The 69,753-nt window shown below is 38.8% G+C and overlaps 10 protein-coding genes and 2 pseudogenes across 13 annotated transcripts; 8 read left to right on the top strand and 4 right to left on the bottom strand.

Annotated features, from left to right (window-relative positions):
- Positions 1-336: 336 nt before the first annotated feature.
- LOC113686398 (BTB/POZ domain-containing protein 6) lies at positions 337-3,139 on the top strand. Its single transcript, XM_027204012.2, has one exon. The coding sequence runs from the start codon at positions 635-637 to the stop codon at positions 1,934-1,936; it is 1,302 nt and encodes a 433-aa protein (XP_027059813.2). The 5' UTR covers positions 337-634; the 3' UTR covers positions 1,937-3,139.
- A 2,918-nt stretch (positions 3,140-6,057) lies between these two features.
- On the top strand, positions 6,058-8,046 carry LOC149039200 (BTB/POZ domain-containing protein 6-like). The gene has a single exon (XM_089186001.1). It carries the CDS (start codon positions 6,232-6,234, stop codon positions 7,519-7,521), a length of 1,290 nt encoding a protein of 429 aa, XP_089042127.1. The 5' UTR covers positions 6,058-6,231; the 3' UTR covers positions 7,522-8,046.
- A 2,762-nt stretch (positions 8,047-10,808) lies between these two features.
- LOC113678581 (BTB/POZ domain-containing protein 6-B) lies at positions 10,809-12,696 on the top strand. The gene has a single exon (XM_027195478.2). It carries the CDS (start codon positions 11,138-11,140, stop codon positions 12,467-12,469), a length of 1,332 nt encoding a protein of 443 aa, XP_027051279.2. The 5' UTR covers positions 10,809-11,137; the 3' UTR covers positions 12,470-12,696.
- Positions 12,697-18,000: 5,304 nt separating this feature from the next.
- Positions 18,001-57,185, top strand: LOC149039193 (BTB/POZ domain-containing protein 6-like; annotated as a pseudogene). The gene is made up of 2 exons (XR_016180682.1): positions 18,001-19,470; positions 57,102-57,185. The product of XR_016180682.1 is annotated as a BTB/POZ domain-containing protein 6-like (transcript).
- LOC149039199 (BTB/POZ domain-containing protein 6-like) lies at positions 27,277-29,162 on the top strand. The gene has a single exon (XM_089185998.1). The coding sequence runs from the start codon at positions 27,607-27,609 to the stop codon at positions 28,933-28,935; it is 1,329 nt and encodes a 442-aa protein (XP_089042124.1). The 5' UTR covers positions 27,277-27,606; the 3' UTR covers positions 28,936-29,162.
- On the top strand, positions 34,003-38,949 carry LOC149039198 (uncharacterized). The gene is made up of 5 exons (XM_089185997.1): positions 34,003-34,295; positions 35,446-35,581; positions 36,791-36,981; positions 37,197-37,341; positions 38,110-38,949. The coding sequence occupies exons 1-5, from the start codon at positions 34,119-34,121 to the stop codon at positions 38,871-38,873; spliced, it is 1,413 nt and encodes a 470-aa protein (XP_089042123.1). The 5' UTR covers positions 34,003-34,118; the 3' UTR covers positions 38,874-38,949.
- On the bottom strand, positions 43,835-47,468 carry LOC149039197 (uncharacterized). Its single transcript, XM_089185774.1, has 10 exons — positions 47,447-47,468; positions 47,164-47,249; positions 46,334-46,517; positions 46,009-46,098; positions 45,827-45,895; positions 45,679-45,739; positions 45,033-45,101; positions 44,713-44,900; positions 44,411-44,444; positions 43,835-44,225 (listed from the first exon to the last, which is right to left on the bottom strand). The coding sequence occupies exons 1-10, from the start codon at positions 47,466-47,468 to the stop codon at positions 43,835-43,837; spliced, it is 1,194 nt and encodes a 397-aa protein (XP_089041900.1).
- LOC149039196 (uncharacterized) lies at positions 47,698-48,536 on the bottom strand. The gene is made up of 3 exons (XM_089186011.1): positions 48,457-48,536; positions 48,187-48,332; positions 47,698-47,878 (listed from the first exon to the last, which is right to left on the bottom strand). The coding sequence occupies exons 1-3, from the start codon at positions 48,463-48,465 to the stop codon at positions 47,728-47,730; spliced, it is 306 nt and encodes a 101-aa protein (XP_089042137.1). The 5' UTR covers positions 48,466-48,536; the 3' UTR covers positions 47,698-47,727.
- Positions 49,354-50,551, bottom strand: LOC149039195 (uncharacterized). Of its 2 annotated transcripts, none has more exons than XM_089186010.1 (3): positions 50,430-50,499; positions 50,222-50,296; positions 49,354-49,635 (listed from the first exon to the last, which is right to left on the bottom strand). In XM_089186010.1, the coding sequence occupies exons 1-3, from the start codon at positions 50,434-50,436 to the stop codon at positions 49,385-49,387; spliced, it is 333 nt and encodes a 110-aa protein (XP_089042136.1). In that variant the 5' UTR covers positions 50,437-50,499; the 3' UTR covers positions 49,354-49,384. The 2 variants fall into 2 exon arrangements, 1 of the variants encoding a protein (XP_089042136.1); XR_016180683.1 differs by having other exon boundaries at positions 49,501-49,635; positions 50,222-50,324; positions 50,430-50,551.
- LOC149039194 (zinc finger MYM-type protein 1-like) lies at positions 51,169-54,005 on the bottom strand (annotated as a pseudogene). Its single transcript, XR_016180268.1, has one exon. The product of XR_016180268.1 is annotated as a zinc finger MYM-type protein 1-like (transcript).
- LOC149039192 (BTB/POZ domain-containing protein 6-like) lies at positions 55,617-57,668 on the top strand. Its single transcript, XM_089185999.1, has one exon. It carries the CDS (start codon positions 55,722-55,724, stop codon positions 57,042-57,044), a length of 1,323 nt encoding a protein of 440 aa, XP_089042125.1. The 5' UTR covers positions 55,617-55,721; the 3' UTR covers positions 57,045-57,668.
- A 2,899-nt stretch (positions 57,669-60,567) lies between these two features.
- Positions 60,568-62,469, top strand: LOC149039191 (BTB/POZ domain-containing protein 6-like). Its single transcript, XM_089185984.1, has one exon. The coding sequence runs from the start codon at positions 60,919-60,921 to the stop codon at positions 62,245-62,247; it is 1,329 nt and encodes a 442-aa protein (XP_089042110.1). The 5' UTR covers positions 60,568-60,918; the 3' UTR covers positions 62,248-62,469.
- The last annotated feature ends 7,284 nt before the right edge of the window (positions 62,470-69,753 follow it).

The following is a 69,753-nucleotide window of genomic DNA, read 5'->3' as shown; positions in this document are numbered from 1 at the left end:
CAAATTTCCTAATAGAAAAGTGATTAGAAATTAAACATCTACCAATGAAAACTATTGATTTGACACATAACTCTTCGAGCTGAAATTTTCAGAAAGGTATCGCAAACGGGGAAGAAAAAAATGATATCGAGATCGTGGGAGTGAAGGGGTTGATTAATAACGGATCAAGAGGGATGATCATCCGGTTGAGTGTAGTCCTAAAAAGGACTGCTGCCTGTAGTGGTGACAGACGTTTCGATAATCTGAACGGAAGTCACACGTCTGGATTTGTCGGTCAGCGGTTGTGGTATTTTCGTCAGCTTTAGAAACTCTCTACGGTGGCCAATTTACATTTTCAACTTAGTCGATAAGAGCAAATTACCTTGTTATGCCGCCCACTGCACCGACGAAGCACCACAGTTTCTTTCGAATTCATCACATTAAATGGAAGCATCTCGATCGATTAGATGCATGCAAACATACATAACAGCACGAGCAAAGACCTGAAGAGCCTGGAAACAAAGAATCTTTTCTGCGTGATTGGAGGTGAAAAAGTGTCACGACAACTTACCTGTCTTGAAATTGATTCCCTGTCAAAGAAAAGTGCATAGTATCGAATAAGATTTGTGAAGAGAACTGAAGGCAGAACATAGCAATGACTGGTGAAGATAATTGGCAGACGAAACTCCTAACTATTGTCGAGAGAACAACGCTTATGTTCAATAATGAATTGTTGAGCGATGTAAAATTTGTTGTTCCAGTATCGAATGGCGAAGGTGAAAGAAAGATGGTGATTCCAGCTCACAAGTTTGTGCTTGCAATCAGTAGCCCTTTGTTCTTTACTATGTTCTATGGTCAAATGGCAGAGACTAAAGACTCTGTTGAACTGCCTGACTGTAATTACGAGAGTCTGTTGGAGTTGTTTCGTTTCTTGTACACCGACAGAGTGAATTTAACCGGAAGTAATGTGATGCAGGTGTTTTGCTTAGCGAACAAATATATGGTGTCCTCGCTCGCACAGAAATGTGCAGAATATCTGCGAGAAAACCTGAAAGCATCCAACGTCTTTTGCATCCTTCCATACGCTCGGAAATTGAAAGATAAACATTTAGCAGATCGATGCTGGAACGTGATCGAGATGCATACAGAAGAGGCTGTGACGTCAGACAAATTTGTTACAGTTGAGCGATCTGTGCTTAAATCTGTTGTGAAGAGGAGAACGTTAAAGGTAAAGGAAGTGAAACTGTTCAAAGCTGCTGATCATTGGGCTACAAAAGAATGTGAAAGGCAAGGAGTAATTCCTGTTGGAGAAATGAAGCGACAAATTCTTGGAGAAGATATTGTAAAGGCAATAAGGTTTCCACTGATTTCACAGAAGGAGTTCGTGTCAGCTGTGATTGATTCTCAAATTCTTACTCTTGATGAGGTTGGAACCATGATGAAACGCTACTGTGGCGTCCTAAAGTCGCCTTTGCCATTTAAGAAAACCAGAAGGGGTAAACTCTTTCATCTGCGAAGTAACCGATTTCAGAAGTTTAGTAGTGGCTGTTACTATAGTAAAGCCGATAGTATCAAGTTCACTGTCAGCAAACCAATCATGTTACGTGGAGTTCAATATTTTGGCTCAAAACATGGCAAGCACACTGTTTTTACAGAAGTTAAAGATACCGTCCAAAACTCTTGTCTTGGAAAAGAATCAGGAACTTATCACTCAAAAAAGGACGCTTGGAACAACTATCATGGCTTCGATGTATTATTTGAGTCTGCACTGTGTTTGGAAGCAAATAAACAATACACGTTAGTGTCAGTTTTCAAAGGTCTCATTTCATGGTACGGACTTGAGGGACAAACAACAGTTGAATACGGAGGAGTGCAATTCACGTTTAGTGAATCAAATTGTGACTTCAATAATACTTCAGTGATCAGGGGACAGTTTCCGGCTCTCATTTTCAGCTAGCTTTTGTGGATAAAATTTTCTAACAGCTCCATATAGAGAGATACCTTGCTTTAATTTTGTTTTTCTGAAAGAATTGAAATTTGTTAAACAATAAAAATAGAACTATATTTAATCTGAAATATTGTAAGGGTCTCCTTATATTGGTGATGGGAAAAAGAAATGGAAATATTATATTACTTTAAGCCATTCGATACAAAAAATTATAATAACCAGGTTGATCATTTCTTATTCCTTTTGGCGGTCTCATCTACATCTCAGACATAAGTACCATTTCTTTCACCTTTTTCTTATTGTGGTTGTGAATTTGACGTGGAGACAGATGTTTTTGCGTAAACTGCGGTTTGCGGCTAGTTACCAGTATATTTTCATTATGTTGCTAAAAAAATAATTAAGTACTAAGAAAATTACTCTACCCTATAAAATTGATCCCGTACAGGACTTTCCTGGAAATAACCCTCCTTTATACTTTTATAGATTTAATACTCTCGTTTTTAGGCTAAATCCATGCCGAATTCCCGATCAGGAAAAATAGTTTTCAGTTTTTAATTTAACACGTTCGACACCTCTTTTTCTTAGAGGTGATTTAAGGTGTAAACGTGAAGTACTTTTAACTGCCGCACTGAATTTGTAATTGGATAACTTATGCGAATAGCACGTATTTCTCTCAGGGGCGGTACCGTGGGTACGCCCTTTCTTCTCCGAATTTTGTGTTTACTCTGCTGTTAGGCAACAACCTTCAAGGACAATTTTCTTTTAAGATACCTTTGCAAGTATGATTTTAACCCTGTTACTAAGTTTATGATAATTTTAATATTATCAATCTTGCTTCTGTTCTGGCCGATCTCAATCGTAAATGTAAGAAATTTAAGGTAGAAAATGATTTTGTAACTGCGTAAACGACTCGAAGACGCAAACTTATTATGCAGGGTCTCTCGTACGTAACTTAACGTGATTCGCTGGTTGAGATAGAATGATGACAATAGAAGAAGATTGACAGCTTAGTAGAGTCACCTTTAGTGCCACCTTTATAAGCTGGTACACAGCATCTTTCAATCAGATAGAGCAGAATAGAGCAGAGTTGAGTTGTGTTAAAAGGAATAAGCTGAACTGTATTGAGTAAGGTCAAGACTGGGCTAGTCCCCGTAAGAATAAAATTGTACTAGGAGTTCAAGCCAGAAAATAAAAGAATTCAACCGAGTGTTAAAGAAATCGTCTAACAATATTTCGTCTTGTTTAAACTGGTCAAGCTTTTTTTTCTCATACCAGTGATGAGTGACATGAATTCATACAAGTGGTTTTCACGTCGCCATTCAAAATTAGATCGAGGTCGTATGTGTCAATTGGCCACGCCAAGATCGTTAGTGTCCAAAACTCAGAGTAGTACCGCATTCAGATCGATACCAACGTTCTATCAACCTACGGCACAAATTTTGGACTCGATGAGGATGTGTTTCATCCACTTCGTCAAATGAAGAATTCGAATAAAACTTAGACCACATCATGGCAATGACTGCTGGAGAAAAATGGCAGACAAATCCCCCAACTCTCATAGAAAGAAATTTGTTTGTCCCGAACAACGATTTTTAAATTGTGAGAGCAATCCCCCTTTTCTAGAGTGATCCGATTCGAGTTAAACGAAATCGATGAGAGAAAACAATTAGACAAAAAAATAAAAAGAAAGCTATTTGGTCTTAGTCAGGTAGAGCTGACAGTATTTAATTTACAACCAACAAGCCAATTTTGGTAGGGAGAAATGTCTCTTAAATCCAGAGGAGCGAAGGTTGATTTCATGCCCTCAGTGGAGAGTAGCAGTCAACCCCAATTTCCATCTTTCATGTTTAGTCGAAGCTATAAGCATAGGTGGAAATAAGGTGGAGACTCCCCCCTCCCTTTTAGTAAATTACAGCGAAACTTAGGCGATTGATGAGGGTTTAGAGCCTATTACTGTCCACAAAAACCTGTTCCAGGTGATCAGTTAGAAAAAAAAATAGCGAAATAGCAAACGGTGCGCTAGGAGCGGAGGAGTGAAAAGGTAAGGGAGGCTTGGCTCACAACGGCACCCGACCCAAGCCTCGCTCGTGTTTTCACTCTTCCTCTACTATGTCGCTGTCTAGTATCGCGCACCGTTTTATTAACTGAACGCCTGGAGTAGGCTATGTTCAATGGCTTTCGAATTGATGTATATGGGGCAAAAAGTAGCTGTACTGTATTAATTTCTGGCATGAACATAGAAAAAGGAAAGGCACAAAAAAATAAAAACAAGGCGGCTAAAAATGAAATTCTCTCGAATATCAAGAATGCACGCGCAAGATTTGATAACGCTGGGGAAAATTATAAAACGTTTTCATTCAATTATCGCACGTCATATAAACTATAACTTTAGAAATTGGGCTTTTCTTTGTTTTTTTTACCTGTTTTTAAACATGTGATAAAAATTAACTCGCTTTAACGGCTGATAGCCTGTATAATCACACATATACATTATCTGACTGTTATCATTTGCTATCAATAATCGTGACCGTGGTTTCACTTTTTTCCGAATTTTCAACTATTCTTTCCTTCTCAAAACTCGACACCCTTTCCGCCAGAAAGTGAAGTTGCCCACCCGTCTTCAGCTTTCTAACAAAAATCTTTTCTATGAGAATTGTCTACTGTCTACGTGAATTACGAATTCTCTATGTGAACTGTTGTAGTAAGATGGCGAAAAAGAGCTGGCAGAATAAAATAATGCAGAAAACTCTTTTTTTATTAAATGATCAACGTGCCATACGTCATGCTAATTCAGTTGGATTTTGCCTCCTGAATAGTTTTTCAATTTCGAATTTTCCAATTTTTGATCCAATTTACCCAAGAGAAGCCGTTGAGATCGGCAGAGAATAAGGAAAATCTGATGAACGTCATTGAAGTACCAAACGGTTAAGCTATGAATGCTCATGATGTGTTTCGTGATCTGTGTGAGCCTGTTATCATATTCATTTAGCGGTAGCATGAGTTAAATTAATTTGCTTTACATTAAACTTTATACACCGAGAAGAGACAAAAACGGGGGTTTCCCTCAATTTGAAGACACTAAAGGGAGAAATCCTATCCCTCTCGACCTCTTCACTGTCTGACAAAGCGAAATGAAGACCTCTCTGGACTTTTAAGACGGAGTTCTTCCTTGGGAATTTCCCATTCATTCCAAAATTACAAAAAGCTGCTGTCAGCACTTTTTGCACCATTTTGCGCTGACACGAGATGCACAAAGATGACTCTTGTCATTTCACTCTGTAGGACATGACTGTCGATGAGCAATGTCTTTCGCTGGTTATTTCGAAACTAGATTGATAATCATCAAGAAAATTCTGAGAATTTAAGTTTTGTGTAGCATATGTGACTCATTGCCGATGCAACTGTCCGGTGACATCTCTTCTCTATTGAAATGAGATATGTATGATGATTCAAGTTTTGTTCTCTGCGCTTGTGCTTACGGTTGGAGGTATTCATAAAACGTCTTGCCAGAAAAGAAAAGAAAACTGTGCAGAAATATTGCTTGTATTTTGAAGTTGTAAGAGCGATGGACTGAAAAAAAAAGAAAGGTTATTGAAGACAATGATAAATTTTCCAGACAGGTCAGATACTGTTGAGTTGTAAGAAGAGACAAAATAAACAAAACAAATCTTCAGAATACAAATTGCCATTTGTTTGGAGCGGTTACTCAGTTTTTGAAGAATATCAATTGCATCGTCACATTTCCCCAGTCCCTCGGCTCTTCGTTAAATCGAGGTTCCACCGTAATGACGGACTTTACCTGTTGATTTTCCTTTTAAATTTTTGTTACGATCTTGTCTTAAAAGGCACCAAATAGGTTCTTTGATTCTGGCCCGTGCACAAGATGGATGCATTGATACTAAACCTCGCGTTAAATTTCTTTAAAGACAGAAATATTAAGATTTGAATTGAAAAAGGTTCTATGTACCCCTTCCCTCGTCCCAGACCCTAACCGATTGTGGTTGCAAAAAGATGGTAGACACGTTATGAGTCAATCATTCTGCTGTATTTTTTATTTCGATAGAATTTTCAGATTGATCAAACAACAATATCAGTCAAACTGCTGGAATTTATCAGATTAAATGAAACCATTTGTCTATCGTAACTTCGTGAGCAAAGGCTCAGAGAGCCCGGAAACGAGAAATTTACTCCTTTGCGTCACTCGAGGAACAACTTTGTCACGTCAACTGATTCCCTTGACGTGAAAGGTTCATAGTATTCAATAGAGTTTACTTTGTGAAGAGAAGTGAGAACAAAACCTAGCAATGGCTGCTGAAGATAATTGGCAGACGAAACTTCCAACTCTCGTCGAAAGAACTGCCTTCATTTTCAACAGCAAGATATTGAGCGATGTGAAGTTTGTCGTTCCTGTTTCGACTGATGAAAGTGAAAGTAAAAAGGTGATCCCAGCTCACAAGTTTGTGCTCGCAATCAGTAGTCCTGTGTTCTTCGCCATGTTCTATGGTCGAATAGCGGAGACTAAAGACTCTATTGAACTGCCTGACTGTGAGTACGAGAGTCTGTTGGAGTTATTTCGTTTCTTGTATACCGACCAAGTGAATTTAAGCGGAAGTAATGTGATGCAAGTGCTGTACTTGGCGAACAAATATCTGGTGCCCTCGCTTGTCAAGAAATGCAAAGGATATCTTCAAGGCAACCTGATAGCGTCGAACGTGTTTTGTGTTCTGCCACACGCACAGAAATTTGAAGATAAAGACTTAGAAGATCGATGCTGGAAAGTAATTGAGGAGCAGACCGAAGAAGCGATGACGTCAGATGAATTTGTTGCAGTTGAGCGATCTGTTGTCGAATCTGTTGTGAAGAGAGAAGTGATGAATGTGACAGAAGTGGAACTGTTCAAAGCTGTTGATCGCTGGGCCACAAAAGAATGTGAAAGGCAAGGAATGATTTCCCATGGAGAGACAAAGAGACGAATTCTTGGAGAAGAAATTGTGAGAGGAATACGCTTTCCGTTGATACCACAGAAGGATTTTGCATCTGTTGTATTTGATTCGCGAATCTTAAATTACGAAGAGCTTGGAAATATGATGAAATACTACAACGGTATTTCAACTACTCCTTTGCCGTTCTTACAAGCCAGTAGAATTGATTCCACTATACACCGATGCTTCAGGTTTGAAACGTTTAATTCCCCAGTGGAACGCTGGGGGTACAGTGGAAAAACTGACTGTATCATTCTCACCGTCAAGAAGCCTGTTAAACTTTACGGAGTTCAGCATTTTGGCTCCGAAAGCGGCGAGTATACGGTTACAACAGACATTGTTGATCCCGTGGACAACACTTCGCTTGTGAGTCGAACGGGAAATTATACTTCAGAAAAAAGCGATACCCATGCTTATTACGGCTTTGATGTGTTTTTCGATCGTCCTGTTATATTGAAGGCAGATAAAGAATACAAAGTAAAGTCGCTCATCAAGGGCCCTAACTCTTGGTATAGCGAAGACGGGCAAACATCAGTGGAGTGCCAGGGAGTGCAATTTACATTTAGTAGCACGGGGGATAGTTCTAATGGGACCAATAAAAGCAGAGGATAGTTTCCTGGAATTTTGTTTTCAGTATCCAAGTAGAGATTCTAAAGTTACCCGAACCGTTCCGTCAGCACTTTTTGCTCCATTTTGCGCCGACACGAGTCACACAAAGATGACTCTTATTATTTCACTCTGTAGGACATGATTGTCGATGAGCAATGTCTGTCGCTAGTTATTTAGAAACTAAACAGATAATCACCAAGAAAATTCTGAGAATTGAAGCTGCGTGTAACATATTTGACTCATTGCTGATGCAACTTTCTGGTGACATCACGTCGCTATTGAAATGAGATATGAATGATGATTTAAGTTTCGTTCCCCGCGCTTCTTCTTAGGGTTGAAGGTATTCATAAACCATCTCGCCACAAATAAAACCGTGCAGAAATATTGCTTCCATTTTGAAGTTATAAGAGCGATGAACTGATAGAAAAGAAAGGTGTTTGAAGACAGTGTTAATTTTTTTCGACGGGTCACTCACTCTTGAGTTGTAAGAAGAGACAAAATAAACAGAATAAATCTTCAGAATACAAATTGCCAGTTGTTTGGGGCGGTTACTCAGTTGTTGAAGGATATCAATTGCATCGTCACATTAAACATGACTTTGCAGTTTTCTCTTTCTCTTTGATCGGAGAGAAAAAAAATTATTCTCTTTGAACTGTTGTCTCAAATAATAATTGTTGTCACATTGTCTGAGATAAGACCCTCACTAAAGATACTGAGAGCAGAACAAAGAGATACCTATTGGAGAAATCTGACAAAAGAAACTCCTAACACTTGTAGATAGAACCACCTCTATTTTCAACAATGAGTTACTGAGCGGTGTCAAATTTGTTGTTCCTGTGTCGTCTGCTGAAAGTGATCCCAGCTCACAAGTTTGTTCTTGCAATCAGTAGTCCTATGTTCTTTGCCATGTTCTATGGTCAAATGATGGAGACTAAAGACTCTATTGAACTGCCAGACACCACAAAAAAAGCTATCAACCATCCCAAGATATAACGAACATGATTGTTTTTCCGCAAATTCGTTAAATCGAGGTTTTCGATATGACGAACCCTCGATATAACGAACCAATTTTCCCAGTCCCTCAGCACTTCGTTAAATCGTGGTTCCACCGTTACTGACGAACTTTACCTGTTAATTTTCGTTTTAAATTTTTGTAATAGCCTTATTTTTTAAAAGGCACCAAATAGGTTCTTTGATTCTCGCCCGCGCACAAGGTGGATACATTGATACTACGTGAACTGTTACATTTCTTTAAGTACAATAATTCTAAGATTTGAATTGAGAAAGGTTCTATGTAACCCTTCTCCCGTCCCAGACCTCCCCCCCATCAATCCCTTCTACAATTCAGCATTGGGAGTTATTACGTCACGGGCGACGAGCTGGGGAAGAAGAAATGATCGAAATACGAATGGGAAACAACGTTAATACTTCATATAGACATATCAGTTGTAAAAATGGTGAAAATGGTGTTGTAAAGCCGGAATGGTATCGGTGGCATCCGGAAGGGCATCAAGAAGTATCATATTTACGTTTTGTAACTTACAGCGCGATGTGCGCGGCGAAAAAAGAAAACCAAAACCGTGGCCCCCAAATAATTCTCCCACCTTGCCCCAAAAAATGTTTAAATTTTTCGCAACTTCTCCTGTACCTGTTGGTTGGTCAGGCCAAGCCCTTATGGTCATTGGCCCCCGTATAGCTGCTAACTATGGCTTATAATTACAGGCGTTTAGTGTTACTTGTAAAACTCCTCGAAAAGGTTTATGAAAGTTAGACGAAACGCGTCGGAGAATAAAGCAGCTTTACAACTGCTGTTCGCAGAGTGCTGCTCACCAGTTTAGTTCTAAACACTATTTTAAAAAATTAGTTGCGATAGCTGAGGCCAGTTTTTCCATGCAAGTCGTCTGGATATACCTTTCGCTGAGGCGCCTACACAACATTTCTTATTTAACTTATTGGAACTCTTTACCTAATTTTGCTATGTCAGCTTCCAGTTTGAATTCCTTCAGAACTCGATTACTGAATTATCCCTGTACATAGTTTTGTTTTGTTATCTGGAAATGAGATTTATTCAGATTTTACTTTTTGTTCATTGTTTAGTTGTTTCTCCAGCTTCTTTCTTATGCAACGTATAGTTATTTATATTAGCCTTGGAGAGCAGTTTTTATATGGGAATTCAGTTTCCCCCATATTGCTTTCCTTTACCTATTGTACTTTTATATGGTAATTAAGATTTAATGAATATTACATGGTTATTGTTAGTTATTAGATATTGTTGTGGTTTTTATTAGTAGTTATACTTTTGGTAGGATTTTGTACAGTGGTAAAAAGCATCATTAAACTTGTTAAACTTTCACCTGCCGTTCGGTTCGGACGTAAGTTTTCATTCTAAGTGCACTTGTTAAATTGAATAGGAAAAAAAAAACACTTCGAACGGAAAACAGAATTATTTTAACGTCTGGATCTTTTGGACAAAGGTCTCCTAAACGAGTGGCCTTGATCATAAATATTTAAGCATGGTTAACACATTAGCCTTAACTTGGCTGTTTCTCGAAGCTCAGTGTTTTCTTACTTGCCTTTTTCCACGTGAAATGGGGCGATTGAATTTACATAATAAACACTAAAAGAACTACAGCTGATGGAAATATTAAATTTCTTATCTTAGGCTGTGGATATAAACTTTTTAATGACTCTAAAAATATAAAAATCGCGAAGAAAATTTTTGTAGAGTTGCTTAGCTTTTCATTTTTCTGGAATCGAAAGTCAATATTGCAAAATTCAAGTGAAAAGCAAGCCAACTGTGATTAACGCCTCAAACAAGGCAAGATACTTATTTTTCGTCATACAATAAGTTACATATCGTAAATATCATTCTTCTTGATGCCTTTCCCGATGCTTCCGTTCGTTAATATAGCAGCAAAAATATTGTTCCAGTCAAAGCGTTTGGAAAATTGCTCAACTTTTTAAGTAGCGAAGTATAACTTGGTAACATTTTGACTTTACAACACGGTTGTTTTCTGCAAGTTACAAAACGTAAATATGATTCTTCTTGGTGCTTTTCCTAATGCCACTGGTGCCTTTTCCGATGCCTCCATTGTTTATTACAGCAGTAAAAGATATATGTACCATCAACACTTTTGAAGAATTGCTTAACATTTTAGTTAGCAAAGTATATTGTTAACATTTTGGCTTTACAAACACTATTGTTTTCTGCAACTACAACTGATATGTCTCTATATGAAGTATTAAAGTTGTTTCCCCGCTGACCACTTGTATTTCGATCTTCCCCCGCTCCTCGCCCGTGATGCAGTAATTCTCTTCAGCATTGAGGACCGATTATGGATGCAAAAAGATGATAGATGCGTAATACGTCAGTAAACTTGCTATATTTATTATTTCGATAGAGTTTTCAGATTGATCAAACGGCAATATTACTCAAACCCTGTAACATAACAGGTTAAATGAAACCGTTCGGTTATCGTAACTTCATGAGCAGAGACGTTGACAGCCTTGCGTGACTCGGGGGACTAATGTGTCACGTCAACCACTACAATTGACGGCAAAGGTTCATAGTATTCAATAGAGTTTGATTTGTGAATAGCGCTGAGAGCAAAACCTGGCAATGGCAGGTGAAGATAATTGGCAGACGAAGCTTCCAACTCTCCTCGAAAGAACTGCGTTCATTTTCAACAACGAGATATTGAGCGATGTGAAGTTTGTTGTTCCTGTGTCGACTGGTGAAAGTGAAAGTAAGAAGGTGATCCCAGCTCACAAGTTTGTGCTCGCAATCAGTAGTCCCGTGTTCTTTGCCATGTTCTATGGTCAAATGGCGGAGACTGAAGACTCGATTGAACTGCCTGACTGTGAGTACGAGAGTCTGTTAGAGTTGTTTCGTTTCTTGTACACCGACAAAGTAAATTTAAGCGGAAGTAATGTGATGCAAGTACTGTACTTGGCGAACAAATACATGGTGTCTTCGCTCGCCGAGAAATGCGTAGAATGTCTTCGAGACAACCTAAAAGCATCAAATGTGTTTTTCATTCTGCCGCACGCTCAGAAATATGAAGATAAAGATTTGGAAGATCGATGCTGGGAAGTGATTGAAAAGCAGACAGAAGAAGCTGTGACTTCAGATGGATTTATTACAGTTGAGCGATCTATTGTTGAATCTGTTGTGAAGCGAGAGGAGTTGAGCGTAACGGAACTAGAACTGTTTAAGGCAGTCGATCGCTGGGCCACAGCAGAAGTCCAAAGGCAAGGATTTACTCCTGATGGAAAGACAAAGAGACGAATTCTTGGGGAGGACATTGTTAAAGCAATACGATTTCCATTGATACTCATGAAGGATTTTATGTCAGTTGTATTTGATTCTGATATTCTCACTTTTCATGAGGTTGGAAACATGATGAAACATTACAGCGGCGTTTTAAAATATCCTTTGTTATTTAAGGATACCGCAAGGAGCCTTTTGTTCCGATGTAATCGATTTCCAAAGTTCTTTCCTCCAGCTCATAAAAGCGGGGAAATTTGGTCATACTCGGGTGGAACTGACAGTATTGAATTCACAACAAACAAGCCAATCTTGCTACATGGTGTTCAGTATTTTGGCTCAGACGGTGGCAAGTATACTGTTTCAACCAAAGTTAAAGTTTCAGCCCACAATTCTTGTCTCGGAAAGGAATCAGGAACATACTCTTCCATAAAGGAAGAGACTAATAATTATTATGGCTTCGATGTAATGTTTGATCCGCCAATTCGTTTGGAGGCTCATGAAAGATATAGGCTTGTGTCGCTTATCAAGGGTCCTTTATCATGGCATGGAGAAGAGGGAGTAACGTCTTTTGAATCGAAAGGAGTGCTGGTCAATTTCATGAAGTCAGTAGAGAGTGCCAATGGGACTACGGAAACGAGTGGCCAATTTCCAGCTTTCATATTTAGTACTTGTCAGGCATAAATAATTGGAAATTAGTTTTGGATTGTTTTTGCTGCTAATAGTTGATGAAGTTAAAAATTATTGAATACGTACCGTACTTTTATTCCTTGCGACCTTGTTAGTGTGCAGAAGTGAATTAAGTGCTACGACGGAATATTGGAATGCTTTTGGAATGTCTCACCTATTACTTAAGTTGTAACATTAAACAATAATGATTTTCTGAAATGAAAATAAACCTTCGAACAGTTTGTTGTATCGTCAGCCAGAAATTAGATGGAGAATCCCCCTGGTAAATAAAAGCTTTACTTTGAGACCAGTCAGTATTCTCGCCTTGGGGAGGGAAGGGGGGGGGGGGAGTGGTCGCAGGATTTAGGGGATCACAAGATTTTCAGGGAGAATGGAGGGGGGATCTGTCGTCGCTAACAGAGTATAAAGAGGGGACTATAGAAAATTGACTGTCAATAAGGGATATCATTAGAATAATACAGAGCCTTTGGAGTGGGGAGGGGGGGGGGTTGGTTGCAGGATTTTGGGGATCACAAGATTTTCAAGGAGAACGAAGGGGGGGGGGGAATCTGTCGTCGCCAATAAAGTATAAAGAGGGGAATATAGAGAATTGACTGCCAATTAGGGGTATCATTAGAATAATACAGAGCTTTATGGGGGGAGGGGGGGAAGGGGTTGCAGGATTTAGAGGATCACAAGATTTTCAGGGAGAATGGAGGGGGGATCTGTCGTCGCCAATAGAGTATAAAGAGGGGACTATATAAAATTGACTGCCAATAAGGGATATCATTAGAATAATGCAGAGCTTTACGGGGGAAAGGGGGTGGGGGTGGGGATCAAATTAATTTTATTTTGACTCAACCAAAGTTTTCCAGCCACCCCCACTGTTTTGAATAATCCTTTTACCGTTCGTACAAACCCGAAGAGGTATTTCCTACAAGCAACGATGTCAGAGGTTTAACGAGTTCGCCAAAGGCTGGTGTTACAGTGGCATCAGCCTTGACTGTATTCTTCTCTCCGTCAACAAGCCTATCGAGTTACACGGAGTAGAACATTTTGGTTCTGAGGGCGGCGAGTATACAGTTAAGACAGACATTGTTGATCTCATGAACCACACTTCGCTTGTGAGTCAAGCTGGAAATTATACTTCAGAAAAAAGCGATACCCATGCTTATTACGGCTTTGAAGTGTTGTTCGATCATCCTGTTATTTTGGAGGCAAATAAAGAATACGAGGTAAAGTCGCTCATCACGGGCCCTCCGTCATGGTACGGCGGAGATGGGCAAACATCAGTGGAGTGCCGTGGAGTGCAATTTACGTTTCATTATTTTGGGCGAAATTTAAAGAAACTGGTATCGCTAACGGGGAAGAAAAAATGATATCGAGATCTTGGGAATGAAGGGGTTAATTAGTAACAGAAGGATGTGTTGTCAGCATCTAGTCAGTTTTCGGGCCCAAAAATCACAAGAGGTGTGTACTGGTTGAAAATTAGCAAGCACTGATGAAGAGTAAGACGGGAGCTGCAATGAAACCGGGCGCATTTCAGGCATTTCACTGTGATGTTCTCCTCACCCACCTTTTATTCACATCACAGTCTGAACGTTTAAGCCCACAATTCTCCGTCACTACTCATTATTTTCAGGCTTATGTGAGGGTCTCAGTGGGGTCAACCGTTAGCCGTAAAACGGCCTAAAAACTCAGCCAATAGTGGTAAAAAGAGATATATTTTAAGTGTTTGTCGTTAATAAGTTAACCGTAAAAATTTTTCCTATCTCCAGTATGTCATTATTTGCGGTTAACTGTTAGTCGTAAAATGGCCAATTTTCTTACCGTTAGCAATTTGACCATTTTTTGCGTATTGAAACTACGATTTGGCGGCCAAAAAGTGTCTCCAATAAGAGTGCGGCCAAAAAGATCATGTTTCATCGTTGTCACGTAGAAAACTGTGAAGATACGTCGGCAACTATGGTGGAGAAATGAGAAATCTAGTAGGTAGGATAATGCGAAGGAATAAAATGTTATGTCAACAGAGACGAACACAGCTTATTCAGTAAGGTCAAGACTGGACTAGTCCCCGAAAGAAGAAAATTTTATTGGGAGTTCAAGCCAGAAAATAAAAGAATTCAACCGAGTGTTAGAGAAATTGTCTAACAATATTTCGCCTAGTTTAAACTGGTCAAGCTTTTTTTTCTCATACCAATGATGAGTGACATGAATTCACACAAGTGGTTTTCACGTTGCCATTCAAAATTAGATCGAGGTCGTATGTGTCAATTGGCCACGCCAAGATCGTTAGTGTCCAAAACTTAGAGTAGTACCACATTCAGATCGATACCAACGTTCTATCAACCTACGGCACAAATTTTGGACTCGATGAGGATGTGTTTCATCCACTTCGTCAAATAAAGAATTTGAATAAAACTTAGACCACACCATGGCGATGACTACTAGAAAAAAAATGGCAGACAAATCCCCCAACTCTCATAGAAAGAAATTTGTTTGTCCCGAACAACGATTTTTAAATTGTGAGCTCAATCCCTCTTTTCTAGAGTGACCCGATTCGAGTCAAACGAAATCGAGGAGAGAAAATAATTAGACAAAAAAAAAATAAAAAGAAAGCCATTAGGTCTTAGTCAAGTAGAGCTGACAGTATTTAATTTACAACCAACAAGCCAATCTTGGTAGGGAGAAATGTCTCTTAAATCCAGACGAGCAAAGGTTGATTTCATGCCCTCAGTGGAGGGTAGAAGTCAACCCCAATTTCCATCTTTCATGTTTAGTCGAAGCTATAAGCATAGGTGGAAATTAGGTGGAGACTCCCCCCGCCCCCTCCTAGTAAATTACAGCGAAACTTAAGCGATTGATGAGGGTTTAAAGCCTATTACTGTTCACAGAAACCTGTGATCAGTCAGAAAAAAAAATGGCGAAATAGCAAACGTTGAGCCAGTAGCGGAGGAGTGAAAAGGTGAGGGAGGCTTGGGTCATAATGGCGCCCGACCCAAGCCTCGCTCGTGTTTTAACTCTTCCTTTACTATGTCGCTGTCTAATATCGCGCACCGTTTTATTTACTGAACGCCTGGAGTAAGCTATGTTCAATGGCTTTCGAATTGATGTATATGGGTCAAAAATTAGCTGTACTGTATTAATTTATAGCATGAACATAGAAAAAGGAAAGGCACAAAAGAATAAAAACAAGGCGGCTAAAAATTAAATTCTCTCGAATATCAAGAATCCACGCGCAAGATTTAATAACGCTGGGGAAAATTGTAAAACGTTTTCATCAATTATCGCACGTCATATAAACTACAACTTTGGAAATTGCGCTTTTCTTTGTTTTTTTCTTCTGTTTTAAACATGTGATAAAAATCAAGTCACTTTGAGGGCTGATAGCCTGCAAAATCACACCTATACGCTATCTGACTGCTATCATTTCCTATCAATAATCGTGACCGTGGGTTCACTTTTCCCGAATTTTCAACTATTATTTCTCTCTCAAAACTCGACACCCTTTCCACCAGAAAGTCAAGTTGCCCACCCATCTTCAGCTTTCTAACAAAAATCTTTTCTATGAGAATTGTCTACAGGTCTATGTGAATTGCGAATTCTCTATGTGAATTGTTGTAGCAAGATGGCAAAAAAGAGCTGAAAGAAGAAAATAATGCGCAAAGCTCTCTTTTTGTGAAATGATCAACATGCCATACGTCATGCTAATTCAGTTGGATTTTGCCTCCTGAATAGTTTGTCAATTTCGAATTTTCCAATTTTTGATCCAGTTTACCCAAGAGAAGCCGTTGAGATCGTCATTGAAGTACCAAACGTTTAAGCTATGAATGCTCATGATGTGTTTCGTGATCTGTGTGAGCCTGTTATCATATTCATTTAGCGGTAGCATGAGTTAAATTAATTTGCTTTACATTAAACTTTACACACCGAGAAGAGACAAAAACGGGGGTTTTCCTCAATTTGAAGACACGGAAGGGAGAAATCCTATCCCTCTTGACCTCTTCATTATCTGACAAAGCGAAATGAAGACCTCTTTGGACTTTTAAGACGGAGTCTTCCATGGGAATTTCCCATTCATTCCAAAATTGCAAAAAGCTGCTGTCAGCACTTTTTGCACCATTTTTGGGTGACACGAGATGCACAAAGATGACTCTTGTCATTTCACTCTGTAGGACATGACTGTCGATGAGCAATGTCTTTCGCGAGTTATTTCGAAACTAGACTGATAATCACCGCGAAAATTCTGAGAATTTAAGTTTTTTGTAACGTGTATGACTCATTGCCGATGCAACTGTCCGGTGAGATCCCTTCTCTACTGAAATGAGATATGTAGGATGATTCAAGTTTTGTTCCCTGCGCTTGTGCATAGGGTTGGAGGTATTCATAAACCACCATACCAGAAAAGAAAAGAAAACCGTGCAGAAATACTGCTTGCCTTTTGAAGTTGTAAGAGCGATGGACTGAAAGAAAAGAAAGGTTATTGAAGACAGTGTTAAATTGTCCAGACGGGTCAGACACTGTTGAGTTGTAGGAAAAGACAAAATTAACAAAACAAATCTTCAGAATACAAATTGCCAGTTGTTTGGGGCGGTTACTTGTTGAAGGATATCAACTGCATCTTTACATTAAACGTGACTTTGCAGTTTTCTCTTTCTCTTTGATCGGAGAGAAAAAATAGTTGTCTTTTAACTGTTGCCTCAAATTGTTGTCACATTGTGTGAGATAAGACCCTTAAAGATACTGGGAGCAGACCAAAGAGATGCCTATTGTAGAAATCTGGCAAACGAAACCTCCAACTCTTGTTGATAGAACCACTTCTATTTTCAAGAATGAGTCACTGAGCGATATGAAATTTGTCGTTCCAGTGTCGTCTGCTGAAAGTAAAAGTAAAAAAGTGATCCCAGCCTAAAAGTTTGTTCTTGCAATCAAAAGTCCGGTGTTCTTTGCCACGTTCTATGGTCAAATGGCGGAGACTAAAGACTATTCAACTGCCTTACACCAGAAAAAAAAATCTATCAACCATCTCCCGATGTCACGAAAATTTTGGTTGTTTTTCCGCAAATTCGTTAAATCGATGTTTTCGATATAGCGAACCGTCGACATAACGAACCAGTTTCCCTAGTCGTTTCCTTTTAAATTTTTGTTACGATGTTATGTCTTAAAAGGCACCAAATAGGTTCTTCGATTCTCGCCCGCGCACAAGATGGATGCATTGATACTAACGTGAACCGTTAAATTTCTTTAAAGGCAGAAATATTAAGATTTGAATTGAAAAAGGTTCTATGTACCCCTTTCCTCGTCCCAGACCCTCTCCGCAATCCTCTCTATCATTCAGCGTGTGCAAAAAGATGGTAGACACGTTATGAGTCAGTCATTCTGCTGTAATTTTTATTTCGGTAGAATTTTCAGATTGATCAAACAACAATATTAGTCAAACTGTTAGAATATATCAGATTAAATGAAACCGTTTGGTCATCGTAACTTCGTGAGCAAAGGCTCAAAGAGCTTGGAAACGAGGAATCTATTCCTTTGCGTTACTCGAGGAACAACTGTGTCGCGTCAACTGATTCCCTTGACGTCAAAGGTTTATAGTATTTAATAGAGTTTAATTTGTGAAGAGAACTGAAAGCAAAACCTGGCAATGGCTGCTGAAGATAATTGGCAGACGGAACTTCCAACTCTCGTCGAAAGAACTGCCTTCATTTTCAACAACGAGATATTGAGCGATGTGAAGTTTGTTGTTCCTGTGTCGACTGGTGAAAGTGAAAGTAAGAAGGTGATCCCAGCTCACAAGTTTGTGCTCGCAATCAGTAGTCCTGTGTTCTTCGCCATGTTCTATGGTCGAATAGCGGAGACTCAAGACTCTATTGAACTGCCTGACTGTGATTATGAGAGTCTGTTGGAGTTGTTCCGTTTCTTGTACACCGACCAAGTGAATTTAAGCGGAAGTAATGTGATGCAAGTACTGTACTTGGCGAACAAATATCTGGTGCCCTCGCTTCTCAAGAAATGAAAAGAATATCTTCGAAGCCACCTGATAGCATCGAACGTGTTTTGTATTCTGCCACACGCACAGAAATTTGAAGATAAAGACTTAGAAGATCGATGCTGGAAAGTAATTGAGGAGCAGACCGAAGAAGCGATGACGTCAGATGAATTTGTTACAGTTGAGCGATCTGTTGTCGAATCTGTTGTGAAGAGAGAAGTGTTCCATGTGACAGAAGTGGAACTGTTCAAAGCTGTTAATCGCTGGGCCACAAAAGAATGTGAAAGGCAAGGTGTGACTTCCGATGGCGAGACAAAGAGACGAATTCTTGGAGAAGAAATTGTGAAAGGAATACGCTTTCCGTTGATACCACAGAAGGATTTTGCATCTGTTGTATTTGATTCGCGAATCTTAAATTATGAAGAGTTTGGAAACATGACAAAATACTACAATGGTCTGATAAATACTCCTTTGCCGTTCTTAAAGGCCAGTAGAATTGTGCACCGATGCTGCAGGTTTAAATGGTTTTGTTCCCCAAGGAAATACTGGGATTACGGTATGACTCCTGAATGTATCATTCTCACCGTCAAGAAGCCTGTTAAAATTTACGGAGTTCAGCATTTTGGCTCAAAAGGCGGCGAGTATACAGTTACAACAGACATTGTTGATCTCATGGACAACACTTCGCTTGTGAGTCGAGCAGGAAATTATGCTTCAGAAAAAAGCGATGCCAATTTTTATCATGGCTTTGATGTGTTGTTCGATCGTCCGGTTATTTTGAAGGCAGATAAAGAATACAAAGTAAAGTCGCTCATTAAGGGCCCTGGCTCGTGGTACGGCAAAGACGGGCAAGCATCAGTGGAGTGCCAGGGAGTGCAATTTACATTTCGTAGCTCGGGGAATGACTCTAATGGGACTGATGAAAAGATAGGACAGTTTCCTGGAATTTTGTTTTCAGTATCCAAGTTAAAATTCTAACGTTAACCAAACCGTCCCTTTTACGCAGAGCCCCGTGAAAGTCCAATAGGTCCCAGCGCCATATTGGAAATGCAACCGCGCACATGTGAGAACGAGGCTGGGGTTGACTCATGTTAAATTTCTGTGAGAGCTTTTGGTGAAGTTCGTACGTGAGCAGTAAAATTGTTCGATTTTTAAGGAAAATGGATGGTCCTAGCCGAAATCTCGATAAAGCTAATTTTTCTTCCAAAAAGAAAGGAAAGCTGTGTGCCGCTTTTGGTTGTTCAAATACATTTTATGGCCCCAATGGTTTGCCTACGAGCTTTCACTTCTTCAAGTTTATGCACGGAGGCATGTATTTTTGCTAAGTATTTATCGCTCTATACTTATCTTATTCTCTGTGAATTATGGATGAGGGTAACTATTGCTGCAAAATTAGTACAAATTTTCTAGTAGGTACCTGAATTGTTTTAAGTTCAGTAGAGCTTTTTTTATTCTGGCAGCAAGTCAAGAAGTTCAGTGCTGCTCACCTGTTTACTACATGGCTTGCCTAAAACACTCCTAGCAGAGAAACTCTAGGAAAGTAATTGCTTTTAATAAAATAACCAAGACACTGCATCTTCAGAGTTTTCACTTATTATGGCAGACCCAGAAAGCTGACTCAAATTTAGTAGCGATTGTGACAAAAGCAGTTTTCAGTAGTTGTTGTTTTTGTTTTTTTATGATAGGATAGTAATCCACTATGGTGTGCTGTATCAATCAATTTGATGCTTCAAATTGAAAAAAAGAAAAAGTGAGTTTCTCCAACTAAAAGAGTTCTTGACACAAAGATGAACTATGACACTAAATTTTATTATTAACAAAATTGTCCTCATAATAAAAAGTTTGATAGAAGTCTTGCAAAATATAATTTCTCATACATTTCAATGGTCTGAAAGATTCTCTTTCAAACAAATCTTATGGTAACTATAACAGGATAAAATAAATATCTTGATTTGGATATATTTCTCAATCTTTTAAGTATCTTCTTTACATCTCAAAATTATATCATAACATTGGTTAACACAATGCAGTAAGAACTAGTATAGCAAACCTTTGTTTCAGAAAGCCTCTGAGTGCTAAGAATGGGAATATCAATTCACTGAATGTTTATCACTGACAGAAAATGTGTGTAAAGGACTAGCATTGTTGAGATCAGTAGCTGAGAGGACGCATTTTTGTTCTCTTCCTTTAACCCTTAACTATCCAAGATCTGATTGTTAATTCTCCCTTCTAGTTGCTACACATATGCTTGTAAATAAGTTATGAGAATTTGATGTAAGATCATAACTTTTGCCTGATAACTTTCAGTATTAACATTATCTGTTTGCTGTATAGTGTTTGGAGAAGTTACATGAATCAGTCACTTCTGTGAGTTTTTAAATTGTCAAATATTTTGGTCTGATTCTTTCAATGGTGTGTTGCCACCTAATAAATTACCATGAGTTGCGAACTGAAATGGTTTTCAATGTATCACGAGCATAAGTTGTCCTGGGCCAGATGGGTTTGAAAATATTATGACATCTGTTGGTTACAGTTTTCCTCATGGGTTGATAGAAACAGGGGTTATAATCAAGTGGTTCTACAGGCTCTATTGTATAGTTTCCCATAGGATAAAATGTACAAATGGCAAACTAAAAGATATCTTGGTGAACAAAATGGGAACAACTTTAACTGAAAAATATGGTACAACAACAACTACCACATCAACAACAGCAGCAATAACAAACTCCTCTACCTAGAGGGCTGCAGCCTTTGTCTCGCTTTCTAAGCCATACTGAACAGCTTCTGTGGTACTTCCTGTAATGCGTTCCTCTCAACACGATGTGACGATATTCTAGTGAAACAACGGGGTAATCGTAAAGCTGACTGAAATTCATCTCGGGTAAATTACGGAGATTGCTCGCCCATCTAAGGGCTGAAATCCTTACCATAGTTACTTCGTATCTGAAGTCGCTCTGGTTTTGTTCTAGGTCCTGGACATCTGTAAGAAGTTCTCGGTTTTCTCCACTACTCGATGGAAGGACGTGTCACATCAGCAAAGCATAAACTTTCAACACTAAGTCGGCTCTAATTCAGCCCGTCGATTTTAATTTATATTTAAAATCTCCCTGAGATCTCTTGCTTCGAGTTTCTGGATGTCATCTAATGACGAAATTTTCATATTGTTGTGTTAAAGAACTATTTTGAAGGGAGAAATCGCACTGAAAAGTGCATTAGATCGTGAAATGTCTGCAGATCAGCTGTTTGAAAGAACCGCCGGGTCAACCCCAGCCTCATTATCGTGTGTGCACGGTTACTAATTCAATATGGCGCTGGGAACTGTAAAAAGAATATCAGTCATCGCGGATGTCCAGGTATACACATGTGAATCCTTTGACAAACACAGCAGATATAAAACTACAAGTTAGATCGCTATGCGGACCTATCAGAGTTGACCCAAAACACTTGTTAGATGTGATCCTTATAAGTCAGTTAGAGAGCCCTGTTGTTTATAGAATGAATGATAATTTGGTAGCTAAATGTTGTTTTAAGGAATGGAATTAAATATTTCGTATGCTCTCTTTTACTTTCTTGTAAATGTAAGAAGTCGTTAGCCCTTCGTCTCACTTTAAAGAAGGGTCAATGCTTGAAACGTCGTCAGCTTCAGAAACTCCCCTTTCTTTAGTCAGTATAAGATTTAGATCAAATAGACCCACGAATCCTATCGAGCTCATTGGCTAGCTGAACTGTTCTGTTATATGCTGATGGCAAAGGAAGCGACGATCTTCTGCTTTAAGTTAAAAATGAAAAAGCGAAGAGAGACAAAAACGGGGGTTTCCCTCAATTTGATAGCCATTCCTCTTGACCTGTCCATCATCTGACAAAGCGAAAGAAAACCCTCTTTGGACTTCGAAGACGCAGTCTTCCTTGGGCTTTCCCGTTCATTCCAAAAATACAAAAAGCTGCTGTTAGCACTTTTTGCATTATTTTGCACTGACACGAGACACACAAAGATGACTCTTCTTGATTCACTCTGCAAGACGTGATTGTCGATGAGCAATGTCTCTCGCTAGTTATTTGGAAACTAGGCTGATAATCACCGAGAAAATTCTGAGAATTGAAGTTTTGTGAGACATATGTGACTCATCATCTGATGCAACTGTCTGGTGACATCACTTCTCTCTTGAAATAAGATATGGATTTATTCAATTTTTGTTTCCAGCGCTTGTGCTAAGGGTTGAAGATATTCATAAAGCATCTTGCCAGAAAATAAGAGAAAACCGTGCAGAAATATTACTTGCCTTTTGAAGTAGTAAGAGCGATGAACTGAAAGAAAAGAAAGGTTATCGAGGACAGTGTTAAATTTTTCCGACGAGTCAGACATTGTTCAGTTGTAAGAAGAGACAAAATTAATAAAATTAATCTTCGTTATTTAAATTTTCCAGCTGCTTAGAGCGGTTACCTGTTGTAGAATATCAATTGCACCATAACATTTCAAACGCCTTTGCAGTTATCTCTTTCTCTTTGACCGGAGAGAAAAACATTGTCGTCTTTGAACTGAGAGAAGTATTAAATGTAAAGGAGGTGGAACTGTTCAAAGCTGTTGATCGCTGGGCCACAAAGGAGTGTGAAAAAGAAATTCGAATAGCCCCCAGTAATGGAGAAGGCACCAGAAAAAGGCACCAAATAGGTTCTTTGATTCTCACCCGCGCACAAGATGGATGCATTGATGCTACGTGAACTGTTACATTTCTTTAAGTGCAATAATTGCAAGAAAGAAAGGTTCTATGTACCCCTTCTCCCGTCCCAGACCTCCCCCCATCAATCCCTTCTATCATTCAGCATTGGGAATTATTACATCACGGGCGACGAGCGGGGGAAGAAGAAATGATCGAAATACGAATGATCAGTGGTGAAACAACGTTAATACTTCATATAGAGACATATCCATCGTAAAAATAGTGAAATGGTGTTGTAAAGCCGAAATTTCGACAGGAAACTTCGCTAAATAAAATGTTAAGCGATTTTTCAAAAGTGTTGATTGCACAAATATCTTTTACTGCTGTAATAAACAATGGAGGCATTGGAAAGGGTATTGGTGGCATCCGGAAGGGCATCAAGAAGAATCATATTTACGTTTTGTAACTTACAGCGCAAAGTGCGTGGCGAAAAAAGAAAACCAAAACCGTGACCCCCAAATATTTCTCCCACCTTGCCCCAAAAAATGTTTAAATTTTTTGCAACTTCTCCTGTTCCTATTGGTAGGTCTGGCCAAGCCTTTATGGTCATTGGCCCCCGTATAGCCGCTAACTATGGCTTATAAATACAGGCGTTTAGTGTTACTTGTAAAACTCCCTAAAAAAGTTTTCGACAGTTAGACGAAACGCGTCGGAGAATAAAGCAGTTTTACAACTACTGTTCGCAGAGTGTTGCTCACCAGTTTAGTTTTAAACACTATTTTAAAAAGTTAGTTGCGATAGCTGAGGCCAGTTTTTCTATGCAAGTCGTCTGGATATACCTTTCGCTGAGACGCCTACACAACATTTCTTATTTAACTTATTGGAACTCTTTACCTAATTTTGCTATATCAGCTTCCAGTTTGAATTCCTTCAGATCTCGATTACTGAATTATCCCTGTACATAGTTTTGTTTTGTTATCTTGAAATGAGATTTATTCAGATATTACTTTTTGTTCACTGTTCAGTTGTTTCTCCAGCTTCTTTCTTATACAACGTAGTTATTTATATTAGCCTTGGAGAGCAGTTTTTATATGGGAATTCAGTTTCTCCCATATTGCTTTCCTTTACCTATTGTACTTTTATATGGTAATTAAGATTTAATGAATATTACATAGTTATTGTTTTTTTTTTTTTTTTTTTTTTAACATTTTTTTTTATTTTCACTTAAAGCACAAATACTAGAGTCATACAAACAAATACAAAGTTAATTACACTAACGCTTACGCTACTCACTAACACTAATTACGAAATACTACATTACATTACATTCACAGTCGGCTAGATTTAATTTATGTTGTGGTTATATAATAATATAAGCCTAATTTGGACAAATACTTCTACATCAAATTCCTTTTTTGGTAGAACGACTGTATATACAACTGCGTCTATAACTGTTAATACCCGATACTCATCTATTGAGTTACACTAACATGTTTTCCCATTTTTTATAATGAATAGATTCTTTTTTATTCTTTTTTGCAATCAAAAATTCAAATTTCCGAGTTTCAGATGTTTTAGCCTTCAGTAAGGATACAGACGGCTTGATATTTTTACAACGACATGAATAAATGGTATATTTTCCAAGAATGATTATGTGATTTAACAAACAATTCCCAGGGTTATTATCGGAAATACCAAAGAGGATTGTTACCTCATCAAGCTTATCAATTTTCATATTGTAAGTATTTAACCAAGAAATAACCGAAAGCCAAAAGTTTTTAGTGTAGGTACAGCTGATTAGAAGATGCTCAAGAGTTTCTTCGTGATCTCCACAAAAGGTACACATCGGAGAAGGAACCAAATTCATTTTATATAGGATTTTATTGGTGTAGAGAATACGATTTAAGATTTTGTATTGAAAGGCTCTCGTTCTGGTGTCAAGAGTGACTCGACCCGGCAACAGATAGATATTTTTCCAGTCTATATTACCTGAAATATTATATACGGAATTAAACTTAGATTGGGCAGTCGGAGAAATCTGGATTCGTTTGACCAGGGTGGAATAGATTGATTTTGAAGTCATTCTAGTTATGTCTTGAACATCGTCTGAAACAGTTTTGTCAATTCGGTTGTTATTATTCTCTCCAACGTTAAGGAGCTGTTTCCAGTTAGGCGGAATGGCGGAAAAAATGCCTTGTAGGAGTAAGTAATCTGACAAGGAGAGATTTTTCTCTCTAAAAGCGTCCCACCTTTTTAATTTTGAGTCAATTGAGAGAATATCTCCAAGTTTCACAAAACCTGCTTCTTTTATTCTCTTGTTGTATATTGATTTCTTGTTAATCAAGAGGTTCTGGTTGTTCCAGATAGTCACATTTAAAACGTCCTGTTTTGTAGCTATTATATCGTGATTGCCATTAAAGTCAGACAAAACTTCAAGACATTCTTTATAAAAAGAAGGTAGTTTACAGGGTAGGCGCGATGGATTGAAATTGCACTGAAGCAGAAAACTGGTTCCTACATTCTTAAGATAATGAGACAAGAAAACTTTCCACGGACTACTATTATCATCTAAATACCTTGCAAGACACACAATTCTTTGAGTTTTAATTAAAGATTCAGGGTGAGGCATTTTGAGGCCACCGTCTTCGTATTCACTAATTAAGGCTAGTCTTTTGACTTTGTCTTTGCCTCTCCACACGAAATTGAATATCACAGAATTTATGCTTTTTATTATATCCTTATCAAAAGAGATAAAGGAGGCCCGATACATAAACTTAGGCATAGCAAATGTTTTGACTAATTTAATTTTACCAATTAATGTTAAGTTTCTCCATTGCCAGCAACTTAAGGACTTTCTTATTGACTTTAAAGTAAGGTCAAAGTTAAGCTCTCTGCTTTTACGCTGATCATAAGTGAAAAATATACCTAGTATTTTAATTGGCTCATTCACCTTATTAATATCGAGAGCTTCGTGATTTCGATAGGAACTTCCTAACCAGTAGGCTTCTTTTTTGTCCTTATTTAGTTTAAGCCCTGAACATTCACCATATGTGTTCAATAAGGAACTAAGAGAGTCAAAAGATTCCTTATCGCGTAAAAAGTTTGTTAAGTCATCGGCGAAAGTGATACATTTGATTTCTTTGTTTTCTACTACTATACCTTTTATATCTCGAGTCTGTTTGATAGCGGTAAGGAGGGTTTCCAAGGCTAAAATAAATAAATAGGGCGAGAGTTAGTTATTGTTAATTATTAATATTGTTGTGGTTTTTATTAGTAGTTAATGTATAGTAGAATTTTGTACAGTGGTAAACTGCGGTTCGGTTCGGACCTTAAGTTTTCATTCTGAGTGCATTTGTTAAATTGAATAGGAAAAAAAAAACACTTCGAACGGAAAACAGAATTATTTTTTAACGTCTGGATCTTTTGGACAAAGGTCTCCTAAACGAGTAGCCTTGATTATAAATATTTAAGCATGGTTAACACATTAGCCTTAACTTGGCTGTTTCTCGAAGCTCAGTGTTTTCTTACTTGCCTTTTTCCACGTGAAATGAGGCGACTGAATTTACATAATAAACAATAAAAGAGTTGCTTAGCTTTTCATTTTTCCGGAATCGAAAGTCGATATTGCAAAATTCAAGTGAAAAGCAAGCCAACTGTGATTAACGCCTCAAACAAGGCAAGATACTTATTTTTCGTTATACAATAAGTTACATATCGTAAATATCATTCTTCTTAATGCCTTTCCCGATGCCTCCGTTCGCTAATATAGCAGCAAAAATTTCGTTCCAGTCAAAGCGTTTGGAAAATTGCTCAACTTTCTAAGTACTGAAGTATAACTTGTTAACATTTTGACTTTACAAGACGATTGTTTTCTGCAAGTTACAAAACGTAAATATGATCCTTCTTGGTGCTTTTCCGAATGCCACTGGTGCCTTTTCCGATGCCTCCATTGTTTATTACAGCAGTAAAAGATATATGTACAATCAATACTTTTGAAGAATTGCTTAACATTTTATTTAGCAAAGTATACTGGTAACATTTTGGCTTTACAAACACTATTGTTTTCTACAACTACAACTGATATGTCTTTATATGACGTATTAAGGTTGTTTCCCCGCTGACCATTTGTATTTCGATCATTTTTTCTTCCCCCGCTCCTCGCCCGTGAAGTAGTAACTCTCTTCAGCATTAAGGACCGATTATGGATGCAAAAAGATAGATGCGTAATACGTCAGTAAACCTGCTATATTTATTATTTCGATAGAATTTTCAGATTGATCAAACGGCAATATTATTCAAACCCTTGTAATATATCAGGTTAAATGAAACCGTTCGGTTATCGTAACTTCATGAGCAGAGACGTGCACAACCTGGAAACGAGGAATTAACTCTCACGCGTGACTTGAGGAACAAATGTGTCACGTCAACCAGTACCCTTGACGGCAAAGGTTCATAGTATTCAATAGAGTTTGATTTGTGAAAAGAACTGAGAGAAAAACCTAGCAATGGCAGCTGAAGATAATTGGCAGACGAAGCTTCCAACTCTCGTCGAAAGAACTGCGTTCATTTTCAACAGCGAGATATTGAGCGATGTGAAGTTTGTCGTTCCTATGTCGATTGGTGAAAGTGAAAGTAAGAAGGTGATCCCAGCTCACAAGTTTGTGCTCGCAATCAGTAGTCCCGTGTTCTTTGCCATGTTCTATGGTCAAATGGCGGAGACTAAAGACTCTATTGAACTGCCTGACTGTGATTATGAGAGTCTGTTGGAGTTGTTTCGTTTCTTGTACACCGACAAAGTAAATTTAAGCGGAAGTGATGTGATGCAAGTACTGTACTTGGCGAACAAATACATGGTGTCTTCGCTCGCCGAGAAATGCGTAGAATGTCTTCGAGACAACCTGAAAGCATCAAATGTGTTTTTCATTCTGCCGCACGCTCAGAAATATGAAGATAAAGATTTGGAAGATCGATGCTGGGAAGTGATTGAAAAGCAGACAGAAGAAGCTGTGACTTCAGATGGATTTATTACAGTTGAGCGATCTATTGTTGAATCTGTTGTGAAGCGAGAGGAGTTGAGCGTAGCGGAACTAGAACTGTTTAAGGCAGTCGATCGCTGGGCCACAGCAGAAGTCCAAAGGCAAGGATTTACTCCTGATGGAAAGACAAAGAGACGAATTCTTGGGGAGGACATTGTTAAAGCAATACGATTTCCATTGATACTCATGAAGGATTTTATGTCAGTTGTATTTGATTCTGATATTCTCACTTTTCATGAGGTTGGAAACATGATGAAACATTACAGCGGCGTTTTAAAATATCCTTTGTTATTTAAGGATACCGCAAGGAGCCTTTTGTTCCGATTTAATCGATTTCCAAAGGTCTTTCCGCCAGCTCATAAAAGGGGAATTTGGTCATACTCGGGTGGAGCTGACAGTATTGAATTTACAACAAACAAGCCAATCTTGCTACATGGTGTTCAGTATTTTGGCTCAGACGGTGGCAAGTATACTGTTTCAACCAAAGTTAAAGTTTCAGCCCACAATTCTTGTCTCGGAAAGGAATCAGGAACATACTCTTCCGTGAAGGAAGAGACTAATAATTATTATGGCTTCGATGTAATGTTTGATCCGCCTATTCGTTTGGATGCTCATGAAAGCTATAGGCTTGTGTCGCTTATCAAGGGTCCTTTATCATGGCATGGAGAAGAGGGAGTAACGTCTTTTGAATCGAAAGGAGTGCTGGTCAATTTCATGAAGTCAGCGGAGAGTGCCAATGGGACTTCGGAAACGAGTGGCCAATTTCCAGCTTTCATATTTAGTACTTGTCAGGCATAAATAATTGGAAATTAGTTTTGGATTGTTTTTGCTGCTAATAGTTGATGAAGTTAAAAATTATTGAATACGTACCGTACTTTTATTCGTTGCGACCTTGTAAGTGTTCAGAAGTGAATTAAGTGCTACGACGGAATATTGGAATGCTTTTGGAATGTTTCACCTATTACTTAAGTTGTAACATTAAACAATAATGACTTTCTGAAATAAAAATAAACCTTCGAACAGTTTGTTGTATTGTCAGCCAGAAATTAGATGGAGAATTCCCCTGGTAAATAAAAGCTTTACTTTGAGACCAGTCAGTATTCTCACCTTGAGGGGGGAAGGGGGGGGGGGGGGGAAGTGGTCGCAAGATTTAGGGGATCACAAGATTTTCAGGGAGAATGGAGGGGGGATCTGTCGTCGCTAACAGAGTATAAAGAGGGGACTATAGAAAATTGACTGCCAATTAGGGATATCATTAGAATAATACAGAGCCTTTGGAGTGGGGAGGGGGGGGGGTTGGTTGCAGGATTTTGGGGATCACAAGATTTTCAAGGAGAACGGAGGGGGGAATCTGTCGTCGCCAATAAAGTATAAAGAGGGGACTATAGAGAATTGACTGCCAATAAGGGGTATCAGCAGAATAATACAGAACTTTACGGGGGGAGGGGGGGAAGGGGTTGCAGGATTTAGAGGATCACAAGATTTTCAGGGAGAATGGAGGGGGGAATCTGTCGTCGCCAATAGAGTATAGAGAGGGGACTTTAGAAAATTGGATGCCAATAAGGGGTATCATCAGAATAATGCAGAGCTTTACGGGGGGAGGGGGTGGGGGTGGGGATCAAACTAATTTTATTTTGACTCTACCAAAGTTTTCCAGCCACCCCCACTGTTTTGAATAATCCTTTACCGTTCGTACAAACCCGAAGAGGTATTTCCTACAAGCAACGATGTCAACGAGGTTTAACGAGTTCGCCAAAGGCTGGTGTTACAGTGGCATCAGCCTTGACTGTATTCTTCTCTCCGTCAACAAGCCTATCGAGTTGCACGGAGTAGAACATTTTGGTTCTGAAGGCGGCGAGTATACAGTTTAGACAGACATTGTTGATCTCATGAACCACACTTCGCTTGTGAGTCGAGCTGGAAATTATACTTCAGAAAAAAGCGATACCCATACTTATTACGGCTTTGAAGTGTTGTTCGATCATCCTGTTATTTTGGAGGCAAATAAAGAATACGAGGTAAAGTCGCTCATCACGGGCCCTCCGTCATGGTACGCGGATATGGGCAAACATCAGTGGAGTGCCGTGGAGTGCAATTTACGTTTCATTATTTTGGGCGAAATTTAAAGAAACTGGTATCGCTAACGGGGAAGAAAAAAAGATATCGAGATCTTGGGAGTGAAGGGGTTAATTAGTAACAGAAGGATGTGTTGTCAGCATCTAGTCAGTTTTCGGACCCAAAAATCACAAGAGGTGTGTACTGGTTGAAAATTAGCAAGCACTGATGAAGAGTAAGACGGGAGCTGCAATGAAACCGGGCGCATTTCAGGCATTTCACTGTGATGTTCTCCTCACCCACCTGTTATTCACATCACAGTCTGAACGTTTAAGCCCACAATTCTCCGTCACTACTCATTATTTTCAGGCTTATGTGAGGGTCTCAGTGGGGTCAACCGTTCGCCGTAAAACGGCCTAAAAACTCAGCCAATAGTGGTAAAAAGAGATATATTTTAAGTGTTTGTCGTTAATAAGTTGACCGTAAAAATTTTTCCTATCTCCAGTATGTCATTATGCGGTTATCTGTTAGTCGTAAAATAGCCAATATTCTAACCGTTAGCAATCTGACCATTTTTTGCGTATTGAAACTACGATTTGGCGGCCAAAAAGTGTCTCCAATCAGAGTGCGGCCAAAACGATCATGTTTCATCGTTGTCACGTAGAAAACTGTGAAGATACGTCGGCAACTATGGTGGAGAAATGAGAAATCTAGAAGGTAGGATAATGCGAAGGAATAAAATTTTATGTCAACAGAAACGAACACAGCCCATTCAGTAAGGTCAAGACTGGACTAGTCCCCGAAAGAAGAAAATTTTACTAGGAGTTCAAGCCAGAAAATAAAAGAATTCAACCGAGTGTTAGAGAAATCGTTAACAATATTTCGCCTAGTTTAAAATGGTCAAGCTTTTTTTTCTCATACTAATGATGAGTGACATGAATTCACACAAGTGGTTTTCACATTGCAATTCAAAATTAGATCGAGGTCGTATGTGTCAATTAGCCACGCCAAGATCGTTAGTGTCCAAAACTCAGAGTAGTACCGCATTCAGATCGATACCAACGTTCTATCAACCTACGGCACAAATTTTGGACTCGATGAGGATGTGTTTCATCCACTTCGTCAAATGAAGAATTTGAATAAAACTTAGACCACACCATGGCGATGACTACTAGAGAAAAATGGCAGACAAATCCCCCAACTCTCATAGAAAGAAATTTGTTTGTCCCGAACAACGATTTTTAAATTGTGAGCTCAATCCCTCTTTTCTAGAGTGACCCGATTCGAGTCAAACGAAATCGAGGAGAGAAAATAATTAGACAAAAAAAATAAAAAGAAAGCCATTTGGTCTTAGTCAGGTAGAGCTGACAGTATTTAATTTACAACCAACAAGCCAATCTTGGTAGGGAGAAATGTCTCTTAAATCCAGAGGAGCAAAGGTTGATTTCATGCCCTCAGTGGAGAGTAGCAGTCAACCCCAATTTCCAGCTTTCATGTTTAGTCGAAGCTATAAGCATAGGTGGAAATTAGGTGGAGACTCCCCCCCCTCCTAGTAAATTACAGCGAAACTTAAGCGATTGATGAGGGTTTAAAGCCTATTACTGTCCACAGAAACCTGTGATCAGTCAGAAAAAAAAGATAGCGAAATAGCAAACGTTGAGCCAGTAGCGGAGGAGTGAAAAGGCGAGGGAGGCTTGGGTCATAACGGCGCCCGACCCAAGCCTCGCTCGTGTTTTAACTCTTCCTTTACTATGTCGCTGTCTAGTATCGCGCACCGTTTTATTTATTGAACGCCTGGAGTAAGCTATGTTCAATGGCTTTCGAATTGATGTATATGGGGCAAAAATTAGCTGTATTAATTTATAGCATGACCATAGAAAAAGGAAAGGCACAAAAGAATAAAAACAAGGCGGCTAAAAATGAAATTCTCTCGAATATCAAGAATCCACGCGCAAGATTTAATAACGCTGGGGAAAATTGTAAAACGTTTTCATCAATTATCGCACGTCATATGAACTTTGGAAATTGCGCTTTTCTTTGTTTTTTCTTCTGTTTTAAACATGTGATAAAAATCAAGTCACTTTGAGGGCTGATAGCCTGTAAAATCACACCTATACGTTATCTGACTGCTATTATTTGCTATCAATAATCGTGACCGTGGGTTCACTTTTCCCGAATTTTCAACTATTCTTTCCCTCCCAAAACTCGACACCCTTTCCACCAGAAAGTGAAGTTGCCCACCCATCTTCAGCTTTCTAACAAAAATCTTTTCTATGAGAATTGTCTACAGGTCTATGTGAATTGCGAATTCTCTATGTGAATTGTTGTAGCAAGATGGCGAAAAAGAGCTGAAAGAAGAAAATAATGCGCAAAACTCTCTTTTTGTGAAATGATCAACATGCCATAAGTCATGCTAATTCAGTTGGATTTTGCCTCCTGAATAGTTTGTCAATTTCGAATTTTCCAATTTTTGATCCAGTTTACCCAAGAGAAGCCGTTGAGATCGTCACTGAAGTACCAAACGTTTAAGCTATGAATGCTCATGATGTGTTTCGTGATCTGTGTGAGCCTGTTATCATATTCATTTAGCGGTAGCATGAGTTAAATTAATTAGCTTTACATTAAAGTTTACACACCGAGAAGAGACAAAAACGGGGGTTTTCCTCAATTTGAAGACACGGAAGGGAGAAATCCTATCCCTCTTGGCCTCTTCATTATCTGACAAAGCGAAATGAAGATCTCTTTGGACTTTTAAGACGGAGTCTTCCTTGAGAATTTCCCATTCATTCCAAAATTACAAAAAGCTGCTGTCAGCACTTTTTGCACCATTTTTGGGTGACACGAGATGCACAAAGATGACTCTTGTCATTTCACTCTGTAGGACATGACTGTCGATGAGCAATGTCTTTCGCGAGTTATTTCGAAACTAGACTGATAATCACCGCGAAAATTCTGAGAATTTAAGTTTTGTGTAACGCGTATGACTCATTGCCGATGCAACTGTCCGGTGACATCCCTTTTCTATTGAAATGAGATATGTAGGATGATTCAAGTTTTGTTCCCTGCGCTTGTGCATAGGGTTGGAGGTATTCATAAACCACCATATTAGAAAAGAAAAGAAAACCGTGCAGAAATATTGCTTGCCTTTTGAAGTTGTAAGAGTGATGGACTGAAAGAAAAGAAAGGTTATTGAAGACAGTGTTAAATTGTCCAGACGGGTCAGACATTGTTAAGTTGTAGGAAAAGACAAAATGAACAAAACAAATCTTCAGAATACAAATTGCCAGTTGTTTGGGGCGGTTACTCGGTTGAAGGATATCAACCGCATCTTTACATTAAACATGACTTTGCAGTTTTCTCTTTCTCTTTGATCGGAGAGAAAAAATAGTTGTCTTTTAACTGTTGCCTCAAATTGTTGTCACATTGAGTGAGATAAGACCCTTAAAGATACTGGGAGCAGACCAAAGAGATGCCTATTGGAGAAATCTGGCAAACGAAACCTCCAACTCTTGTTGATAGAACCACTTCTATTTTCAAGAATGAGTCACTGAGCGATATGAAATTTGTCGTTCCAGTGTCGTCTACTGAAAGTAAAAGTAAAAAAGTGATCCCAGCCTAAAATTTTGTTGTTGCAATCAAAAGTCCGGTGTTCTTTGCCCACCCTACTTACACAATCTAAATGGCTAACACCCATATAATCTAAATTTAGATCATTGGGTTCAAGCCGTCTCAAGTGATCATCTAAGTCTTTCCAGTAGCTTATTAAATATGCATAAACATTTCGACCAATCAACTCCCTTCACTTCGGATGCGTAGGGGGGAAATCCTTTACCGATTGGAATAGTTACGAACTCGCTAGCTTTTCTTGGTTTGGAAGTTCAGGTATTATCGGCTTTGTCGTGTACTTTTGGCGCTTCTTCGTTACTATGACCGACAAGGATACAAGTAGAGCTCGCAAAAGAACATATAATAAAGTAAGCGATGTACAAAGGTCAAAACTACAAGAATATTATGACGGCGGCATGAAAACATGCGGTTCTGATAATACGGAAAAAATTGGAGTGGCAGCCGAGGAAACTGGGCTGACTATTGATCAAGTAAAGGTAAGATATTTTTTAGTTGGACTGAAACACTACCATGTTTCATGTATGTGGAATACCCCGCCACTTATTTGCATCTCGTTGAATAATAATAGCGATCATAAATGATGTAGCGGTATATTGTCCTATAGAATTAATTCCCTTACTATGTGTGCTGCATAAACGAATCTTTTTAAAGGATTGATTCTTAAACAGAATTTCATTCGTCATATACCGAGGTCAAGGAAGTTAACTGTACGATTGTACTATTCATAATGAGGCCTTGTGGTAATTATTTCCCTCGTTAATTAAAGTAGGCTTACTTTTTTGTGTGAAAATAAATGCTTTATGCAGTTTTATGCTCGAAAATACGCTTGCAGTGTGCAGTATAATCAATGATCAAGAATATGCCGGTAAAAGAAGATATGTGTTTACTCATCCGTTATTATAAATTTAAGAATATATATTGTGTTACCATTACAAATATTGAGAGCTAACCGCAAGCAACCTTAGTTAAAAGTGGGCTAACCCGAGTTCTCCGTAGGCCAACAGAAGAGCTAGTTAGGCCAACCTGAGTGCTCTGAGGCTAACCAGAGTACAAGTTTGACTAATTGGAGCTGAAAAGTAGGCTAACCAAAGTGTTAATAATAGGTAACCCATAGCTAACGATCGAATCCTGGTTCGAAGTTTAGGTATCCTCAATCTAGAGCTGTTAAATGTTATAATCACATCATCCATTCGAAATACATGTACATACCAAGAAGATCTACCTTTATTGATTTGTTGCCAGCCAATCATTCTGTACTGGATTGAAAATTTGCTCTGTATACAAGCTCAGAGTTTCTGTGAGCAGCTTGCATGGGTATTATAGGGTCAGGCCCTGCCAGGGGGTTCCCTGTGTTGCTTGTCTGAATTTAAAAACCTACGGTGTCATTATTTTGTCTTTATTTTTCCACCTTGTTGTTTTTGTCGGAATTTTGGTGAACAAGATCTTAATTTTTTCATACTTTCATATATATGCCACAGCTACTTTTTGGGCCATGTCCCCTGTAGGAATTTACCCTGGCTGGGCCTCTATAGGGCCAGCCAGTGAAAGAGAGCAAAAAGGGAAGGGTTTCTATTGTAGCTTAAGGCATTTTGAAATACTTTATTTTAATGTGGTACATTTATGTAGAAATGGATTGGAAATGCCAGACAAAAGGAAAAGATAAATTCTGGAGTACAAGCAGCTCCAAAGCCAATTAAGATCCCAACTGGTTCACGTGGCTCACACTCCTACAACATGTTCTGTTCAGAGTATTTCAAGTCAGGTGAGAACCCTGATAATGTTTTCAAACACTAAGGACAGATTATTTACATGCATTATAACTATTATAGACCATGGCTAAAATATAGGGTAACATTAGAGGTGTACAGTCCTGGGGCATGGGTGTGCAAACCCCCCCCCCTCCCCCCCAGTTTAAAAAATTTTCAAAGTCCAAAGGTTGCAACAAGCCTATGGGTATCATTAATAAACCTCTACTAGTCTATTATTTCTAAGAAATGAATATTGTGGTTTTCTCTGCTAACTGTGCCTGCTGGACATTTATTTTATTTTCATTGGTGCCACAATACCAGATTTAAATCAATAATGGACAGTGGTCTTGTTAAACTGTGTCTAAACCCCAGGGGGTACTTGCAGGGGTGGGGGTCTGACAGAGCTCTATATTGCAACCCAAAAGGGTTTTCATCCTCAGCTACTTTTAACCTTTGACACCATAATAGAGTTGTTGATTAATTTATTTTCATTTTTAGTTGATGCAATATCTTTGATTGCCGAGGAAACTAAAAATCATGCAGTGACATTATAGTAATCAAACCAATTGCTGGTTTTCAGTGTCACGCCATTCAAAATAGATCAAAATAAAAAATAAAAACTGTTCAATCGATTTAGTCTAGAATCTGGAAATAGAAAGAAGCTAGATATGTAAAGACTCTCGCCAAGATTCAGGTCACAGCAATTTTTCTTACGGAAGATATGAGGAGAAAGGTTTTTCCCAAATTTATAGAGATTTGTATGTAGCCGCCATGCTGGTGCCCACCTAGATGGGCACCAACATGGCGGCCGGAGACCAGCAGAAACATCTGTCACTGAGTTTTGCTACAAAAGCGTGAATTTATCTCTCTAAGAACTCATAAACGTAACAATAATACTTTATTCTAATACAAGAACTGTTCAGATAGCTGAATTTCCCTAAATAAGTCACCTTTTAAACCAACATAACAGCTCTCTCGCTCGTCATGTAAAGGTCACGTCACGCAAAAGCTTAGAAATTCAAGAGTAGTCTATCACTAAACCAAGAACCCATTTGGAGTGAAAATTTGTCTGAATATTAGTTTTTAGCTGCTCTAATACATCATGAAAGTAAAATCTCAGGAGGATCAATAGTTCTGAAGTCTGAAATTTAGTGACGTCACGTGAAAACCAGCAATTGAATTGATATTCAGTGGAAATGAAAGCTTTAATTTTTTTTTGCTAGATGAGTGCAAGAAATTGTCCTTGGCTCAAAAGAACGAAGAAGCTGCCAAGAAATGGCGTGACATGACATCTGCAGAAAAAGATGCGTTCAAAGGAAAACCAGAAAGTTTAAAGGCCCCTGATGTTTCAGAGCTTAGTGAGGCTCAAAAATCTAAGTTGATATCAGTTCACAGGAAAAATCTTCTAAATGAGGTAAAGGTTTCAATCACTTTATGAAATAATCTCCAGCCAAGCTAAATTCCAATTAGGTAGCATAAACCATGCAAATTCAGAATAACTTACAACTTTATTAAAAGTGGATGAGTAATTTCTAATTATCGTACTCTGTGGGAATTAATGCAACATGCAGATGTTTGTGTACTTTTGAGTAATCCTCGTGCCACATTTTACTTTTTCATCTGCTTCAGATCATGTTTCTAGAAGACTTGGGCTGTGAATCTTCTCTGATTTTTCAAGACACTTCAGGCCAAGTGTACAACTTTGGATCAAGTGCAGGTTTCTCTTTCTTATGCCTAAATCCTGACATCAACATCAAATTCCGAGACCACTTTGGTATATATTATTACTTTGAATTAGTAATATTATAAACATTGAAAGTGTTCTATTGATTTGTTGGCATGCAACTGTATTAGCAGATGTTTATATAGCTTATACTATTAAGTGTGTCATCCAATTGAAGAGATTATTCATGATTGTAAATAAGGTGAATACATCATCAAAATAGACCTGAAACTACATAGTACCTCTGTATTTATTTATTTAGCTTGCACCAATGAGAGGTACACATACAAAGATGTACAACAGCTATTCAATTCCAAATACAGTAAGTTACTATAGTACAGATGTTAACATGTAATTGTTGTCATCATCATCGTCATCATCATCATCATTATTATTATTAGCTATGATAATAACAACAAAGCTGATGATGTCTATAACAAAATCCTCAAACCTGATTGGTTCTAAACAGCGAATATTTGATCCTTAATCTGAATACTGTAATAAGAAAACTGTCCAATTTGGCCTGTGTGATTACAGCTGCTTTTAACTGGACAGGTCAAATCTGACAGTTATGCAGCCAATAAAAATCCAGTAGAAAATGCCACTAGCTAATGAAATCGAATTACTTATTCTTACCTTGTGTCTCACATTTTGGCAAAGAAGGTGTCATATGGGACATGTGGAAATGGTCAATAAGACTTACTGTCATACATTTCAGGGCTAATCAGGCTCATTACTTGCCCAATTACTTCCTGAATTGTACTCCACTCAGTGCTATTATCATTACCAATCAATGTTTCTCTTTCTCTTGCACAATAGGTGAAGCAATAAAGAAACCAGGCAGCAGGGTGCCATATCTACGTGGGGGTTTTACAGTAGAAAATCTCCCAGATGGCATTTTCTTTAAGAAACCCTTCCATTATGGCACGAAACAACTCCAGGCCATAATGGAGAAAAAAAGCGAAATTAAATTTGTGATTACCAGTAATGCAAATGTAAACTTGCAAAGCAACAGGGATTTTATTCCCTCTCCAACTCAACCTGAAACAGTAGTCACTCTTCTGTCCAGGATAGTGGACAGACAATGTGCAGAAAGGGTAGTTAGACTGTCTGACAAGATTAAAGAACAAGATGTGGAGGTTGTGGAGTTGAGACTTGACCAGGAAGAGAGACTAAGATTAAATGAATATAGTTTTTATTTTGAAGATGATGCATGGCTTGCTGTTGGTGCTAATATTCAACACTCCACAGAAGCACAAGGGCTTATTGTCCCAGTGTTTACTGAGTCAGAAGATGAGAAATTCTGGCTTTTCTACACTATCCAGAATCCATCAAAACTAGTCAAAGCTTCATTTACTTACAAGATAAAAGGGTATTGGTTTGACTTACAAGGCCAATCCAACTACAAATTACTGAACAATCATCAGGATTATGTTACTATTGCCAACTTGATCAAAAATGGACCCTATGGACCATTATATTTTTTGCAGGGGATGGAAATTTCAGATGACCAGTATTTTAATATACCTGAAGTATTTAACAATGCAATATTTGCTGCCTTAAGAAGTAGCACTATTATTTAAAATTTAACAATATGTACTTTTCAATTTAATATACCTTTTCTAAGAACCTGTTGGAAAGCTAATTTTATAGCCAGCTGACATACAGAGAATCCTAAATTGTAGTTCTTAAATTGTTACTATTATCAAACTATAGATAATGATTAGCCTAGAAGTTTGTTTGCTAATTTGTTGATCATTTTCAGTGGTCCAAGTGGTGTGTCTAAAAATGAATACAAAATCCAGTATAAAGCACTTTTATTACCTATTACAATAGGCTACATGCATGTCATACTTTCTAACAAAGACCACTTGTAGAAGCTTGATTGTACAAAGAAAACCAGAAACATTACATTTTGCCATTTTTGTGTACTAATGATAAGTACTTTTCAGAATCTTTGTCAATATTGTGTACTTTTGGTAGGTGGTAATCAAAGTGTCGTCCAACCCAGGTACATCCCTGTAGTGGACAACATCTAATGGGCCTCTTGGTTTTGCTGAAAATATAGGAAAAATGCAATGTGTCAAAATGAGCATGAATTGAAAAAAGTCAAGAATGCTGTGTACAGTAGAGAAAACACTCATCTATGTAACTACAATGAACACAATCCTCTGAAAAACGGAACTGAACAATAAGAAATGTAATAAAATACCTATTTTCCTGATTTCCTTTGGCCTTTCCCTGATTCTTTTCACTCTTTAGCTCCTCAACTTCACTCTTACTCAGCTTATGTGCATGTTTCAAATGGTTGGAAAGATTATTGTATTCTTTCTGGCAAATCTGGAAATAAAATTATAGAAAAATAGATATGTGAATATTTCATTTTGGATCATCATGACTGCTTAGCTTGTTATTTGCAAAATGACAGCTAGTTGAGATCATCATTTAGATAGGCCAAGCATCAGCATATGACCTGCAAATATCTCTCTACAAAGAATGATCTATTCATATGTAACATTGTTTTGTGCAAATAACATTCCAGATGCCCATACACAGCTGTGCTCATAAATATTCCAGCAATGCTGCAGATTGTTTCCCAGAGTTTTCAGAGTCATTTGACCCACCCTTATCAGAAAAGAATAGAACATCTAACCAGTATATGCAGAAGTTGAACATTTTTTTCAGTTATTTGAATACCCTGGTGAGTTTTTTAGCCTAGGTTTCCAACATGAAATTTCCCACATGCACTGTAGTCTAGCCTATACTCCACCAACTGCGCCAACTGTACTGGATGGTGGTTGGATAAGGGTGGTGAGATATGGGATACAATTCTAAAAAACTGTCTTAGGCTGAAAGAGCAGGTGAAAATTAGTCAAAAGAAAATTAAAATAGGCTGGGTTGGAATATAGGAATAATGCTTAACAGGTTTCTAAACAGACATAGTTTGACGCTACTCTGGTTTGCAGATTTAATGAATGTAACCGAAGAAGTTACGATTCATAGACCCAACGTTTCTACACTCCTGTCTAGTGCTTAAATCATCAGGGGTGATCTAAACGCTGCAACAAGAGGTCCTTTTATATGATCACTAATTAGGTTTCTAAACTTCAAAGATTTAAAATTATTTGTTTGGAAATGTGAAGTCATGGGGCTGGAGAAAATGGCACGCTCTCCACTCAGTGACTTTACATTAGGCCTTTTATGTTTCTTAACATTAAGAAGGGGGTCATGTGAAGGCTAACTAGCTGCAAAGGAGCCAATGATCCAAAAGAAGGGGAAACAGTTATGCAATCATAAAACACATGCAAGAATGCACCAGGATAAAATTATGATAGGACTAATTATCACAAAATGTCATGATATATTAGTGTCTTGCAGATCAGTTACTCATGCCTTACCCATGCTAGTCTGCCTTTCACTTTGGTAAATTGATCTGCACATTGTTTTGCTCACCTTTGTCCAATAATTTTAAAAAGTATTTTCTTATCATATGAACGAATGGGCCAATATCAACATCTTAAAGGTAGTTCTAATCATGTCATTCTCACACCACTGTACAGACTCCACCACCTCCAGGGTTTGAATCCTTTTGAGTACCAAGATGGGTGTCTTTTGTTTACATTTATAAATCATAGTGCTACATTCATTCTATATAGGTGTAGATTATATGTAGGAGCCTATTACTTTGTGAACCAGATAGTGGAGTTGACCTAAAATTTTATATTTCATGCTTCATACAATGGCAAGCTTAGCTCATCCTCTCTCAGTTATTTGGCATTTTCTCAATGCACCTTTCAACATAAAGCCCAAGAAGAGGGGTATCTGGCTAGCCATGGAAATTTGACTATGAGAGCAGTCCCCAAGGTAGGTATTTGATTTTTTGGTAATGTCCCCGGGGTGCATGGGGAAGTTTGGCACTTCGTTATAAATGACCACACTCACTTGCCCCAGTGTAGGGATTTTGATATTTTTTACCAATTTCGGTGTCCAGACTGGGGTGGCATATTTGAAAATTATTTGGACAGAAAATATCAAAATCCCCAAACCTTGCTTGACCCCTCCTCCTGACCCCGTCTAGTGCATAACATTGAAAGCTGCATACTCACACTGCAGGGATATTTATAAAGTTTTTTCCTCAGTCGTTTCTTCCGCTGTGGTGGCTTTGGCGGGTTATGATCATTCAAATGACTTTCGGCCTCGTTGGACATCTTCATCTTTATCAATCCCATTGACATTCCTGTACGAATTGAGGTTGTCGACTCCACGTTTCGGATCTCATGGAAATGGCAAACAAGATTTTCCATTAAACCGAGAAAGTGGCTTCTTTGCGTTAATCCAATATCCTTTGCCACTTTCTTTTCTTGGCAAATTTGAACAACAAGATCGCTTGGGTCGTATCCGTTTTCAAAATGGAAATACATTTCAAAGGGCGCAAAGAGCAGCGTAAGTTCGTGACCTCGCTCCCTGTGGCTTGTCTGGGGGTCTGGTTCCCAGTCCATTGATGTTAGAGGTAAACTGCTCTAGCATTCCTCAGCCTTCGATCCGAATCTTTCAGTTCGGAAATGTAGTTTACAGATATGCCACGCACAACACGTTTTGCTTTTTTTTTTCCAGTTGCAATGGATTAAAAAAAAAATGAATCGCAGTGTCTCAGTGTCTCAGTGCGTCACCATCCCGTCTCTTTTTCCTCGCCTCCCCCTTATCCCGCCTCCCACGTCTCACACCTTAACTTCCCCCCCCCCCCCCCCCCGACCCTACCTGGACAAAATGTTTCTACGTTTGGTACTTTGATCGACGGAAAAACATGGCTTCTCCTCGATGTAATGGAGAAGTTTCATATTATCATGGCGTAAGGACATCAGCACTCATTGTGCTAATTTCGTTAAAAGAATTTAGAAAAACTTCACATGGTTAGCCAACCCACAGTAAATAGCTGTTATGATATCTTTTGGCAGAAACATGAATTCACCTTCAAAAATAATCTTCAAAACTATCCGTCCGTATACACAATTGTAAACACTGATGAGGAATACGGTAGTTTAATGCTATAACGAAATCATGTGCTAAACCTGACTACTGGACTGTCTAGAAAAGGACAAAAAAAAAGACCTTGAGAACAATTTTAGGAAGAAACTAGTCGATAAAACTATTACTTAGCATTAATTTCGTCAGGACAATGATATTTTAAGAAATAGTCTAGTATCATCGAGGTTGGACGACGATCGACGTCGCGTGTGACTTGTGCGGGTTCATTTGCTACTTGATGTACAGTGACAGTACAACACAACTTAACGAATAAAGCGAAGATCTAGAGTTAGCAATTGACTGCGTTAAACCACTGCACAATATGCAGGACACTTTTGCAGAGTAGCACTGACTGCCTGTTTACCATTTCAACAACACAATCCGTTAAATCGCCTGAAATAATTACAACTTATAACTTTTTCTCAGTAATTCCGGCACGTGCTAATTCCGTTACGGGTGTGTCAATTTCGTTATGGCCTCACGAAGGACGTTTACTGATATATTTTACTTGATATCATACATAACAGAAATTTGAAATTATGTGGCTCATATTCACTATTTCATGGATGCCACCAAGATATGTATTGCCTAAACACTTTCAAGACAGATTTGTTAGGAGCATGTACCTATATATGCTCAGTTAATGTGACTGCGTTCATAAGAGGCACTGTATAGTAAGGTTACACAATGAGATCCATTGCCATCTAAGAATGAAAGGTGGTACATGGGTATATCTGCATGGCCATTTTTGTTGGACGGGTGATGGTTAAGCATGCAACGCTCAAAAAGCGTCACCTCAGTTCAGTAAGGATGGTCCGAATTGACAATGTACAGAAGAACAACGACCAAATTCAGTATTTGGCTTATCAACTAGAGTATTCAAACCTAAGTTATAAAGTGCCTTATATATGCGATAATTATAATACGGAGTTTATAAAGATATTCGAGGCACCCACCCCATACTTGCTAATATCTATTTATCTATCATTCCTTTTGGTACAGATGGACAAAGATGACTAATGTTTTTGTTCGACAATGGTGGACCTCTCAAAATTGATAACGGTGACTTATGGTCCGACATCTGTTCCACGACTACAATTGTACCTCCAGTGAACTCCAATCCATACAAACATGACTTTCACTAATATCAGAATACAGAGTTTGTATGGGAGTCTAATAAAACGGAGTTTTGACTAGGTGGGTAAGTACAGCTGTCCACTTACGAGTGTCCGTTGAGGGAGCTTCGGCACCGATCAGCATATAAAATACGCCGTCTACACATGCTACGTATAATCCTAATAACGTAAAAACTGCTACAAATCACCACCGAGATGAAATTTGCCATCGGTGAGAATTTATTAAAACATATTGTGATGATTGGTCAGTCAGTATAATCCTAAACAATGTATTGATATTTGTTGGGTTTTCCGAGAAGTTTACCCGCTATTGGCGCGCGCACATAAACAAAACAGAGGCTGTTTCTGTATGGTTTTGGCAAGCGCCAGAGACAAAATGAGTTTTATTCATTATCAGATAATTCGCTGTCTGATGTCAGTTCCAACACAGAGGCCTCATCGTCCACAACTTCCTCCATCATTGATTCGTCTGATTTCTCGTCATCTAGAGGATAGTCGATACCACTCAAATTAGCATAGGTTTTTGCTACCTCAGCATGACCAATAGGTCTAGGGGAATCCAAGATACCACCCCATAAAAGCAGCAGCGAGGAAACGTGATTACAATGAATCATCCGTTTCTTTTTAAGACAAGCTATCACTCCTGCATTAAGAGGGTTATCAGTGTAAGGCAGATGCGCATCCACTGATTCGTCTATAAGCCTGATTTCGTTTTGGAGAAAAGAGACAAGGCGATTCATTTCCTCCTTCAACAGTTCAAGCTCTTCCTGACACCTGTTGTGTGAGCAGAAAAGGTCAATTATCTGCCTCCTAACAAGAGCAGGAACGGTGTCCCCTTCCTCTTGGACTTCAGAGTAAATGCTGCTCTTAGGATCCTTAGCATCGTCATAAAGAATTTGGGGTACATCATTGGGAAGATACCCATTTATTTCGGACAAAGTTTTGTGAATGGACTTGACGACTTTGTGAGCTTTATAGCAATTGCTTGGCCATCTGAAAATTAAAAAGTTCATAATAACTAAAAACGCAATTCAGTGGCAGTTTTACGGATTAGACGGAAAAATGTAAATGTGTAAGACTTGAGAACTGGGAAAATTTAGCCCTCATACCCCTTCTCAAATAATCCCAGTACAATGCCTAGAGTCGCAGTTAAAAACAACGGGCATACGCAGTAACATAACGACGGAATTACTGCAGACCATGATCACCAAAATACACATGCTACTAAATATTTTACATAGCAGTTTCTTCAGTTTATTACCAGCATATTTTCGCTTCAATTCCACCAAGAAACATCTTTCGGATGCCATGCAATGTAAACTCAACAAGAGTTCGCTCTTTCTCTTCTCGTAGGGACGTGACTTAACGGTTACAAACACACGAGACAGATCGGACCATCTTTCTCTGATGTGATGCTTCTTTTCCATGGCTACTATGGCCTTCTCGTTCCTATGTACAATAAATGTAAGTTAGAGAGATTTATTATTTGTTTTTAATTTCGGCACCCTTAATTCTCTGTCTGCAGAACCTGATTATTCCAGTCGTTGCTGCAAGGAAGGAATTTGCATATTTATGACTTACCGTTTGATTTTCTTTTCAACATCTTTTACTTTCCCTTGATCTTCATCTTGTACACAGCTCAATTCATTTCTGAAAAAAAAATTTAAATGGGTGGAGATACGTACACAATATGTTCAGTTTAATACTTAGTAATTATATTTGCTAAGGTGGAAAGAAAGGGGAGTACGAATACTATATTTATATTATTGTGAAAACAGGTTTTTGCCTTCACAAATAAACGGACGGACGGGGGACAACCCGATAAACTTCTTCTGGGAAAAGGCTTTCCTGGGGGCACTCGCTGGCTGCGGGAAGGCCGGAATCTATTACGGCTGTTGACTATCCTCGAGACAATGACTAACAACGACAAAGTTGGCTCCAAAGTGGATTTGTTAAATACCGCTGAGCTGACTGGTTTTTTACCTGACTTGACCAGACTGGGTTTGACCGAAGAAAGCTCTACAAAACAGCTCTATTTAAGCCGAGGTCACAAAGGATCAGGTAATGCCATGAATCAACTAAGGGATCAGTTTCACGTAGTCCACTACAACGATTGGTTAGGTAGGAATTTCGCCTTTTACAAGTTTAATCGCTTTCGAAAAGCTCAGGTACTCGCTAATGTAAATCATGAATAATTTGGTAGGTGGTACTTCCACACACTATATACCTGAGTTTTTTAGACATGAGGAGCAAGCTGACATATGATTCGTCCCACTGCAGTATTAATCCTGTGACAGATTAATAATATATTAGTGAATACAAAAAAGAAATGTTCTCCCTAATGATTGTTAACAAATGTTGAGGAATAAAACTACCGTGTTCTTTTGGTTTCAGTGCTTCAACTTCTTCCTTTTGCCACTCTTGTATCACATCATCATCACAATCTAGCACAGGTAAATATAAGTATAATTTGCAATAATCATATAGCAGGCATGTAAGTCATTGTGCTGTTTTTCAATGCAATGAGTAAAAAAAAACAAAGGTTTAAAATGTATACCTGGAAGTTTTTCAGTGAGTTCCTTAAGCTTTGCACTGACATCCTGTAGAAGAGTTTCTGCCCTTGCAAACTTTGCTTTTAGAGTAACACCTGTAAACATTAAAAGGAATCAGTTTGATGTGTACTTATAATACTATTCAACCTCGAGTTACATCTGTACATACATTACACATGTCCATATTGAAAAAATGAAGAATTGCAACTACGACAGAAAACACAGGGTAGATAAAGCTGTCCAGCTAAAGTACTGGTCAATAGTTGATATCCCTTTTACTTTTCAGCAAAACCCACAGAAATGTTATGTGTTCAATAAAATTAACCATACCAAATTTGTGATACAAATGTTGGGCATAGTGAAGACGCCCATCAGTTGAAACATCTGTCCTTTTGTGAGCACTCATTTCTTTAGTGACAGAGCTGGAAAACCTTCGCAGAAAGGACCATAACCTTTCCACCCCTTCACCATCTGTCAATCCAGTTCCCTTGATCCTTCTTGGACTGTACTGGATCTACAGACAATCACATTGAAGATAAAACCATTATTGAAGATAAAATCATTGATATGGCATGGACCTTGCATCAGATATTTAGCATATACATGTACTAGCCTGCAGTGCAGGCAGATTTTAGCAGTGTGAATGAATATTTCCAACTTGAGTGTTCAAAGCACCATCTTGAATTAGGAAAACAGTGGAGAGTTGGAGCATGAGACCTCCTCACGCATTGTATTTTTGCCCCAACTTTCCAGTAAAACAAACACTCAAAAGATGACAACCACCAAAACCACCTGCACTGCAGGCTAATATATACTTAAAAATTTAATTTTCATTCTAGGTAAAATTAACCTTGAGTAAAGGCTCACTGGTTAGTGGTCATTTCCAAAGCTGATAGGCTTATGTAGGGTGGCCACTCTTTTATAAGGAACATGTACATGTGCTTAAATATTTCACCTTGCTTGCTTAGCTGACCCTTGCAGATCATTTGCTTTCAATTTTAGAAACTGATGTCAGATTTCAGATTCCACACTGCTCACCCATTGGTAGGTAAGTATGGGATGTGTATGATTACAACTGTATCTAACCAATGTTGAGGTATTGCCATACATTTCTTCACATTGCCACAAGGCCATTTACTGTTAAACTGATATATACTAACCTGGCATGATGCCTTGTGCCCATAGCAATGGAATATGGGTATGGCAACATCAGCAGTCCTTCCAAGAGGCTTTCCTGAGATGAACACTAATAAATATAATCATGTACATGTAAATGAAAATTGTGTCAGTAGTAATAAACTATTCTGAAGTTAAGATGTGATCCTCACAGATATTCATGCAATTTAAATGTAAGCAATATAGGAATTTAACCAAACACAAAGAAGAAAAGAATCTGGCCCCACTGGGATTCGAGCCCATGACATTGTCATTGCAATGCTCTACCCACTGAACTAGGAACCCCCATATGTTGGGAGCAAGCCAGTACCCATGAAAGGAAGTGTTGAAACAGACAATGGAATTACGTCAGTTGCAAAAATGACATTTTATTTGATTAAGCCAATTGCCCAAAATTCAGTATATATCTCTGATGATTACATCTTCATTTCCTTTCCACAATTCACATAATTCCAGTCTGTTCCAATATATTTTTTAATTTCATCCCAAATTTAATAGAAAATACTTTGGACAATTCCACATAATTAAATACCACTTTAGATTACCATTTAGCCTCCTGCACATCCATGTTCAAAAAATTTAGTTACCTTCAAATGGTGTGCTAATAGACAAGCAATGTCATACATGATGATTACTCTGTTTCTGGTGCTCTCATTAAGACTTCTAAGCCTCTTAAGCTCATAAACAGAATATGATATTCTGTAGAGAGAAAAGATTGTTGAAAAGGTGAATCAATAACCAATCTTTTCTTTTATATCTTTTTACACAAAACTAAGACAAATTGAACATATTTCCTATAATATGACATTCAAATTAATAACAAAGTTATACAATGGTGATGCTAAAAGTGTAAAGAATCATAGGATGCACCTTTATTGTATTATACAAGTGTGCCAATTGTCAGCTTGACAAATTCATAATAATGGCTCTATCATGTAACTCTCTAACAGACAATACATATAGGATTGAGCACAACATTAGGTAAAATGTATTTACATACTCTATACCTTTCACCATGCTTTATGTTATGGAATCCTTTGGGAAAGTCATGTCTGCATACTCGCCCAAAGACACCTTTCTCGTCAAAGAGTTTGTTTTTGCCTTTTGATCTTAAAGCTGAAAGAACCTCTCCACCATGGAACTTACTGCAGTTCTGTGAAAAAAAAGGGACAAAAACAGAAAATCTTGAATTTAAAGGGCCAAAAGGAAAATCATAGAGTTATCAAATTAACATTTATGCCATAATGTATGAGCATTGCATTATCTTAAGTACAGACCTGTTCCATGTCTGCTCCAGCTTTGCCATAACTGTTGACAAAATTGTTAACATCATCCTGTTCTGCAAATAGGAGTGTTCCATGTTTGGGTGTTCCTAAATTAAATTATGCCATTTGTCCTTCTTTCTGCACAGTCCAAAGCACCCATCCATGCTTTCAATGAGAACACCATCATCCTGTTCAAAAGAGAGGGGAAAAGAGAAAAATAGATAATTATAAAAAAGAACAGCAACAACAACATAAAATTAATACTGCAGAACTACAGCACAAGCTACTATTCAGAACAAATTACAATGTATAGTTACCCTTGGACATATAGGACACCAAGCTCCATTGTACAAACTTCCTGTACTTTGTACAACGCCTGTACTGATACATAAAATACCTTCATGTGAAAACAACAAAATGTCAATCAGGACTTTCTTAAAGAAAGTCAGTAAATGTACATGTACAACAAGAAAGATGTTTTGTAAATTAATGTAAATGGAATCTTGACCTTAAAGCAAACAGTCAATGTATCTTTGAATCATATGAACACAAAAGCGACAAAAGCAATTAGCATGAGTTTGAGATCTATATTGGCTGGGGGACTAGATAATAAATAAATGAATAAAATAATAATATAAATAAGCACTTGTAAATCATGTGACTACCTCTACTACTACTAATAATTATAATGTTAATAATACTAATATAACAAGAACAACAACAATAATAATAGTAAAAATAATATTAAATCTAATATCAATAATACCTTAGAAGACATTGTACATCCACAAATTAGCAGCTCTGATATTCTCAACCTATATGCAAACATACCTGAATTCTTCAAAGCATTCTGAATTAAGGATACTGTAAATTGAGCTCACCTAAAAAAAAACATACCATTCAACCAGAATCAATCAATTAAAAAAAGTCATGTCATGTCTCAAAAAGACTGTTTGCAAGCAAACCTACATGTGGCTGGCTGTAGCTGAGGATTGAGTTCTGTGATCACTTCTGTGATGTTTAGCAGGGACACTTGACAATGAAGAAAGACCTTCTCCACAAACTCCATCAGTTTGAAGCTGAATCCTGTGGTGGGATTTGCTGGTGACCCTGGCCAGAACTGGCATTTCAAGAGTGTGACAGCATGCGGCTCACAATCACACACTTGTACATATTTGAGGTGATGATTTCCTGACATTCATAGAAAAATAAATGAACAACTTAAGAACTTTTTAAGTAAACGAAATGAAAAAAACATTACATACAGCTTTAAATACCTCTTACTTTGTTGAGGGCTGTATAGACACCTTATTAACCAAGTGCAAGCCGGCCACGCATACTAAGAGAATATTGGCCCAAGGTCTTGACAGTACAAACCAAGTGCAGCGAGGTCTGTACAGAAAAGTCCAAGGGCCAATATTCTCCCAGCATGACAGAAAAGATTCTTACAGATAGATGCAAGCCAAGTTTATTGTTTCTCTTTGGCAAGCCATTAAAAAACTTAATTGCATGTGGGATCATTCAGGACATTACCCGGTCCAATACTTAAAAAATATTGGACAGGCAATGGAGCAATCTGATTGTTTGATTTTAGTTACTGGCCCTGACATGTTGAGAGAATTTCAATCGTATCATTATCATTAAGATCATTAGCGTTCTTGATTTTAGGCAAGCGGCAGGAAAATGTGAAAAAGGAACAGATAAAATTGAAAAAGATTACGCTTCGTTTTTAAACCATTCTAGTATTCTCCAACCACTATAAATGAAATGAACTGACCTGAGGCATCCAGAAGTCTGAACAGCTTTACTGCTGCGGTTCTGCACGTATGGCCATAGCTAACAGTTGCCTCGTCTGCATACAAAGGAGAAAATACCCCATCCTATTAAAATAAAGAAAGCAAGAAGTAGATAAAAGTACAGTTTAACTAGATATGTTACACTAAAAGTAGCTAGAATACAACTGGCGCCAAAATATTCATACACACCTTCCATTGCTCAAGTACATGAAACTTGTTTTGATTGACATGTAGAGCTCGTGCACATCCAACACAAAAGTACTGACGAGGGCCAGAGTACTCACATCTTGTTGTAGCGATACTCTTTTGACAGTTCACTCAGTTCACATTGTCTGGGACAGAACGGTTCTTCAATGTACGAATTCAGCAACTTTTCCCGTACCTTTTCCCAGTTAGCAGAGATACTCAAAACGCGATTTTGCTGTTGAGTTGAGAGTTCCTGCTTATCGAGATCGCCAAGAGGGACATCTTGTTCTACTGGACTGTTGGTGTCCTGACTATTTTCCTCCACTCTCAGCGGAATCGATACGGTGGTTTTCTTTCCATCGCGCCCAATATTCTTCACATCTAAGAAAACGGGCTTTAACCGACGCATTTCGTAGCGATCACCTTGGCTCGTCCACCGAAGAGTGAAGGATCAGATTGGTCGAAACGTTTATGCATATCTAATGAGCTACTGGGAAGACTTAGATGATCATTTAGGACGGCTTGAACCCAATGATCTAAATTTAGATTACGTGGGTGTTAGCTATTTAGATTGTGTAAGTAGGGTGCTTTGCCACGTTCTATGATCAAATGGCGGAGACTAAAGACTCTAATCAACTGCCTTACACCAGAAAAAAATCTATCAACCATCTCCCGATGTCACGAACATTTTGGTTGTCTTTCCACAAATTCGTTAAATCGAGGTTTTCGATGTAGCTAACCATGGGCGTACGGGCATTTTTTTGCCAGGGGGGGCGGTGAACCATTTGCCCAAAAATTTCTCACAAGTTGCCCAAATTTTTACGAAACAGTCGAAAGGAAACGAGGGTTATACGATGCACTAACAATGGCCTACATATGAAGTGAAATATTCTTACCTATGAATCTATCATATGAGCTCAAAAAACACTTTAAAACTTAAAAGAAATAACTGTCTCTGCCATTTCGACGACCGAAGATATCAATGATACGATCCATGTCATTGTTGACTACAGAGTTGGCATACGCCCTTTCAACGTTGATAAGTGCAATGTTACTGACACGTTGTTGCCCCAGGGTGCTGCGGAGGTAAGTTTTCAATCTGCGCAACGCACTGAATGATCGCTCTGCTGAACACGATGTAGCAGGTATCACTGCAAGGATATGCACCACACTGGAAAACTCTGGAAACATATCGAATAGATCATTCTCGCGCATTGTCTCTAGCATTTCTGAAACAGTCATGTAGCCCAATCCGCGCACATGACGAAAACTCGCGTACATTTTCTGCTCGGCTTCCAGAATCTCGCCGTCGATGTTGTAAAACTTAGCAATGCGGGAGAAGCTTTCTTTATCAGGTGTTTCACTGTGGCAGATATTTCCCAAAGCAAAGAGGATTTCCTGGTCATTTCCGCTAAACCTGAGCTCAAGCTCGGACAGCACCTTGTCGATGGAAGCATAGTAGGTGTTAATACGATGGTGCGATTCCGGTGTCAGCTGCGTTTGTCGTTGCGCGTGTTCACCTACAAGGGCTTGAAGGCGGCGCGATGGCGTCTGTCTGGGTGCCCTGACCTCTCGTAATTCAAACTCAGAATTGGTCAGCCACTTCTTAATTTTCAGACCCATTGCTGATGCTAACTGCCATACGCTGTTGAAACTTTCTTCGTTCCGACACTGGCGTAGGGTCTGAACGGTCATGTCGGCATTTCTACGAGCGGAGATGACGTCAACCGTCTTTCCCTGAAGATATCGACACAAACTACTGGTGTTGCTCAGGATTACTTTCAGCAAACACAGTCCGAAGATAAACTCCAAGTCACAAATGGCGGTCAACAAGGCTCTGCTCTCAGAGTAGGTTTTCGGATCTTTGTCTGCAGACAGCGTGAGCAGGGCTTTTACAATACGTTCCATTTGCCCGTATACGGCTTTTACGGCTTCCCACCGGCATGACCATCGCGTGGCACTCAATGACTTCAGCGTCAGTTTCAGATCCTCGCCTTGTACTTCTGTGTCACTAAACAGGGCGTGTCGTTTGGGACTCGCATCTAAAAAGTTGTGCAGAGCCTGGATAGTCCCCAAAGCGTTTCGCAGTGGTTCAATCTGTGTCATAGTATCCTGAAGTGCGAGGTTGAGCACATGCCCGTAACAGTGGACGTAGATACCGAACGGGGAGCACTCTTCCATTCTTGTCGAGAGTCCTTTGTGTACACCGTTCATGTTAGCAGCCCCATCGAATGCTTTACCAACAATGTTCTTTAGGTCAAGATTGAGTTCAGTGATAGAGGATTTCACCAGTTCATACAGTACTTCTCCTTCGGTTGATTTCGTGGAGTAGAAACCAATGAATGCTTCCTTCTTCGTTCCATTCAGCGCGAAACTAAGGCAAAGTGAAACTTGTTCTGTTCTGCTAATGTCTGATGTTTCATCCAAGATGATACCATACCATCCGCTGGCTCGCACATCGTTTGTGATACGCTCGCGAATGAGATCGGCAATAATTTGTAGCAGTTCGTTTTGTATCACGGGAGATGTCCACTGCGCGTGCTTCTGAAGCTGGCTATCGAGTTTTTCCAGAAAATTACCTCTATTTACATCACTGCTATTACTCAAACCATCACGTTATTCATCGTGACCACGCTGGGCGATGTTCTGCTGGGCCGTAAACATGAGACATTCAATGATAACTTTCAGGTAGTCACGATTTTCCTTCACATCTTGCTTGTGTGATTCCTGGAGTTTGCTCAGTATTGAAGTATTTCTCTTCTTATTTGCTCTACTATCAATCCATTTCGCCATGGCCGTTTGATGGTTCTCACTCTTGTGGTGTTTAGTAAGACGCTCTGGCTTCTTCCAATTGTCAAACGTGAAATCGTGGGCACTCAAGTATTTCTGGCATGGGTAGCAACACGCTTTCTTAGTTTCAAAGTCGTAGCTCAGCCATGGATATCGTTTGTACCAGGCTGGGTTGAAATCTCTAGAAAAAGATTCACTTCCAAATTTTTTTGGGTCGTAGCACTTCAAAATCGGTTGCTGATGACTCTCATCTATATCACTGGACGTTAGGCAAGTACCACTACATAAATTTGTATCCAATGACGAATTGTGCGCACCATCCACGATATCTGACTTATCTGGAGCACCATTATCCGTGATAGCTGACTTAGGTGACTTTTCTGGAACACGATTATCTATGACAACTGAAATGGACATATCCCTATAAGTACTATGCACGATGTCAGAGTTAGCACCGTTATCTACAATTTCTGTCGTATCTGGAGCACTAGTACTATTGCCAGCACCATTATCTATGCTTTCCATATCCATGATCTCTGACGTATCCGAATTACCTTTATCCATGATTTCTGATTCATCCGTCAGACCAGCATCCATAGATTCTGACGTAGCTGGAGCACAACAAGCACCATTATTCACTTGAATCACCTCGATTTCTGACTTATCCAGGGCAGTATCTGAAGAATCCACCACTATATCTATACGGCTGTCATTTTGAAGATCTGAGCCAACGTCTTCGGCGTCAATTTTACTGCATTTAACCATATTGGTAATGGTTTCATCGCCGCCAGTGAAACCTAGTTGCGATTGATTTGGCGCACGAGAAATAGTAAATTTAACTTTCTTGCCTATATGCTTGGTTCTTACATGAGCGTCTTGGTACTCGGCAACGATTTCTTTTTTGCATTCGGAGCATTTAACACGATGGCGATAGGCCCGTTTTCGTTTCTGTGACGCTGGATTCGACATGTCTAATATGGGACAAGGAGAGTTCTACAAGAAAAAGCATGCAAGATGCGTATTTGTTTCCACTGTCACGTCACTTTTTACGAAACTACAGGCGTGAATCTCACTGGCTTTACGCACGTAAAGCCCATGGTAAAGCCAGTTAAATTCACACGAGACAGTGGTTGCCTAGCACGTGACCCAGATCTTCGGAAAGTCTCCAGTCGATAATCTACAATATGATTCTAGAAAGCTATGCCGAAATTGATTCTAATAAATTTACAACACCAGCTAGTACAGTGCAGTAAAGTATGTACAGTGCCCAAAAACAAAAACAAAAAATACAAGTACGTATTTCAACTTATGATCCCCTTTACTAATGACCAAAAGCTCGTCACGTGCTAGGCAACCGCTGTCTCGTGCGAATTTAACAGTTTCCACTGTCGCGTAACTTTTTACGAAACTACAGGCGTAAATTTAACTGGCTTTAGGCACTTAAAGCCCATGGTAGAGCCAGTTAAATTCACACGAGACAGTGGTTGCCTAGCACGCGACTCAGATCTTCTGAGAGTCTCCAGTCGATAATCTACGATATTATTCTACAAAGCTATGCGGAAATTGATTCTAATTAATTTACAACACCAGCTAGTGCAGTGCGGTACAGTACAGTACAATACCCAAGAACAAACACAAAAAATAGAAATATGTATATCAACTTATGACGCCCCTTACTAATGACCAGAAGCTCGTCACGTGCTAGGCAACCGCTTTCTCGTGTGAATTTAACAGGCTTTCCATTTTTAAATTCAGGTAAAAATAGAAAATATCTATCTATTTCAATAAAAAACTTGAAAACATCTTTAAAAACTGGCTTTGCCCAAATTTCTCTTGCTGCCCAAAATTTTGGGGGGGGCTGCAGCCCCCCCCGCCCCCCCGGCCCGTACGCCTATGTAGCTAACCGTCGACATAACGAAATAGTTTCCCTAGTCCCTTGGCACTTCGTTACATCGAGGTTCCACTGTAACGACGCACTTTACCTGTTCATTTTCCTTTTAAATTTTTGTCACGATCTTATGTCTTAAAAGGCACCAAATAGGTTCTTCGATTCTCGCCCGCGCACAAGATGGATGCATTGATATTAACGTGAACCGTTAAATTTCTTTAAAGGCAGAAATATTAAGATTTGAATTGAAAAAGGTTCTATGTACTCTTTCCTCGTCCCAGACCCTCTCCGCAATCCTCTCTATCATTCAGCGTGTGCAAAAAGATGGTAGACACGTTATGAGTCAGTCATTCTGCTGTATTTTTTATTTCGGTAGAATTTTCAGATTGATCAAACAACAATATTAGTCAAACTGTTGGAATATATCAGATTAAATGAAACCGTTTGGTCATCGTAACTTCGTGAGCAAAAGCTCAAAGAGCTTGGAAACGAGGAATTTATTCCTTTGCGTTACTCGAGAAACAACTGTGTCGCGTCAACTGATTCCCTTGACGTCAAAGGTTTATAGTATTTAATAGAGTTCAATTTGTGAAGAGAACTGAGAGCAAAACCTGGCAATGGCTGCTGAAGATAATTGGCAGATGGAACTTCCAACTCTCGTCGAAAGAACTGCGTTCATTTTCAACAACGAGATATTGAGCGATGTGAAGTTTGTTGTTCCTGTGTCGACTGGTGAAAGTGAAAGTAAGAAGGTGATCCCAGCTCACAAGTTTGTGCTCGCAATCAGCAGTCCTGTGTTCTTCGCCATGTTCTATGGTCGAATAGCGGAGACTCAAGACTCTATTGAACTGCCTGACTGTGAGTACGAGAGTCTGTTGGAGTTGTTCCGTTTCTTGTACACCGACCAAGTGAATTTAAGCGGAAGTAATGTGATGCAAGTGCTGTACTTAGCGAACAAATATCTGGTGCCCTCGCTTGTCAAGAAATGCAAAGAATATCTTCGAAGCAACCTGATAGCATCGAACGTGTTTTGTATTCTGCCACACGCACAGAAATTTGAAGATAAAGACTTAGAAGATCGATGCTGGAAAGTAATTGAGGAGCAGACCGAAGAAGCGATAACGTCAGATGAATTTGTTACAGTTGAGCGATCTGTTGTCGAATCTGTTGTGAAGAGAGAAGTGTTCCATGTGACAGAAGTGGAACTGTTCAAAGCTGTTAATCGCTGGGCCACAAAAGAATGTGAAAGGCAAGGTGTGACTTCCGATGGAGAGACAAAGAGACGAATTCTTGGAGAAGATATTGTGAGAGGAATACGCTTTCCGTTGATACCACAGAAGGATTTTGCATCTGTTGTATTTGATTCGCGAATCTTAAATTATGAAGAGTTTGGAAACATGATAAAATACTACAACGGTGTGATAAATACTCCTTTGCCGTTCTTAAAAGCCAGTAGAATTGATTCCACTGTGCACCGATGCTGCAGGTTTAAAACGTTTTGTTCCCCAGGGGAATACTGGGAGTACGGCAAGACTCCTGACTGTATCTTTCTCACTGTCAAGAAGCCTGTTAGACTTCACGGAGTTCAGCATTTTGGCTCCGAAAGCGGCGAATATACAGTTACAACAGATATTGTTGATCCCTTGGACAACACTTCGCTTGTGAGTCGAACGGGAAATTATACTTCAGAAAGAAGCGATGCCGATGCTTATTATGGCTTTGATGTGTTGTTCGATCGTCCGGTTATTTTGAAGGCAGATAAAGAATATAAAGTTAAGTCGCTCATCAAGGGCCCTAACTCGTGGTACAGCGAAGACGGGCAAGCATCAGTGGAGTGCCAGGGAGTGCAATTTACATTTCGTAGCTCGGAGAATGACTCTAATGGGACTGGTGAAAAGAGAGGACAGTTTCCTGGAATTTTGTTTTCAGTATCCAAATAAAATTCTAACGTTACCCAAACTGTCCCTTTTACGTAGAGCCCCGTGAAAGTCTAATAGGTCATGTAGTATTGGATCAATAGACCTTTTTACAATTCCCAGCGCCATATTGGAAATGCAACCGCGCACAGGTGAGAACGAGGCTAGGGTTGACTCGTGTTAAATCTCTTTGAGAGCTTTTGGTGAAATTCATACGTGAGCAGTAAAATTGTTCGATTTTTAAGGAAAATGGATGGTCCTAGCCGAAATCTCGATGAAGCTTATTTTTCTTCCAAAAAGAAAGGAAAGCTGTGTGTCGCTTTTGGTTGTTCAAATACATTTTATGGCCCCAATGGTTTGCCTACGAGCTTTCACTTCTTCAAGTTTATGCACGGAGGCATGCATTTTTGCTAAGTATTTATCGTTCTATACTTATCTTATTCTTTGTGAATTATGGGTGGGGGTAACTATTGTTGCAAAATTAGTACAAATTTTCTAGCAGGTACCTGAATTGTTTTAAGTTCAGTAGAGCTTTTTTTATTCTGGCAGCAAGTCAAGAAGTTCAGTGCTGCTCACCTGTTTACTACATGGCTTGCCTAAAACACTCCTAGCAGAGAAACTCTAGGAAAGTAATTGCTTTTAATAAAATAACCAAGACACTGTACCTTCAGAGTTTTCACTTATTATGGCAGACCCAGAAAACTGACTCAAATTTGGTAGCAATTCGTCTTTGAACTGTTGCCTCACATTGTGTGAAATAAGACCCTCAAAGATACTGAGAACAGACCAAAGAGATGCGTATGGAAGAAATCTGGCAAACGAAACTTCTAACTCTTGAACCACCTCTATTTTGAACAATGAGTTACTGAGCGATATGAAATTTGTCGTTCCGGTGTCGACTTCTGAAAGTGACAGTAAGAAAGTGATCCCAGCTCACAAGTTTGTTCTTGCCATCAGTAGTCCTGTGTTCTTTGCCATGTTCTATGGTCAAATGGCGGAGACTAAAGACTCTATTGACCTGCCTGACTGTGAGTACGAGAGTCTGTTGGAGTTGTTCCGTTTCTTGTACAGCGACAAAGTGAATTTAAGCGAAAGTAATGTGATGCAAGTGTTGTACTTGGCGAATAAATACATGGTGCCTTCACTCATTGACAAGTGCACAGAATATCTTTGCGACAACTTGACAGCATGTGTTTTGTATCCTGACACATGCTCAGAAATTTGGCGGTGAATCTTTAGAAGATCGATGCTGGGAGGTGATTGAACGGCGGATCGAAGAAGCTGCGACGTCAGACGAATTTGTTTCTGTTGTTGAATGTGTTGTCAAGAGAGAGAAGTATTAAATGTAAAGGAGGTGGAACTGTTCAAAGCTGTTGATCGCTGGGCCACAAAGGAGTGTGAAAAAGAAATTCGAATAGCCCCCAGTAATGGAGAAGGCACCAGAAAAAGGCACCAAATAGGTTCTTTGATTCTCACCCGCGCACAAGATGGATGCATTGATGCTACGTGAACTGTTACATTTCTTTAAGTGCAATAATTGCAAGAAAGAAAGGTTCTATGTACCCCTTCTCCCGTCCCAGACCTCCCCCCCATCAATCCCTTCTATCATTCAGCATTGAGAATTATTACATCGCGGGCGACGAGCGGGGGAAGAAGAAATGATCGAAATACGAATGATCAGTGGTGAAACAACGTTAATACTTCATATAGAGACATATCCATCGTAAAAATGGTGAAAATGGTGTTGTAAAGCCGAAATTTCGACAGAAAACTTCGCTAAATAAAATGTTAAGCAATTTTTCAAAAGTGTTGATTGCACAAATATCTTTTACTGCTGTAATAAACAATGGAGGCATTGGAAAGGGTATCGGTGGCATCCGGAAGGGCATCAAGAAGAATCATATTTACGTTTTGTAGCTTACAGCGCAAAGTGTGTGGCGAAAAAAGAAAACCAAAACCGTGCCCCCAAATAATTCTCCCACCTTGCCCCAAAAAATGTTTAAATTTTTTGCAACTTCTCCTGTTCCTGTTGGTAGGTCTGGCCAAGCCTTTATGGTCATTGGCCCCCGTATAGCCGCTAACTATGGCTTATAAATACAGGCGTTTAGTGTTACTTGTAAAACTCCCCGAAAAAGTTTTCGACAGTTAGACGAAACGCGTCGGAGAATAAAGCAGTTTTACAACTACTGTTCGCAGAGTGTTGCTCACCAGTTTAGTTTTAAACACTATTTTAAAAAATTAGTTGCGATAGCTGAGGCCAGTTTTTCTATGCAAGTCGTCTGGATATACCTTTCGCTGAGACGCCTACACAACATTTCTTATTTAACTTATTGGAACTCTTTACCTAATTTTGCTATATCAGCTTCCAGTTTGAATTCCTTCAGATCTCGATTACTGAATTATCCCTGTACATAGTTTTGTTTTGTTATCTTGAAATAAGATTTATTCAGATTTTACTTTTTGTTCATTGTTCAGTTGTTTCTCCAGCTTCTTTCTTATACAACGTATAGTTATTTATATTAGCCTTGGAGAGCAGTTTTTATATGGGAATTCAGTTTCTCCCATATTGCTTTCCTTTACCTATTGTACTTTTATATGGTAATTAAGATTTAATGAATATTACATAGTTATTGTTAGTTATTAATATTGTTGTGGTTTTTATTAGTAGTTATTGCATAGTAGAATTTTGTACAGTGGTAAACTGCGGTTCGGTTCTGACCTTAAGTTTTCATTCTGAGTGCATTTGTTAAATTGAATAGGAAAAAAAAACACTTCGAACGGAAAACAGAATTATTTTTTAACGTCTGGATCTTTTGGACAAAGGTCTCCTAAACGAGTAGCCTTGATTATAAATATTAAAGCATGGTTAACACATTAGCCTTAACTTGGCTGTTTATCGAAGCTCAGTGTTTTCTTACTTGCCTTTTTCCAAGTGAAATGAGGCGACTGAATTTACATAATAAACACTAAAAGAGTTGCTTAGCTTTTCATTTTTCCGGAATCGAAAGTCGATATTGCAAAATTCAAGTGAAAAGCAAGCCAACTGTGATTAACGCCTCAAACAAGGCAAGATACTTATTTTTCGTTATACAATAAGTTACATATCGTAAATATCATTCTTCTTAATGCCTTTCCCGATGCCTCCGTTCGCTAATATAGCAGCAAAAATTTCGTTCCAGTCAAAGCGTTTGGAAAATTGCTCAACTTTCTAAGTACTGAAGTATAACTTGTTAACATTTTGACTTTACAAGACGATTGTTTTCTGCAAGTTACAAAACGTAAATATGATCCTTCTTGGTGCTTTTCCGAATGCCACTGGTGCCTTTTCCGATGCCTCCATTGTTTATTACAGCAGTAAAAGATATATGTACAATCAATACTTTTGAAGAATTGCTTAACATTTTATTTAGCAAAGTATACTGGTAACATTTTGGCTTTACAAACACTATTGTTTTCTACAACTACAACTGATATGTCTTTATATGACGTATTAAAGTTGTTTCCCCGCTGACCATTTGTATTTCGATCATTTTTTCTTCCCCCGCTCCTCGCCCGTGAAGTAGTAACTCTCTTCAGCATTAAGGACCGATTATGGATGCAAAAAGATGATAGATGCGTAATACGTCAGTAAACCTGCTATATTTATTATTTCGATAGAATTTTCAGATTGATCAAACGGCAATATTATTCAAACCCTTGTAATATATCAGGTTAAATGAAACCGTTCGGTTATCGTAACTTCATGAGCAGAGACGTGCACAACCTGGAAACGAGGAATTAACTCTCACGCGTGACTTGAGGAACAAATGTGTCACGTCAACCAGTACCCTTGACAGCAAAGGTTCATAGTATTCAATAGAGTTTGATTTGTGAAAAGAACTGAGAGAAAAACCTAGCAATGGCAGCTGAAGATAATTGGCAGACGAAGCTTCCAACTCTCGTCGAAAGAACTGCGTTCATTTTCAACAGCGAGATATTGAGCGATGTGAAGTTTGTCGTTCCTATGTCGATTGGTGAAAGTGAAAGTAAGAAGGTGATCCCAGCTCACAAGTTTGTGCTCGCAATCAGTAGTCCCGTGTTCTTTGCCATGTTCTATGGTCAAATGGCGGAGACTAAAGACTCTATTGAACTGCCTGACTGTGATTATGAGAGTCTGTTGGAGTTGTTTCGTTTCTTGTACACCGACAAAGTAAATTTAAGCGGAAGTGATGTGATGCAAGTACTGTACTTGGCGAACAAATACATGGTGTCTTCGCTCGCCGAGAAATGCGTAGAATGCCTTCGAGACAACCTGAAAGCATCAAATGTGTGTTTCATTCTGCCGCACGCTCAGAAATATGAAGATAAAGACTTGGAAGATCGATGCTGGGAAGTGATTGAAAAGCAGACAGAAGAAGCTGTGACTTCAGATGGATTTATTTCAGTTGAACGATCTATTGTTGAATCTGTTGTGAAGCGAGAGGAGTTGAGCGTAGCGGAACTAGAACTGTTTAAGGCAGTCGATCGCTGGGCCACAGCAGAAGTCCAAAGGCAAGGATTTACTCCTGATGGAAAGACAAAGAGACGAATTCTTGGGGAGGACATTGTTAAAGCAATACGATTTCCATTGATACTCATGAAGGATTTTATGTCAGTTGTATTTGATTCTGATATTCTCACTTTTCATGAGGTTGGAAACATGATGAAACATTACAGCGGCGTTTTAAAATATCCTTTGTTATTTAAGGATACCGCAAGGAGCCTTTTGTTCCGATTTAATCGATTTCCAAAGGTCTTTCCGCCAGCTCATAAAAGGGGAATTTGGTCATACTCGGGTGGAGCTGACAGTATTGAATTTACAACAAACAAGCCAATCTTGCTACATGGTGTTCAGTATTTTGGCTCAGACGGTGGCAAGTATACTGTTTCAACCAAAGTTAAAGTTTCAGCCCACAATTCTTGTCTCGGAAAGGAATCAGGAACATACTCTTCCGTGAAGGAAGAGACTAATAATTATTATGGCTTCGATGTAATGTTTGATCCGCCTATTCGTTTGGATGCTCATGAAAGCTATAGGCTTGTGTCGCTTATCAAGGGTCCTTTATCATGGCATGGAGAAGAGGGAGTAACGTCTTTTGAATCGAAAGGAGTGCTGGTCGATTTCATGAAGTCAGCGGAGAGTGCCAATGGGACTTCGGAAACGAGTGGCCAATTTCCAGCTTTCATATTTAGTACTTGTCAGGCATAAATAATTGGAAATTAGTTTTGGATTGTTTTTGCTGCTAATAGTTGATGAAGTTAAAAATTATTGAATACGTACCGTACTTTTATTCGTTGCGACCTTGTAAGTGTTCAGAAGTGAATTAAGTGCTACGACGGAATATTGGAATGCTTTTGGAATGTCTCACCTATTACTTAAGTTGTAACATTAAATAATAATGACTTTCTGAAATAAAAATAAACCTTCGAATAGTTTGTTGTATTGTCAGCCAGAAATTAGATGGAGAATCCCCCTGGTAAATAAAAGCTTTACTTTGAGACCAGTCAGTATTCTCACCTTGAGGGGGGAAGAGGGGGGGGGGGGGGGGAAGTGGTCGCAGGATTTTGGGGATCACAAGATTTTCAGGGAGAATGGAGGGGGGATCTGTCGTCGCTAACAGAGTATAAAGAGGGGACTATAGAAAATTGACTGCCAATAAGGGATATCATTAGAATAATACAGAGCCTTTGGAGTGGGGAGGGGGGGGGGGTTGGTTGCAGGATTTTGGGGATCACAAGATTTTCAAGGAGAACGGAGGGGGGAATCTGTCGTCGCCAATAAAGTATAAAGAGGGGACTATAGAGAATTGACTGCCAATAAGGGGTATCAGCAGAATAATACAGAGCTTTACGGGGGGAGGGGGGGAAGGGGTTGCAGGATTTAGAGGATCACAAGATTTTCAGGGAGAATGGAGGGGGGAATCTGTCGTCGCCAATAGAGTATAAAGAGGGGACTTTAGAAAATTGGATGCCAATAAGGGGTATCATCAGAATAATGCAGAGCTTTACGGGGGGAGGGGGTGGGGGTGGGGATCAAACTAATTTTATTTTGACTCAACCAAAGTTTTCCAGCCACCCCCACTGTTTTGAATAATCCTTTACCGTTCGTACAAACCCGAAGAGGTATTTCCTACAAGCAATGATGTCAACGAGGTTTAACGAGTTCGCCAAAGGCTGGTGTTACAGTGGCATCAGCCTTGACTGTATTCTTCTCTCCGTCAACAAGCCTATCGAGTTGCACGGAGTAGAACATTTTGGTTCTGAAGGCGGCGAGTATACAGTTTAGACAGACATTGTTGATCTCATGAACCACACTTCGCTTGTGAGTCGAGCTGGAAATTATACTTCAGAAAAAAGCGATACCCATGCTTATTACGGCTTTGAAGTGTTGTTCGATCATCCTGTTATTTTGGAGGCAAATAAAGAATACGAGGTAAAGTCGCTCATCACGGGCCCTCCGTCATGGTACGGCGGAGATGGGCAAACATCAGTGGAGTGCCGTGGAGTGCAATTTACGTTTCATTATTTTGGGCGAAATTTAAAGAAACTGGTATCGCTAACGGGGAAGAAAAAAAGATATCGAGATCTTGGGAGTGAAGGGGTTAATTAGTAACAGAAGGATGTGTTGTCAGCATCTAGTCAGTTTTCGGGCCCAAAAATCACAAGAGGTGTGTACTGGTTGAAAATTAGCAAGCACTGATGAAGAGTAAGACGGGAGCTGCAATGAAACCGGGCGCATTTCAGGCATTTCACTGTGATGTTCTCCTCACCCACCTTTTATTCACATCACAGTCTGAACGTTTAAGCCCACAATTCTCCGTCACTACTCATTATTTTCAGGCTTATGTGAGGGTCTCAGTGGGGTCAACCGTTAGCCGTAAAACGGCCTAAAAACTCAGCCTCAAGTGTTTGTCGTTAATAAGTTAACCGTAAAAATTTTTCCTATCTCCAGTATGTCATTATTTGCGGTTAACTGTGAGTCGTAAAATGGCCAATTTTTTTACCGTTAGCAATTTGACCATTTTTTGGCCACGATTTGAATTGGCGGCCAAAAAGTGTCTCCAATAAGAGTGCGGCCAAAACGATCATGTTTCATCGTTGTCACGTAGAAAACTGTGAAGATACGTCGGCAACTATGGTGGAGAACTGAGAAATCTAGAAGGTAGGATAATGCGAAGGAATAAAATGTTATGTCAACAGAAACGAACACAGCCCATTCAGTAAGGTCAAGACTGGACTAGTCCCCGAAAGAAGGAAATTTTACTGGGAGTTCGAGCCAGAAAATAAAAGAATTCAACCGAGTGTTAGAGAAATCGTTAACAATATTTCGCCTAGTTTAAAATGGTCAAGCTTTTTTTTTCTCATACCAGTGATGAGTGACATGAATTCACACAAGTGGTTTCCACACTGCCATTCAAAATTAGATCGAGGTCGTATGTCAATTAGCCACGCCAAGATCGTTAGTGTCCAAAACTCAGAGTAGTACCGCATTCAGATCGATACCAACGTTCTATCAACCTACGGCACAAATTTTGGACTCGATGAGGATGTGTTTCATCCACTTCGTCAAATGAAGAATATGAATAAAACTTAGACCACACCATGGCGATGACTACTAGAAAAAAAAATGGCAGACAAATCCCCCAACTCTCATAGAAAGAAATTTGTTTGTCCCGAACAACGATTTTTAAATTGTGAGCTCAATCCCTCTTTTCTAGAGTGACCCGATTCGAGTCAAACGAAATCGAGGAGAGAAAATAATTAGACAAAAAAAAATAAAAAGAAAGCCATTTGGTCTTAGTCAAGTAGAGCTGACAGTATTTGATTTACAAACAACAAGCCAATCTTGGTAGGGAGAAATGTCTCTTAAATCCAGAGGAGCAAAGGTTGATTTCATGCCCTCAGTGGAGAGTAGCAGTCAACCCCAATTTCCAGCTTTCATGTTTAGTCGAAGCTATAAGCATAGGTGGAAATTAGGTGGAGACTCCCCCCGCCCCCTCCTAGTAAATTACAGCGAAACTTAAGCGATTGATGAGGGTTTAAAGCCTATTACTGTTCACAGAAACCTGTGATCAGTCAGAAAAAAAAATGGCATAATAGCAAACGTTGAGCCAGTAGCGGAGGAGTGAAAAGGCGAGGGAGGCTTGGGTCATAACGGCGCCCGACCCAAGCCTCGCTCGTGTTTTAACTCTTCCTTTACTATGTCGCTGTCTAGTATCGCGCACCGTTTTATTTACTGAACGCCTGGAGTAAGCTATGTTCAATGGCTTTCGAATTGATGTATATGGGGCAAAAATTAGCTGTACTGTATTAATTTATAGCATGAACATAGAAAAAGGAAAGGCACAAAAGAATAAAAACAAGGCGGCTAAAAATGAAATTCTCTCGAATATCAAGAATCCACGCGCAAGATTTAATAACGCTGGGGAAAATTGTAAAACGTTTCATCAATTATCCCACGTCATATAAACTACAACTTTGGAAATTGCGCTTTTCTTTGTTTTTTTCTTCTGTTTTAAACATGTGATAAAAATCAAGTCACTTTGAGGGCTGATAGCCTGCAAAATCACACCTATACGCTATCTGACTGCTATCATTTCCTATCAACTAGTAGTAATCAAAGATTAATAAGTGCGTTAGAAGTTCAATGAATTTAGCTAAAATCATACAAAAACAGAGGAGGAAATTAGTTGAGAGATTAAATGAGAAAGACGAAGTATTTAAAGAGCAACATGAACAATAGCAACTTTAATAGTGAAACCCAAATATGTAACCAAAGATGTTTATCTACTTAGTTACAATGTAGTTTAGATACTGATTGTGGGAGACTAACTTTTGTAACAGTAACATGAATGATAGTAACTTGAATAGTTACAAGGGATTGGTTAGTTGCAAGGGAAAATGTAACAAAACATGTTAGTCTACTCATTATCTTGAAAAACTGAAAATGATAGAGTAGATTTTATAACAACAACATGAGGCTATGATGAAGTTCAAAATGCTATGAAAATTAGATTTTTCCATGTCTAAACGTTTCGTGTCTGTGTGTCATAGCATTGTTTAACAATTTTTCTTAACTTAACAGTAACCTGGATGATACTAACTCGATTAGTCACAAGGTAAAATGCAATAATTAAAACATGTCAATCTACTCATTTATAATGTAGTTCAGATACTAAATGAGTGAGACTAATTTTTGTAACGGTAACATGAATAATAGTAAATTGAATAGTTTCAAGAAAGTTATGAAGTTGGTAATGATGAGTAGCACAGTCACGCCGCCATTTTGGACTCAAGTGCCTTTGCTAACGAATATCTTCGGGAAGGTTTAACCTCTAAATCTCACACTTTCCACAATATAAGCTTAGTTATCCTACTTCATTTTGGTGTAAAGAAAACAAGGTTTGCGACAAAGAGAAAATTGTAAAAAATAAATATTTCCTGAAAATGCGTGAATTTCTGGGTGTAACGCGTAACATGAAATGTATCAGACGGAAGAAAAAAATGAAATATCTCAATATAGAACGCACATGGGGCCACTATTTTTTGGCCGTTAGTAGTTTATGACAAAAGCAACAGGCAGTATGATTTGCAACAGGAATGGTTTATTCTAACGCAAGTTATAAACGTCTGTTTTTATCACTGAACAATGTAACGCTCGCAACTATTAAAACAACCATAGTGTGCAAAACTAGCAATAATGATAATTTCGACTGTGTAAGCAACAAACTAATAACAAAAATGTAATGGGCATACATCATAATATTTACAAACCAACGCTGAAGTTGAATCGTCAAGTAGAATGTTTTCCAGATCAAAATAAAACGCGCAGAAACATTTCGTAACGGCCATATTGAGCTTAATTCCATCACATATCCACCAGTAGATCCGTTGTCAGACGCGATTCTTGTTAAGTTGAGTAAACAAGCTCACCTCTCCTGGAATGGGCTTGTATTAAGCTAAATTTACAGAACGTTTCAACCCATTTCGTTAGATCTAACGCTAGAAATTTACGTTTGGTCGACGCAGAAACAATTTTCGCCATTGTTTCCGTGTTCATGAACCGTAACGAAGGAAAGTGACGAAGGAATATGGCGAAAAACACCACCAAAACTTTCACGAAATCCGCTCCTTGGCAGCTTCTCTTTGAAAGCACATGGTTTGTTTACACAGACAATAACATGGGAGTCCATACAGAGTTTGCAGGGGCAGATTATTGCATAACAGTGAAATGTTTTACGCGATTTTCAACACTGAGGTATTCAGGTATTTCGCGAAAGAAGGCGGCGCAAGAAAGAAAAGCAGCGGCAAAAAGAGAAAGGGACAAGGCCTATTATCAACAAAACAAGGCAAAAAAGATTGCTCAAGTTAAAGAACGGCGAAAGAAATTGCAAACCGAGAAATCAATTCGGCCGCACACACGAAGCATTGCCGAAAAAAACAAACGCCAACAAAAAGCAACGGAGCACAGAAAAGCATCCCGTATCGCAGCACAAGAAAAAAGAGAAAAAACAAGGCAGCAAACAAGAGAAAGAGTTAGAAAATACCGTGAAAAGAAGCGAACAGAAGCACAAGAATTTAATAATAGCGTGGATTCTCCAGGTTTCGCAAACCGGACGTCGAAAGAACGTGCTATAGATAAAGTCAAGAAGACACTCCCTTTCACACCCCGAAAGAAGGCGGAAATTGTCCAAAGCATTGTCAAAAGCCGTTAGTAGTTTATGACAAAAGCAACAGGCAGTATGATTTGCTCATGTTACTGCATCAGTTGCATTGTGAATGATGAGGAGAATTGCACTAACAAGGCATGGCTTGATGAATGGAAGCTGGTGGAGCTAACCAGAGAGGGTGATGTGGCAACCACTCGACAGGCAACTGAAGCACCAATTTTAGACCATGATACTGCTTCCTACATAGCTGACCTGCCCAGCAAGGGAAGTACAGTTGCGATAGCCGCTGAAGATGATCCTGTCTACGACTTCTATCTCCTTCAGGTCACTTCTGATGGAGTTGAAGAACTTGACAGTAATGTCACAGATGACTATCAGTGTCATTATTACAGAGGAGACAGAGTTCTTAAGGGGCACTTTTACAATAAGGGAGAACATTCATGACATGACCTTCACAATTGACGAAAAACGGAAAGCGTTTGTACATGCTGCTATTGTCCGTCACATTTGCGGTGACCTACCAGTCAGAAAGAGAGGACGAAAGTCTATTTACAAACTCCCTTTAAAAGAAAATGAGGAAATCATTGCTTCAATGTGAACTAATGATTACAAAACCTCTTTTTTTCCATTTTTGCATTGATTTTCTTAAGATTTTATGAAAAACCAAAAATGTGCAACGCCCACAAGGGATTGTGGGTAATACCAAAATTAGTGTTATTAATGCAAAATAATAAAAATATTTACAGATATTGATTACAATGTACATTTTGATCAAAATTAAAGTCAAAAATTGATAAAAAGTGAAAAAATAAAAAAATAGTTATTTTTGAACTATGTTACAGCAAATGGCTATGTGACTGTGCTACTCATCAATGCTATGAAACTTTTTGCAATGTTTAAAAGTTCTGGTGTTTGCATGTCATACCATAGTTTAACAAAAAAATTTTAATAGTAACATGAATAGTAACTTGAATAGTTGCATGGGATTGGTTAGTTGCAAGAGAAAATGTAAAAAAACATGTCAATCTACTCAGTATCTTGAAAAACTGAAAGAGATAGACTAAATTTTATAACAACAACTGGAACATGAAGCTGTGATGAAGTTCAAAATGCTATGAAACTTAGATTTTTTTCCATGTCTAAATATTTCGTGTTTGTGTGTCATAGCATTGTTTAACTATTTTTCTTATCTTAACAGTAACCAGGGCCGGGTTGTTCAAAGCGCGATTAAGCAAACCCAGGGTTAGCGTCAATTTTTATTCCAGTTAAATTAATAACCAAAAGAGATTTTCTTAAGGATTCTTGCTCTTTAGTTTTATTTTTCGATTTGACTTCATGTGCAGCTTATAATTAGCTTTTGAAATCTTTTTAAACAAAAGAGATTAAATCTTTGATTAAGCTTTAATCGTGGGTTAGCAGTAATCGTCTTTTGAACAACTGGGCCCTGGATGATACTAACTCGATTAGTCACAAGGTAAAATGCAATAATTAAAACATGAGAATCTACTCATTTACAATGTAGTTTAGATACTAAATGAGCGAGACTAATTTTTCTAACAGTAACATGAATAATAGTAAATGGAATAGTTTCAAGAAAGTTTAATATGAAATTCAAAAATTAAGTGCTATAAAAGTTTTTGCGATATCTAAAAGTTTTAGTGTTTGTATCTCAGCATGAATTATTAGTAACTTAAATAGTTACTAGAGATTGGTTTGTTACAAAGGAAAATGCAACAAAACATGTTAAATGGCAATTTTTTCAATGTCCACAAGTTTTCGCGTTTGCGTGTCAAAGCATACTTTAACTGTGTCTAGGTTTAAGACAGCCTCTGTGATTTCCTCCTCTGTTGTTTCATTTGCAATTAAGTGACAAATTGAAAACAACTTTGGCACTGCTTCTTGATAAACCTGTAACTGAAGCTTCTGCAGTGGTTGTTTGGAGTTTTGGATATGGATCTTGAGTGTCCACTTTACACTGCAGCTGGTTGCCTTTTGTGTTACTTTGCAGTTATCGCAGACTGCAATTTTTCCCTTGATTGTAACTT

This window comes from Pocillopora damicornis, chromosome 10 (assembly GCF_964200805.1).
Source record: "Pocillopora damicornis chromosome 10, jaPocDami1.2, whole genome shotgun sequence".
Lineage (NCBI taxonomy): Eukaryota > Metazoa > Cnidaria > Anthozoa > Scleractinia > Pocilloporidae > Pocillopora > Pocillopora damicornis.
The sequence above is the reverse complement of the archived record's forward strand: the minus strand, read 5'-3'. Positions and strand labels throughout refer to the sequence as shown.

Excerpts from the sequence above, each read along its gene's own strand:
- LOC113686398 (XM_027204012.2), top strand. The coding sequence starts at position 635 with ATGACTGGTGAAGATAATTGGCAGACGAAACTCCTAACTATTGTCGAG.
- LOC149039200 (XM_089186001.1), top strand. The coding sequence starts at position 6,232 with ATGGCTGCTGAAGATAATTGGCAGACGAAACTTCCAACTCTCGTCGAA.
- LOC113678581 (XM_027195478.2), top strand. The coding sequence starts at position 11,138 with ATGGCAGGTGAAGATAATTGGCAGACGAAGCTTCCAACTCTCCTCGAA.
- LOC149039199 (XM_089185998.1), top strand. The coding sequence starts at position 27,607 with ATGGCAGCTGAAGATAATTGGCAGACGAAGCTTCCAACTCTCGTCGAA.
- LOC149039198 (XM_089185997.1), top strand. The coding sequence starts at position 34,119 with ATGACCGACAAGGATACAAGTAGAGCTCGCAAAAGAACATATAATAAA. Across the intron at positions 35,582-36,790 it reads TTCAGAGTATTTCAAGTCAG|ATGAGTGCAAGAAATTGTCC; the intron begins GTGAGAACCCTG and ends TTTTTTTGCTAG. Across the intron at positions 37,342-38,109 it reads CAAATTCCGAGACCACTTTG|GTGAAGCAATAAAGAAACCA; the intron begins GTATATATTATT and ends CTTGCACAATAG.
- LOC149039197 (XM_089185774.1), bottom strand. The coding sequence starts at position 47,468 with ATGGGGGTTCCTAGTTCAGTGG. Across the intron at positions 45,896-46,008 it reads ACTCACTGAAAAACTTCCAG|ATTGTGATGATGATGTGATA; the intron begins GTATACATTTTA and ends TACCTGTGCTAG. Across the intron at positions 44,445-44,712 it reads ATTGAAGCGAAAATATGCTG|ATGGCCAAGCAATTGCTATA; the intron begins GTAATAAACTGA and ends TTTAATTTTCAG.
- LOC149039196 (XM_089186011.1), bottom strand. Across the intron at positions 47,879-48,186 it reads AACATAAAGCATGGTGAAAG|AATATCATATTCTGTTTATG; the intron begins GTATAGAGTATG and ends TTCTCTCTACAG.
- LOC149039195 (XM_089186010.1), bottom strand. Across the intron at positions 49,636-50,221 it reads CAGACTTCTGGATGCCTCAG|GAAATCATCACCTCAAATAT; the intron begins GTCAGTTCATTT and ends TATGAATGTCAG.
- LOC149039192 (XM_089185999.1), top strand. The coding sequence starts at position 55,722 with ATGGCTGCTGAAGATAATTGGCAGATGGAACTTCCAACTCTCGTCGAA.
- LOC149039191 (XM_089185984.1), top strand. The coding sequence starts at position 60,919 with ATGGCAGCTGAAGATAATTGGCAGACGAAGCTTCCAACTCTCGTCGAA.